General features: G+C 32.2%; 3 protein-coding genes across 3 annotated transcripts; 2 read left to right on the forward strand and 1 right to left on the reverse strand.

Annotated features, from left to right (window-relative positions):
* The first annotated feature begins 3,507 nt into the window (after positions 1 to 3,507).
* On the forward strand, positions 3,508 to 5,481 carry LOC140450842 (uncharacterized). Its single transcript, XM_072544522.1, has 5 exons — positions 3,508 to 3,552; positions 3,609 to 3,719; positions 3,780 to 3,951; positions 4,295 to 4,620; positions 4,807 to 5,481. The coding sequence occupies exons 1-5, from the start codon at positions 3,508 to 3,510 to the stop codon at positions 5,479 to 5,481; spliced, it is 1,329 nt and encodes a 442-aa protein (XP_072400623.1).
* Positions 5,482 to 26,868: 21,387 nt separating this feature from the next.
* On the forward strand, positions 26,869 to 27,282 carry LOC140450843 (uncharacterized). Its single transcript, XM_072544523.1, has one exon. The coding sequence runs from the start codon at positions 26,869 to 26,871 to the stop codon at positions 27,280 to 27,282; it is 414 nt and encodes a 137-aa protein (XP_072400624.1).
* A 19,827-nt stretch (positions 27,283 to 47,109) lies between these two features.
* LOC140450844 (uncharacterized) lies at positions 47,110 to 49,123 on the reverse strand. Its single transcript, XM_072544524.1, has 2 exons — positions 49,008 to 49,123; positions 47,110 to 47,995 (listed from the first exon to the last, which is right to left on the reverse strand). Exons 1-2 carry the CDS (start codon positions 49,121 to 49,123, stop codon positions 47,110 to 47,112), a joined length of 1,002 nt encoding a protein of 333 aa, XP_072400625.1.
* Positions 49,124 to 72,089: the final 22,966 nt, after the last annotated feature.

Raw genomic sequence — 72,089 nt, forward strand, 5'->3', positions numbered from 1 at the left:
TGTATCACCCAGAACAAGTATTTGCAAGCCCCACCCCAAGTCATCAGTCAATCTATTTGAGAAACACGTTATAAGAAATACCATTTACACGTTTGCTACTATCCACAAAAGAAGACCTACCATGAAAGCTGTTTAAGAATCTGTTAGAAACGAAGGAATTGTAACTGGTAAACTATCTTCCTTCAGAAAAATTGTCAAGAAATTAGGATTTAGGTGGAGAACAGTGGAAGACAATAGGAAACTTTTAATCGAAAAAACTGACATAAGAGCCAAACGAACAGAATTTTTAAGAAAACTCAAAAAGTATAAATCTGAAAGTAAGATATTTTTATTTATATTATAACTAATTTTAAAGTAATTCTCAATATTTTTGTAGATAGAAATATTGTATATAGTGATGAAACTTATATACATAGTTCCCACACCGTTCCAAAAGGTTGGGATGATGGACGAAACAAGTGCATAAAATCTCTGGTATCTAAAGGGCAACGACTGATCATCTTACATTGTGGTGGTAAAAATGGATTTGTCGAAAATGCTGCTCTCATTTTCAAATCCAGACAAAACGGGGACAACTACGGGGTTTTTCCCATTAACTTTAAAAACCGTGATTATCATGATGACATGAATCACCAGAATTATATGAAGTGGTTGAAAGACAAACTTCTCCCCAATTTACCTTTTAATTCAGTTTTAGTAATAGACAACGCCTCATATCATAATGTGACTCTTGAAAAATTTCCTACGTCGGCTTCAAAAAAAGACATCATGAAAAAATGGTTGACAGAAAGAAACATATTTTTCGATGAAAGCGAAACAAAACCAGAGCTCTACAGTAAGGTACTCATTGCTAAACCTAAAAATCCAGTATATGCTATAGACCAATTATTAGCACAGCACGGCCACTCGGTTTTACGTTTACCACCATATCATCCGGAACTTAACCCAATTGAAAAGATATGGGCCATTTTAAAAAATGAAGTTGCAGTAAAAAACACGACTTTTAAATTAGCAGATGTTTTAGAACTAGCAAAAATCAGGCTAAATGAAATCACGCCAGAAATATGGGCAAATACTTGCAGGCATGTTGATAGAGTAGAAGAAGAGTATTTCAGCCGAGAATACATCCTGGATGAAGCGCATGAAAACATTATAAATTTAGATGACGATAGCGAATCATCTGAAACAGAACTGTCTGATAGTGACGACGACTACGGCTACAACAACGACCTATAAATACCAACTAGTCAAGGTGACAAGCTAGGTATTTCGTCCCTCCATGTATATTTTTTAGTTCTTTTAACATTTTTTTAATTATTTCATTTCTTATTTAGTTTAAATTAACGTGTATGTGTGTGTCTTATCGTGCGTAACCTAATATACGGTCTTCATGTAGATGCCGCATTAATATTCTTAAATACTTAGAGACTATTCCGGTTGCACAGTCACACTGAGTATATAATATCAGTACCATCTAGAGAGTGTCATATAACCCCATAAAAGTAAATAGTTTTTCACCGTCCATCCAAGTGCAATAATGAAATTCCACAGTTCAGTCCAGCGTGCTGGAGAAAGAAGAAGAAAGATAGAACATTCATTATTAAAGGTAGTTTATTTAAATACACAGACAATTTAATTAATTGATAACTTTGTATTTAACTTATTTCGTCTTAAAACGTAATACCCGCAGAAGTGGTTCTAATTTATTTAAACAATAATTGTTTTTAAACAAATTCTATAAATCAATTTCATCTGCCCGCACAAATTTATTTTCGCTCTTCTGGATCATTCTGAATAACAAAGGTTTATTGTAATTTTTCTCTAAAGTTGATCGTTTTCAACTTATACAATTTAAAACTGAAAAAAAAGCGAAAGTGACGATTTTTAAGGATCAAAAACACACAATTATTTTTGAATTCACCAAATCTTGTTCTATCAGTTTCTTATACTTTAGTTTGGCCTATTTGGTTTAAAACATTGTTTTTAGTTGTTTGAGGCCCTTAGCCCAACCTAAAAATGGATTTATACAAAACTGTTTAATAAATTAGGACCACTTTTTGTATGGGCGACCTCTTGAACATTATTCTGCGATCTTTTATTTAAGTGATTATGCAAAAAATCTTAATATTGTTCTGAAGCTATTTTCCTGTGGCTGTATATATCTCATGCGAATATTTTTCCCAATCATTTCGAGGTTTTTCTCTCGTATAAACATATTTTGCTGAATTTAAAACCAAAATCCTATTATTTTTCTATCATACATTAATTTGTTATTTATTTATTTGTCCTGTAGATTTTTTTCAGTTCTTAAAAGGTTTATTTACAAGCCAAATTAGTGCAATGTAAATATTTTACATTTTTACACAGCAATTCTGAAGACGGGAAGTCGTAAATTTTTATTACATCTTTCAATGTAAGATTAAATAAAAATGTGATGACTAACTGTAACTGAATGTTTAAGATTAGAGAAACATAATACCTATGTCATGTTTATTGGAAACACTCGACATCATTCGCACGTGCAAATCCTACCCTGTCGACCAATTTCCTATGAAAATAAAATGGTGCATGTTTTTAGGATCCATTTATTTTTTCGGGCATGCGTATTTACGAGGTCCAGGAGATTTTGAAACATTTCTATTTAATTATGACAAGACTGCTAAAACAAGGTCCCATGTATGTTCCCACGGAGTTGGTGTCTGTAATAAAGTTAGCCAAGAAAACAGGTTCACCATATAATGTTACTGAACTAGAAACAAGAGACTTCTTGGACTGGAAACTGCTGTCAGAAAGTATTGGCAAAAACTTTAATGTTGATAATACAGGATCAAAATGTGTGTGGAACAACATTAAAGCTATAAAAATAACTGCTCAGAACTCCTACAACATTTTTTACAAAACAAGCTTTTCTGACCAATACTTTGAAAAACACATCGATGTAAAATACAAAATGCTTGGTCTTACAAACTTACAACCAGCCTACGCTGCACCTCCTTCAATCCCTGAAAATAAAAAAAAATTATTTGTTGGAATTCTGCAGATCCAGAGCGCAATCCCAGAACGACATCACCTTTTTGTTGAGAATCTGAAGTAAATTTGATCATATTAATTTTAAGTAGTTTGTCCTAGAAATTAAGTTTTTTATTTTAAGTTATAAAAATTAAACATCTCTGCTAAACTCCATTCGCTTAGCTCGGGCATATTTTGACAGATTTATTGTCGGAAACCTACAACACAACAATTCCTACTTCTCAGTATTAATAGCTCAAGTATCCTGCTATTACAGACTTCTTTCTTTAAAAAAAGAAGAATTATTCTAAATAGTCGAAGTGTATACTAAACCCATAAAATATTTCCTGTATATTTAAAATATATTTAAGTTGTTACAATTTAACATATTTTAGTAAATATTTGTATTATTCGCGTTGTTTATTTTTAATATAGTTTTATTGCTTAATTCTTTTGTTAGTTCTATTTAGTTAATTAGTTATTTTGAATTTTATTATTATGGATAGTCAAAGTTTTTCATTTGTTCCATCAGCTAATGCGTTGGTAAGTTTTTCTTTAATAAATATGATAAAATGTTCTTTAAAAGTTAATATTTTTAGATGAGTAAGGATGCTGTTCCTAAATTACAAGGTAATGAAACTGCACAGCGGTTTATTCAAAATGCCTATAATTTTTTTTTAAATTATTTGCCGAATGAAAACCCTGTTGAGGTAAGTTGAGGTAACCCTGTTAAAATGTTACAAATGTTCTTAATATCAAAAACATTTCAGTTAACATCCAAATGTCTGAAGGTCTCAGAAAAAAGTGTGCGGAAATATAAAGATGGTCCTAATACAACCCTCACGTTAAAGAAGAAAAGTCGCAAAAGAAAATTAACGACTGACTTAAATCATAGTGTCAAAAATCAAATTCGCTTAGAAATTTATCGCATGTATGAAGAAAGTAAGTTTCTATTTTATATAAAAAATATATTTTACAAAAAAGTTAGGCAAATTTAGTTTATATCGTTAAGTTGCGCCAAATGTAGGCAACCAACTTAAAGTTTTTAAACTTTTTATTATTACAATTAATTCTGCTAGAGTTAAGTATAATTTTGTTTTGTGTTGCTGATTGAACCTATATTATTAGTAATTAAATAATTACGTAAACTGTCAACTATCTGAATTTTGCATGTATTTTAGTTTGTTTGAGTATATAGTTGTTACGGCTTCGTATATTGACACTCTTTCCGAGAAAATTTACAACTCGGCAATATAAACTACCTAAAAATTAATAATTGTTTTAGAGTTGCCTCTTACAATATCTAGTCTGCTGAAGGTTTTAAGAGACAAATTTATTTATGAGGGAGAAAAAACAAGCCTCTTTCTGATCTTGAAAGAAATAGGATTCAAATACAAAATAGACAGGCCACAAAAACATTTCATGGAAGTTCCTCACGTAGTACAGATGAGGCATAATTTTTTAAGGATTTACCATGAAAATGACCAAAGGGGAGTTTACAAAAAGCCCTTAATTTTTATAGACGAAACATGGATATTTTCTTCTGGATCCGTTAGAAGATCTTGGCAGGATGGGACAAATAAAGGAATAAGAAAAAGAAGCGGTGATGGTGTGAGGTAAGTAAATAAATATGTTTTCTTATATAATTTATTAATTCTCTTAACTGACTAAAATGGGTTTTTTTTCTGTTCCAGGACTTTAGTTCCAAAACTAATAAAGTATATTTTTTACAGAAAGCATATTTTCATTACATGTAAAGAAATTTGTTTTTATTAGATCGAATTATTTGTATTGTAGGTACATAGTTTAAATGCAGGCTCAGAGCATGGGTTTATAGCAAGTTTAATTTTTAAATCGGGCTCCAAAACGGGAGACTATCATGGAGAAATGGATGCTGATATTTTCGAGGGTTGGGTGGAGAAAGATCTTCTACCAAGATTGGAGGAACCATCAATGATCATCTTTGATAATGCTAGTTATCACAGTCGGCAAGTAAATAAATGGCCAACCCAATCTTGGAAAAAAGAAGAATTGGAAGGATGGCTTAGAAGTAAAGGCATTCTATTTCCACTGCATACTTCTAAGACAAATTTATTAAATATTATTAAAGCTCTTCCCAGATCTCCAAAACATTATGCTGTAGATGAGATAATTAACAAAGCTGGTCATGAAGTACTTCGTTTGCCTCCCTATCACTGTCACTTTAATGCTATTGAAATGGTGTGGAGTCTAACGAAACGGTTTTATGATCAGCACATATTGGGGAATAAAAATGTTTTAGAAGTTTGGGCAACAGCTATCAATAATGTAACTAGGGAGCAGTGGAAAAATTATGTTCGCCATACCCATAAAATAATTATAGAGAGTTACGAAAAAGAAAAGGTTGTTTTATCAACCAAAGTGCAGCCTTTGGTAATAGATATAGACGAGGAAACATCATCTGACGAAGATAAGGAAAATTTTGGGGATTAGTTTCATATGCTCTTCGAATGAAATCATTGACTTTGTTTTATTTTTGAACATTCATGTTTTGACTAGAGGTTTTATTTTTCTTTATTTTTAAAATTATTGCAAAAATATGATTAAACCGGTGATAAATTATTTAACCTTACAACTAACAATATATAATAAAGCAAACAAACATAACTAATCCTTTTCATTAGATTGTTTCAAACTTTTTTTCTGACTTTCCTCTTAAGTCTAACGTCCAAATTCTAAATACCATTAATATTTATAACTTTGAATGTTCTTTAAATGTATATAGGCATGTAAATCCATATTAATTAGTATTATGGATTCGACTAAATCTCAGGTTACTAGAGCGAACATTTAAGTAAATTATTTTAAGCAGTTCAGGACAATGTCTAACCACTTAAAAGTTTATCTAAAATACCAGACCTGCATAAACTCACCTTTGCTTAAAACTTTTTATATGCGTTGATTCTAAATCACTATCGTCTGTATGTATCGTATTTAATTACATCAAAATATTTAAGAGCATTACTGTCAATAGTGTACTCTGAACTCACATTTTTATTTCATTTATAAAAAGTTATGTGGTTACATTTAGCTACATTCAGAAACAAGTTGTTTCACTCAATAGAATTCACAACACACTAAGAAAAAAATACACTAAATAAATTTTAAACATTTGCTAAGAAAAAAAGTCAAAATTTTTACATATATATCTTTTTAACGAACATGTTAAAAAGTAGTGATGAACAATAGCCACTGTGTGGTACACTAACATGAAAGCTTTTATTTTACTAACTTTTAAATTCAGTACATATCATACTCCATTATACTAGGCTAAACATATTGCTTACAATCTTGAATAATTGGTCAGTTGACTTAATTTTCAAAATTTGCTGTATGTTGTAACTAAAAAACGTAATTTGTTTATTTTTAACCAAGAAAAATGTATGTGCTATAAAACACCAATTTAAGTTTGCTGAGATATAACAATTTAAATTTGTTTTGGAGACAAATTTAAATTGGACCGAAAAATACTGTCATAATAGGCGAAACCAAATATTAGTAGATAGTAGAGTAGAGTAAATTTTTATTTGCATAAATTTTTCAACATAATTGAACAAATAACGTCACATTATTAATCACAAATTAATATATATATATATATATATATATATATATATATATATATATATATATATAGATTAACATTACAAATTTAATATGCTGATCAGGGAGAAGGATAGGCTAGGCACTCCTCTACAAAATAAGCTCAATGTGTTAACTAGGTAGTATTTGTATTAGTTATTAATTGAATTTGTTTTCTTATCTTGAGGTGAAAATCTATTACTTATATTATAAGAGTAGTGTATACTGGCTCAGTGTAATTATATTATATTATATATATATATATATATATATATATATATATATATATATATATATATATATATATATATATATATATATATTTATATATATATATATATATATATATATATATATATATATATATATATAATATATATATATACATATATATTTAAAATATATTCAATGGTTGAATAGCAGAGGTTTTGTCGGTCAATAATTCGCAAATGAAAGTCGTCAATTACTTTATTGATTTATTCGAATATGTATCGCTTTTATTTTTAAAAGCATCATCAGTTCAAAAACAATTTGTAGGTTTTTTTAGATGTTATGAAAACTCTACAATAACTTAACATTAAAGATTAACAACTAAACAAGAGAAACGAAATAAAAAAAAAATACAAGAAAAACTGTAAGAACACTATTGTTCATTTAAATTTAACCGATGGCTTCATTTGAATGTTGGTTTAAGCTCTTTCGAGGGTCAAACCACACTGGTTGAAACCTCCAGTGTGGTTTGACCCTTGAGTGAAACCTCCAGTATTTGGTTTTTTTTGTTTTTTCTTTCTGTTCTATATGGATCAGTCAAAACACACCATTAAAAGATGTCACAAACAAAATTTTTAGTATCATAACTAAATTTTAAAATGTATTTTGTCCATTATTTTATATGTTAAATTTTATATGTGTTATTAATGTTGAGTGTCATAGCTTTATACAAATAATCTCAACGACTATGTCTTGAAGAAGGAATAAAACAATTCTAAAAGCTAGACCAAAAGTCAAAAGAGTGTTTCTGTAAGATCCCGGCCAAACCTTCTGACTGCAGCCCTAATAAACTGTGTTGTTTGTTTATATCGCCAGTCAATAATATCCAGTATTTCTTATATATGAGCAATTCCAATACTTTTCACCCACTTTTGTGGGAGGGGTCTTCGGATTTGCTTCAAATTATAGTATGTTATTATACCTTATGAAATAAGACCACAGTTTAAATTTCAGCCCTCTAGGTACACTAGGGCCCGAGAAATCCCTTCTCAAAGGCCCAAAAAAGGCCCTTTTTAGCCTATATTCAAAAAGCTATATCTCGATGTCCTATAAACCGATTTTAATTTAGAATAGCTCATTTTTTTTGTTATAACGTCTGCTATTTACAAAACAATTTTCAAAATTCTAGATCCCAAGATCCATTGTCGGGGACTAAATTAGTTCAGACAAAATTTAAAGATTTTGGTTATTTTTAAAAAATCATAAATAATGAATTGGTAATTAGAAATACTTTTGATAGGTCTTATTTGAAAGGATTTTTTATTACCTTTAAAATGAGACTTGGTAAATTAAAATTTATTAAGTAGATTTAGAGTTAGAGCTGTTTGAAATTAATCATTTTCGTGAAAATCACGTTTTTTCGAATTTTCAAGCTAGCAGCAAAAAAATCTTTGAACTTTTAGAGTAACGAATCTTGGTGTGATGATAGTTCTTCATATGTACAACACCCTGTAACTCTTTATTTTTTGTGTTTTAGCCATTATTGACCTTATCTAACTGCTTCAAATATTGGAAAAATCGAGTATTATGCATCTAAAGTAAGCCAAAGTACTCGGCAGTTTTGGCATTCTTGAATCAATTTTATAATACTAACTCCTTTTTCTCAATATAGATAATAAAAGTACTTACCAAGAGCTTTAACTTAAGTGATGGTAGAATTCTCTGGGTGCTCGAGCGGCTCGAGCGCCGAGCGGCCAAGAGTGTAAGGATTAATGCTAGTACGAATTCGTGCACGCATGTGTGCACAAATATTTTTTCTCTAATAATTTTTGGAATTCTAATAAATATAATAAGCTTACAATAGAGTTTTACCGTATTATTTTACAAAAATCGCTGAAAAAAATAATAAATTATAGTATATGAATTGAACCTGGCAGTAATAGTTACAAATTTGACACTGCCTAAAAAACTGTTTGAATCGCCAATAGGAAATGATTTTAATTATCAACGAAAATTTTTAAATTGAAAAAATATCACTATCTATTAGGATAATGATTAGAATTAATTTAATTTAATTAATTAGAATATAAGAATATTTATATCGTATATAGTTATATATATATATATATATATATATATATATATATATATATATATATATATATATATATATATATATATATATATATATATATATATATATATATATATATATATATTATTTAAGTACTTATTTATAAGGTTCTAACTGCAATGGGAATGAAATAATTATGCAGCGGCTATGCGGCGCAGTGCAATGCCAACTTAACTTTAAAAAAATCATGTAATGTATAATTGGAACGATACATAATAATTGTTATTGACAACCGAAAACAACTGCCACAGTCTGTGTCGAAATTTGTGAAGAAAGGCCCTTGTGGTTTCATCATTAAGCATATAATATGGTACAAAATATATTATATATTAAACAAGTAACAAAGACAACGTTTGCAACAAGAATTTGCCTTCCCGCGCATTCTTAATTCTTGCGCATGCTCGTGTAGTATGTTTTTTTCCTTGTCACTAATGTCACGCACTATAAATTTGTTACAACGTTACATTACAAGTTGTCGTTTAATATTCTTCTTTACTTTTCTCGTCCGAGGTTTTATAGTCTGATATCGCTATTATTATCATCCTTTCTTATTGACATCGATATATGTTTTTTATGTATATACACATCTTAAGATTCAATCTTTAAATATCACGTTGTACAAACGGTGTTTGAGTAGATTCAGAGTTCGAGCTGTTTGAAATTGATCATTTTCGTGAAAATCGCGTTTTTCGAATTTTCAAGCTAGCAGCAAAAAAATCTTTGAACTTTTAGAGTAACGAATCTTGGTGTGACGATAGTTCTTCATAAGTGCAACAGCCTGTAACTCTTTATTTTTTGTGTTTTAGCCATTATTGATCTTATCTAACTGCTTCAAAAATTGTAAAAATCGAGTATTATGCATCTAAAGTAATCCAAAGTACTCAGCAGTTTTGACATTCTTGAATCCATTTCATAATACTAACTCCTTTTTCTCAATATAGATAATAAAAGTACTTACCAAGAGCTTTAATTTAAGTGATGGTAGAATTCTCTGGGTGCTCGAAAACCAAAGTTTAAATTGTTGAAACGTTTTTTTATAATTCAGGGTATTAAATCTGTGAAAAGTCGTTTTTGCCTATTAGTAAGTTTATGTAAAATTTTGAACAACTTTGATTTTGTAGCATACAGAAAACTTTATTATCGAATGAATGGAATACATATTTAATTTTAAAATATTTTATTACCTATTACTATAATATGTTCTTAAAAAATAATACAAGAATTTAGTTAAATTCAATTAAATTTATGTAAAAAATAATACGAGAAGTATTTTGATTTCCTGTGAAACTTTGAATTTACATATTTAACCAGAATATTTCATTGGTAAAAATTCGTTAATTACTTTTTATCTTTATTTTATGTTTATTTTTATTTCATATAAAAAGTTTATATTTAATCATTAGAACTATTGTAAATCTACATCAATAATTTTTTGTTCTTCAGCAAAAGAGGTAAACTTCATTATCATTTGTTTTCCTTCTACTGGAATGTAAGAATGATACTTTCTAGTATTTGGAAATGTTTTAATAGCATTGAAACGCTTTCGCAAATGGCACTCATATTTTTGTACCTCATTATTTGGTACCCATAACGCCCTGTAATAAATTATAAAATTACCAATACACCATACAATTATAAACATTTTATCATGATATTTAAAAAATAATTTTATATAATTACTTTATATTTGTAGCATCATGATTGTTTACATATTCATACATCTCACTTGCATATTTGTGATTTGTGCTTCTGGAGGTGACCTTATACAATGCCGCATAATCAGTCTTTTTATAGTACCGCCAGTAGCATCACATGGAGATTTCCCATGACTGGTTGCAAAAAAATTGTATGATGTTACGTTTATTCCAAAGTCTTTTTCGTGACATATTATATTAGCCAAATGATTCCTAGGCGGAAAATAACAATTTCAAATTAAAGAATCATGATAACATTTTATTATTATAAAGTTAAATATTTATAAATAATTGAAATTTTATTACTTATTTTTGTATTGCTGTGGTGCTCCATCTGAAAAATAGATGACATTTTTGATCCAGCTATATTTCTCTTTAATTTCGGCCATTAATTTTGCAGTAAACGAATTTATTGTGTAAGCCAAATGGTCCTTAGTGTCACTAATCATGCAATAATTTACGTTTAAAAGTTGATCACTTTCCTTGTTTTTAAAATAAATGCAAAAAGGGTGTACCGTTGCTTGTGAATTTTTTTTTTTTTTATTTTTTTTTTTTTTATTTTATTAACGCATCAACCACGCAGGGTCATTAGCGTATTTAGATTATTACAAAGGTTGGATGCACTACTAATATTTAAAACTAAATGCATACCTTTAACTTAAAGCAGTTAAAATATAATTAAGTATAAGTTGATGCATACCGACACCTGAACTTCACAGTGAATTGTTCGATATTTTTGGTTTTGTTTAAAGTTTTCAATTCCTCTTTGTCTTCTATCTTTCAAAAAATCCTCATGAAACCAGATGAATTTTCTGACAAGGGACTGCCATTGGGCACACCTTTTACTGTCATATATTTAGCTTGAATTCTTTGTTTAGTGTTAAATATTTCAGCCATGAGCCCACCCAGATAAAGGATGCTGTTACATGCTTAAAATCACCCTGTAAAGCCATACAATCATGATAACAAACTGAAAACAAAAGCATCACCATCTTCTTCATTAACAAGTAATGTGGATGCATATAATGTTAATGGAACTTTTTTATTCTGGGCATGTTTTACAATACTCCATTTGCTGTTAGATGCTGTTACGCTTAAGCTGCATAAAACTTATGGTTCATCTCCATAGAAAGATCTAAAATTAAATTTGACCATTTAGCACTTATAATTTACAAAACTAGTATCAATTTACAAACGATAATTCAAGACAAATAGTTATTGTGTATAAAACAGAAATAGTAATAACTAGTAAATAATTTAAATTAAATTTAAACTTGTTTATACTTACATTGAGGTTTTTGTTGTTTGTTTGGGTTTATATGACTGCGGCCAGGACACTGAATCCATTCACCATACATGGAAGATTTTAACATCCTCTAATGCTAATGAGCAAAAATTACTATTGAACTAGGAATTTGCCTAGCATAAATGAGTCAAATTACTAATATTTGCTTTGCTATATCCTTTTAGCATATGGAAGTTTACTTATTTTGTAAGATAATAAAACCACAGTTTATGTTAATGCCCTCCAATGAACTGTTAATCATTGATTCCATCCTAGTCACAACATTAAGGAACTTGCTGTGTACTATAATTATAGTTAACCTCACTTTGACCACAATATATACCCAAACCCAACTTTGACTGCTTAATTTTGTAGAATTTATTCCCACTAAATATTTTTATTCTGTACAATAAATAATTTTATTATTTGTTATCAATACATTATACGGTGTAAATAAATATTTCTGTCGGTAATTCGTAAAGTTCTATTTTATTTTTATTTACGTTTGTTTACATTAATATTGACTAAGAGCACGTATGCTTGGTTGTATAGTAATTTCCAGCCACTTTTAGTCTGTCAAAAAGTAACTAACTTCGCAAAAAAATAATTACTAAATTCACTAGACAGTTCGGACTGGGAATAGCGAACCGAGTTTAAATAACATTCTGTGTACTCTATACTAGTCCCTATAAAAAATGAGACATTGTGAATATTAGCTCAACCCAGACTACCTATGTTAATGCAAGAGTGGGATATTTTACAAAAATGTGTTACAGATAAAATTGTTAGAAAATTAGCATTAAAGCTTATGCTCGAATATTAGGAGACTAATATCCAATAAAAATAAGCTTTTAGTCACCTATTTCTGATTTTTAATATGAGATGCAAACTTTAATCCTCATTACCTTGTAATTTCAATTTGACATGATATCTCACTGTTACTTTCAGCCATTGATTTGTATATTCAATAGTCCCAAATATCCAATATATGAATATAGTTATCAAAGTATCATATTTCGGCCAACCATTACTCTGAATATACCCTGAATATACAGAAAACGCTAATTTAAATAACCTAATACTCTCAACCACAGTGAATGCTTTTGGAAAAAATGTTACAAAAATATTTATAGATGGGTCCAAATGTGATCAAGTGCAGCATTTTTTGTTTCAGACATCAACCATGTCGAAAAATTTAGACTATCAGATACACTCTCTATTTACAGTGCTGAGTCTATCGCGATAAAAAAAGTTAACTATGGTGCACACTAAATCCAGTTCAAACGGTTTCTATTATGTCAGATTCAAAGTCCGTTCTGCAAGCAATTAAAGGATCTCCAATAAATATTTAAAATCAAAAATTAATTTGTGAAATAAAAAACTTATTATACCAAGTAAAGCAACAAAATAAAAAAAAATAATTTTCATATGGGTAAAAGGTCACAGCGGTATTATAGGTAATGAAATGGTAGATTGTGAAACAAAAGAAGCTTGTAAATGAGATAAATTTGTAGAAAATTTTTCTTATACCGACTTAACTACTTACCTAAAAAAAAGTATTAAAGTCAGATGGTAAGAATCTTACAAATAATTTTAGCAAGACATCGAAAAATCTTTATTTCCAGCTTTACCCACAGCTTCCAAATAGAATACCGGACATACCTTTTGATTATATAAAAATATATACTTAACAGTAACACGCTTAAAATTGAATCATGGCCGTTTTCCGGCGCACCTTCATAAATTAGGGATACTAAACTCCCCGTTATGTGACTGTGACATATCCATAGTTGATATTAACCACATATTTCTGGAGTGTAAAAAAACGATACGGCTATCTCTGGACTATATAATTCTCTAATAGAATACAACACTCCCTCTTAACATTAGTTCCCTGTTATCAAGTCATAATAAACGCGTTTTAGATGCAATAATAAATTACGTTAAAGAATCGATATTTAACCTTATAAGCACCTAATATGGACCTAAGGTAAGTCAGGGTAAGTGGGAATCTGGGGCAAGTGCGACTATTCAATACCGTAATTCAACCAACGATAGTAAAATAGCGAAATCTAGTGTAAACGTTACTCAACTTCATAACCATGTGTTCTGTATACGGTGGAGCGATGTTACCGACAGTACATGTGAGAGTTGAGGTATTGAACATATATCTGCAAAAATCCACTTGATTTGTCAAATTTGCACTTACCCCAGTGTTCTGCAATAGCAAGATTTTCAAGGTAAGATTATTAGCAGTATTATTTTAGTGTAAAAATGCACTTCGTAAATACGATAAACGTGTTTCAATATACATAACCCTACTTAGAGGCCACGTACACTAATGTTCGCACTTGCCTCAATAAAATTTTATCGAGGCAAGTGGGAACTAGGAATAATTAGTTACGTTCCCACCTGCCCGGATTAAAATTTTAATGATTGACTCTTTTTAGGTGCTACCATGGTTCGCATTTATCAACGTAAGACGGAGAGAGCAACATCTTATAGTAAGGAACAGCTGTAAAAAGCACTGGAAGATATCAGATCTGGAAAAACAACACTACATACAGCAAGCCGAAATTATGCAATTCCAAAAACAACATTGCACAATCATTTAACTGGTGTCAGAGGAAAAAAAAGTGATTCATTAGGTAGAGGGCCAGTTATTCATGCCAAACATGAACGCAAGTTAGCCGAAGGATTGAAAACTCTAGAAAAATGGGGCTTTGGATTGTCAAAACGTGAAGTTCTGTTGATTGTCTCTGATTTTGTTACACAAAATAATATAAGAACGCCATTTAAAAATAATATTCCTGGTCATGACTGGTTCACCGGCTTTAAAGCAAGATACAAGTTATCTCTCAAGAAACCCCAATCGGTTGAGTACGCAAGGAAGAAGATGTGTGATCCATTTCCCATTTATAAGTATTTTGAGATCTTAAAGAACACCCTTGTTGAATTAGATCTTAATGATAAGCATAAGCAAATATGGAATTTGGATGAGACCAGCTTATGCGTTGACCCATCCCGAGTGAAGGTGCTAGGAGCCAAAGGTAAACCGTGTTCGCGAACTACGAGTGGTCCAGGTAAGGAGAATGTAACAATATTATCTGCGGCAAATGCATTTGGAGACAAAGTACCACCATGTATTGTATTTAAAGGAAAGTTCGACCAGTGGATGGCAACACAGGACCCAGATAATCTTGATATAGCATATGCAGCTACTCCAAACGGCTGGATGGAAACGGACGTTTTCCCATACAAAAATGACGTTGTAGAAGAAGATAAATTTCACCCCGATGCCTATAAACGTTGGAAGGAGATAAATAACAAAACTGCGAATCAAGGTGACGAAAATATGGAAGAAACTCTAGAAGATTTACCGCCATCGGTTTCTTTTGAAGACTTGCTTTTGAAAACAGTCAAGTAAGTAACAAAAACAAAATTTGTTTAATTACTAATGTTTGTATTTTGAGAACGATTTCCGAAGTGGAAATTGAAACGTCAATAAACGTATTTTAACCTTTAATTGTGGCTTATTCCCATTTAAATATTAATTAATTTAAAATGCCACAAGAAAATAGCTTCAGAACAACATTATTAATTAGGTATAAGTAGACTTATTCCCTTTTGATTAATTCAATAAATTACTGCAATAAAGTATATGTTAATTTATTCCTTTACAAGAGAATATCACAAGTGTGTTTTAATTCAATAAATACACTTAAATCATTATTAGGAACTTACTTTGTATGGAACTATAAAATAAAAATGTCATAAGTACAATATATCTGGCAAGAAAAAATATTTTTTTTATTTTACCGTGTTTTTGTCAAGTAATAATAATAATAATAAATTTTGATCGAAAGTCCGATTAATTTTATACAAACTACGATTTCACAGATTATTGTACTTTTGATCGGGTTGTATGGGAAACGTTGAATTTGTACTTATGCTCTTTAAAGTGCAGACCACAGAATTACAATAAATCACTGTATGACCGAGTACAGTCAATTTTAAAATACGTTAGTGTCATGTCTAATTGGAAAATTTTTTACGTGTTTTGTTCATACGCTGGTATATGAAGACCTTAAAGCAACAACGGTACAAGCCACAATCTTACTAAAAACAGTTATATATATATATATATATATATATATATATATATATATATATATATTTCAAATGGTTAGGTTCCTATCTACCTACAAAATAAAAACTACAGCTTTTGCTTCATAGATGACTCCACGAGTTATAAATATCCTTGTTATTTTTATACTAAAATCAACTATTTTAAGTGCAACAACGGTACTAGCTACCATATTACTTCAAGTAGTCGAACAGCTCCACAAAATTCGTTTTATTATGAAGATTCTAAAAGTGATTCTGATTTGTATTTTAATTCTGATGATAGTGTTAAAGACAAAGACTATATTGAAAGTAATAGTGATAGTAAACACTCTTCAGGTAGTGAAACACAGGCGAGTAATTAAAATTTGAATGAAATTTAATGTAATTATTGTGGCTTAAATTTTCTTTTTTTTTTATTTGTAATAAACAATGTAGATATCATTTCTTAATGCTAAAATACCATAGCTACCTACTACTGCTTTCATAATATTGATAAAAAAAAATAAATCATTTTTGCTTTGTATGTTATAATATCGGTTTAACGTCGAGTTGTGGCTTATCCCCTTAGTGCCTTAAAAATTATTACAAAACTTTTATGGTAGTCCCAGGAATATAACACTATTTTTGTTTGCAGGCAAATGAATTTTCTGCTGCTACCGAAACAAAAAACGATCTGCTTAACAGACGAGGTTCTCTTTCCACGCCGGAGAAAGCCCTTTCTTCAAGATGGCGCCAGGCAAACCTAAAGAGACAGACTAGACATAAGAGAAAAACCAACCGAAATTTGGGCCATAGCTATGTAAGTAAACGGCAAAAACAAGTACCTGACAGGAAAATCGGACCTCCATGTAAGTGTAGCAAGAAATGTCGAGATACTTTGACAGGACATGAAGCACAGATTTTTAATGCGTTTTGGAACTTGGGTGACTATGATAAACAAAATATTTATCTTTTGTCGCGAAATGTTTCAATACAATACTTTGTAAAGATCAAGGGTATAGATGTAAAAATATGCAAACAAGAGTTTCTTGTTTGCATATTTTTATTAAACTCAATCAAAAAAAAAAGAATTCAACTTTTATGCGAACAAATGAAGGAAGGTGCTAGTACCCCAAAAGCAGATAAACGTGGCAAACACCAGAACAGAGCAAATAAAATTAATGACTGTGATCGTGAAAACCTAAAAACACATATTAAGTCCATCCCAAAATACACTAGTCATTATAGTAGGCAAAAAAATCCAAACAAAGTGTACATAGATCATGATTTATCGATTTCTGCTCTTTATCACGATTGTTACCTAGAATGGTGTAGAAATAAAAATGCCAATCCAGTAAAAGAAAGCTACTACAGAAATGTTTTTTGCAAGGAGTTTAACATTGAATTTAAATTACCTAAAACGGACACCTGCAAAACATGCGACTCTCTAAATATTCAAATTAGAAATGTTGGCAGTACAGAAGCATCAGCAGGCAGGTTAAAGACTCAACTTGAGCTACACCATCGAAGGGCCGAAGCTTTGCAAAAAAGCCTGAAAGATGAAATAGAAAATGCTAAGAGAACAAAAGACACCCTTGTCATCAGTTTTGATTTACAGCAAGCGCTACCTGTACCTTCATTGACAGTTGGTCCTGCTTTTTATTTACGAAAAATTTGGACCTATAACTTAGGAATACATGACTGCGTTGAAGATATGGGGTATGTGGCCCGAACACTTAGCAAAACGTGGTAGTGACGAGATTGCTAGTATATTATATAAGCATTTTAAAGAAAATCCTACTGAACATAGGAAGCTTGTTGTATATAGCGATAATTGCGCTGGACAAAACAAAAATTGGACCATTGTAGGTCTGTGGCAACAACTAGTTAAAGAAAGTGTCTTTGATACAATAGAACATAGATTTCTAGTAGTGGGACACACACATCTTCCTTCTGATCGTGACTTCGCAATTATTGAAAAACATAAACGCCGTTATTTAAATCAGGTGTATACCCCTGATGATTGGTATCAAGCAGTCTTAAAATCAAAAAGGAAAAATCTTTTTAATGTCATTGTTTTACAGCAACAAGATATTTTGTCTTTTAAGGATTTACAGATCCAAAATATTACCAAAAAAACGCAAACAGAAAATAAAGAAAAGCTTAATTTCAGTAAAATCTGCACATTTAAATTTACTCACGAGACTCCAAATGTTATGTTTTATAAACATCTTTGGAACGAATTATTTAAATCTGTCAATATTGGCAGGAGAGGTTTTAGAACTGCAGTAAACCTGAATGTAAGAGATTTAAAAATGAAATATGACGCACCAATTCCATTAAACCCAAAAAAATATCTAATATTTCGATGCTTCTTCGCTACATACCAGCTATTTACCAGAATTACTACAGAGAGATTGGTGTTGTTGAAAATATGGGAACAGATAATGATAGTATAGATAATGAGACAGAACATTTGGATGACTTTAGCGATCTGGAGGATGAAAATTAAAGTGATTTTATGTATTGTGTTTTTTATTAAAATAATTTTAAAAAATATTATAAATTATAAAATATTAATAAATAAAAATAAATATAATAAATAAATATAATAAATAATAAAATATAAATTATTAATTTATAAAATATTATAAAAGATACCTATTTTACAACTTGTTGTATTAGTAATTTTTTTTTGTAATAAAGGTAAAAGCCACATTTTTTTGAATTTTTATTGTTTTTTTTTTACAAAAACTACTTTTTTTAAATTAGCTTAGCGTTTCAAGGATAGTTGATATACAGGTTTCAAATAACACCATTTACGAACTTTCTAATCCATATTTGGTATTTCAGGATTTGATTAAAACCTTTATAATTGATCTTCTCAAAAACTTACTTTTGTGACATGTACCGTTGTTGCTCTAAGGACTTCATATGTAAGTTCGAATCCCAATATGAATTTCCTTTTTTATTTGTGAAATATTTAAAAACCCCACGTTAATCTTATTAAATATATGTAATATACGCAAAATTGCTAAATTTTAAAATAAAATGAAAATTTACAACATAATCCGAGTTGTTGGTTTTTTATTTTTATCTTCCACAAACATTTTTTGAAGTTATACTTCTATACGCGCGTTCGACCTTGGAAATTTGTACGGGAGTAAATCGGCAAAATCATTACATATGTAAGATATAGTCATTCTGCCAAGGCAGGGCACCAGTAGGCTGATTAAAAAAATTACATAATCTATTTCTTATTTCTAATGCACCATTTGTTGGCCCGCGATGCCTCCCTGGTTGTATTGAATAATTTTTAGCTATAATATGTTCCTTCAATTGGAATGTCGGGGTAGTAAAAACTCCATCATGAACACGTATAAAATTATGTAACACAAATAGCTTAAATTATGCTATCAATCTTGTCAATATTGCAACATATTGGCGTCTCCAATACTCTGAACTGTGAAGTTAGCAAACCAAATGCACATGCAATAGATCTTCGCCCTCTAAAAAGTCTGTAATTAAATATTCGATTTTCATTTGTTATTTGTCTTCTGGGATATGGTTTCATGACACGATCTGAGAGGGAAAAAGCTTCGTCTGCTACAAAATAGTAAGGAAAACTTCATTTTCTCCGGGCAACGGTTTAGGTTCGGGAAAATCAAGTTGGTCGCTAACTACTGCTTTTCCAAATGCACTTTCTCTGAATGCTCTGCCATCACTATTTCGTCCATATTCCCCAATATCAACCGACAACAATAGCCCATCTGCGTCAGCCACAGCTAAAAATACAATAAAAAAATATCCTTTGTAATTAAAGTATGCTGACCCAGAATTCGGAGGAGCTTTAATTCTGATATGCTTTCCATCAATAGAACCACAGCAATTGGACAAATTCCAAAGTTCCCAGTATCTACTTGCTGTTTTAAGCCATAATTCTCTTGATGGTTTGGCCAGATATTCTGAATGGATTACTGTCCAAATTGCTGTAGATGTTTCGTACACAATTTTGCGTACAGTAGTATGTCCTCTTAAAAAATAGTAGGATAGTTCTTGAAACGAACTACCGGTAGCAAAATATCTAAAAAAAAAACAATGCTTGTAATAAAAATATTTCAAGAAAGTATTGTTTTAACTAATAATATGTATTTGTTGTAGTTGCGGCTTGCAAAGAACGATGGAAGAACTTGCGAGGATCTTACACACGATATTTAAAAAAATGTACGCCATCTGGTTCTGTCGCCAAAAAACGCGACCTTACTACCTCGCTGAATACGCCACTTACTAGATCCAGGCCAATGAAGAGTAGTCTAGAACCTTCATCGCAACGATATATAGACTATTCTTGTGAGAGCAATAGCGGCGATAACGAGTCGCAACGTGAAAATGAGGAAGATAGTGAGTCCCAGCATGTAATGGCTTTAGAAAATTAGTTGCCTCGTTTGTCACCGACCGAGAGTCATTATTCGACTCGCGGCGATACTTTATCCAGTGTTCACAATTCTTAGCAACTCCCTGTCGCCAAAAAAACTCGTGTAATCACTAAAACTGCACTATCGCTGGAAGAAGTAAATAAATCCGCGCTGGAATACTTTCGGTCTAACAAGACGTCTGTGGAAAACGCCTCGACCATAAAACCATATGAAGACCCAAACATTTCCTTCCTAATGAGCATGTTACTTGACATGAAAAAAATGAACGAAAACCAAAAATGGCGGTTTAAAATTAACATATTGTTAACTGCTGGCAATATTTTGGAAGAAAATATAAGTAGTTCCAACACTTCGTGTAATAACGATGAATCGTTAACAGAGCTAAGAACAGTAAATGAGGCGACAACTTTAGCCAACAAAATTTATTGAATTATTTGAACTTTCAGCGACCAGAGCACTTTTAATATATATCTTTTATGTTATGAATAATGATTATTTGAGTTAATAATAAAAAATACATACATACCTTATTGTTATTATTAAACGTTCTGCAGGTGATATTCTTCGTCTTTATGTGCCGTCTTCTACCGAAGGTTGGCGACCATCAAACGATAGGTTTCTCTGTTTTGTGCCGCATGTATTATGTTCACAGCTTCTGGTATTTGAAAGCATTCTCAAGTTTCTCAGCCAAAATTTCTTTTTTCTGCCCAAACCTCTTCTACCTTCAATCTTGCCTTCCAACATAAGCTGTAGCAGACTGTACTTATCATTACGGAAGACATGGCTCAGGTATGACGCTTTCCTCCTCTTTGAAGATGATATTGAATGTCTAAAATTTGTATTCTTTTTCGAAATTATTGAACTAATTTTTGTCAGTAAAAGCTCAAAAGTTTCTCTTTTCATTCTGTAGAAGGATTGAAATGGTATGGTATGGTTGAGTAATGGTATAACACGACTACCACTGAACTGTTCCGCGCTGCAATAAACAAAGTAAAGATAGCCGTGATGATCGCCAACATCCGGAACGGATAGGCACTTTAAGAAGAAGAAAATACATTAAATCCACTATGCCCTTGCATCTCTTTCTAATAAGGGTGTACCCAAAACTGACATTGCGGACGATTTCTGTTCATATTGTTGACATTTAAAAGTGTTGTTAGCATAACTTCATCCTCAGATGACGACATTTTGACTTTAACTAGCCTTTTTAATGCCATGCTACTTTGGTGTGCGCTACCTGCCACGACAGTGCCATGCCCGTGCTATGCCACTGCCATGTTACATGCCACGTCACTTTGGTGGGCGCTCTCGCTTATAAATGTCTTAGATTTGGACATGTATCCAAACAGAGTAAAAGTACACAAAAACGGTGTACTCAATGTAGTGAAGTTAAAGAAAAAGATCTCAATTGTAATAGAGAAGTTGTATTTTGTATTCATTGTAAAAGTAGGGGCATCTGTCGATATCTAATAAATGTCCCCAATATGAAAAACAGACAAAAATAAAAAATATAATGGCTGAACATAACATATCTTTTGTAGAAGCACGTAATTACTGTGATAAGTCTTTTCCAAATTTTGCGAGTAACAATCCTTTGAATGTTTTGCAGAATATGAAAGGGATTTTCCTAGTTTGCGTACAACTACTAAAAAGATTTCGGTATCTAAACCAGTTCCATATAAGCCAAATTCTGTTCTTACTCACACTAATTTGAATATTACGAAATCTCAAACAAATAAAAAAAGGAAAAGTCAATTCACCAATTGCACAGTCGTCTACCTTTGGATCTGATAAACCTTTACCCGTTAATCGAATTTCACCAAATTTGTAGCATTTGAAAATTCTTTGGATATATATTGAAATCCCCTCGTATTTGTTAAAATATCAAAGAATAATCTTAGTGTATTTCTGTTTCCTTTCGTACAAGTTAAAACACCGAATCTTTCAACTTCCTTTTATTTGCGTCGCTAGAGTTAATGTAAACCATTTTATAGTTTGTTTATATTTCACAAGATGCGTATTTTGTCGGTATTCTTTGATCGAAGCCTCTTTTAGGATATTTTGCGTTCCCGTTACCGCTTTAAGTGTTTTGTTTATATCAAGATTGTGCGAATGAATTTTAAATATAATTGTTCACTCTCGGTAAAGCCGGCCGCTGATTAAGGCGTGTTTAGTTTTGTTGGAGTCCAAATTTATTTTCAAATTCGTAATCTTTTCGTTTTCCTTTTTTTGTCATGGAAATGTAGTATAAAGTGACAGTAGCAGTTAAATGTGTAGTATTCAGCAGTTTTACAACGGTTTTTGAAGATGACATCATGTTGCCGTTGTGCTGTGCCTGTTTCAGTCTTTAAAGGAGACCAGTTTTCGAGGTTTGTGTTCCAGCCGGTGCTGGCTTCCACCCTCATCTTCTTGTCCCTGGTCGTCATCCCAGATCTGCCTCCAGAGGTTTCAATGTATACAGTTCCCGAACCCAGACATGCAGAGTGAGATTTAGTGAGGTTCAGGTAACTTTTTCTGCGTTTAAATTTTAAAGTCAAGATAGACATTTTTTTTTAAATAATAATTGCTTTCATTATTTAAAAAGATAATTCTTTACTTGTAATAATTTTTTATTTGTCACAGTTTATACCCAATAACATTTGTAAGTTATGTAGCAATTCCCACTTGTAAACGAATAGGACACATGTAAGTTTTTCTTTGTTATTTCTATATTTACTTGTGTGACTATCAATATAGTCTTTATGTATTATTTGTATTTTTGTAATTGTTTGTGGTGAGACACAAAAAATGTTTGATTTATTTCTCCAAATCATTTTGTCTTTTTATTTTAGAAAAACCTCCTAACCATTTTTGTATTTTTAATAATTATTTCAATAGTTACAACTAGTTGTTGTAATCGTTATAATTCAGCACCTCGAAGCGGCGTACCTCTTTGTTTCATATTTGTAGTTGCTCCAATCCGACCCCTTGCCATTCAACTTATCCACGACCCCAGCTCTCCAAACAAACCCTGAGTGCCGTTCGCACAGTATCGTTTATTTTGCTAGCCCTATCTCCATCCCAGTAACTTCTGTCCCCAATTTTCAACCCTTATAGCAATACCCCACGTGGTAGGCAAAATATATTCGTTACAAATTATGAAAAAATTGAAAAAATGTAACTGAAATTCGTTCTACTTTTATATATCAGCTTTTACAAAGTATACAAACTTTTAATGATATACGATCTATGGATAAACAATTAATAGTCAAGACTAGGTCAAGACATATTGAACAGGTATTGGAGGGTACTTTGACGAAAACAAAATAAAAAATGTCTTGACAACCTAAATTAAAAATAATACAGCGGCTGCTGCTGTCTCAAATAAATATCGTTCTGCTGTCTCAAATAAAAATAGCATGAGGCATTATTTAGTAACTAACAAAATAGACTTAGCTCTTATTAGTGAAACACGGTTTAAAAAAAATGTACTATATGATTTTAATGGGTATAATCTTGTTCGTAATTATAGGTTGGATGGTTATGATGGAGTTGCTATAATTATAAATAAATCAATTTGTTTTACTGAACTAAAAATAAAAAATAATAATTACAATAATGAAATACAGTTATCTGCTATAAAAATTAAATACGGAAATAGTCAAATTAGTTTTGTCACTATGTAGAGTCCCGAAAATAAGATGCACAATAAAAGATTGGATAAATATATTTTCCAGTTACAAAACCAGTTATAATAGGATCATTTTACATGAGCGTTCTGTTAGGCACTATACGGAAAAGAAGACGAATTGATAGTTACTATTAAACGGTTTTTTTTAATGGCATAAGCAAGTGCCATACAGCCAGTCACAACATGAAAATTTTCTACCCAGAAAGAAAGATTGTGTAGTAAAATATAAAAAGATAATAAATTTCAAACTTAAGTGTTATTTTTAAGCATTAAAATTATTATTAAGGATAGAATAGAGATAAAACATGGACACTGGTTTCTCGTCTAGAGACCCATCAAGACATTGCTTTTAAGACAAACTAGATTGGGTCACGGATAAAAGGTAATAACAAATGGGGTAAAACAGAGGTTAGGATTCTAATTACAGTTAAATATTAAGCTTACTTTTGCAAATAAATTCCATCAAAACATTCATTTACAACTCTTATATTTAGAGATAGCAGATAGCACATATTGTACGGAGGAAAAATTTTGATGTTGACTAAATTTTTTATTAGATCTTCAGTTTGTTTTGTGTATTTTTTACATTCGAAGAAAATGTGATCTAGATCACCTTCTTTTTGACAGTCTGGACATAAATTTGAATTTACGATTTTTAGTTTGGACAGATGTCTAGGATAGCAGGCGTGTCCAAATTTTATTCTAATTATGGATGTTATATACCTTCGTGGAACAGAATAATTTTTAAACCAATAATCACTTGGGATTAAAGGCTGTATAGAAGCATATTGCGAGGAAGACTGCGTGCTATATATGTGCCAAGATTGTTTCCATTTACTATTGATATTATTTTTAATTATTGTTAATGCGGCTTGTCGACAGATTTGGTGATCAGCTTGCGTTCCGGTATCAATGGCCTTTTTAGCTAATAGGTCAACATGTTCGTTGTATTTAAGACCTATATGTGCTTTAACCCACAAAAAATGAACAACTCTTCGGTTTTTATAAAGGTCATAAACGAGTTTTTTAATTTGAAAGACATATATATTTGAGTTATTACTAGGAAAATTTAAAGTTTCAATGACTAACATAACAGACAATGAGTCAGATACTATTGAAACAGATGTATTCTGAGTATTTTCAAAGTATCTTAATGCTTTATATATTCCTACAGCTTCAGCACTAAAGATTGAAAAACTAGGATTTAGTCGACAAAGTCTTTCTGTATTAGTTGATGGAATGTAGAAAGCACACCCAGTACCAACAATAGACTTTGAGGCATCCGTATAAATAACTAAAGAGTCTGACAGACTAGATAGACAGGACCTCAAAATATTCGAGCTAACAGAAGAATTTACATGGTAATTCGGTTGTATCACAGTAATGGGTTGCAAGCACGAATAAAAATGTTCGATTTAAGATTATCCTCTGATTTAAAGTCATAATCAAAATTTGTCATGCTTCTAAAAGCCTCACAAAGTGGAGGTGAGTTCTTAAGTCTCCAATATCGATTAGTAAAATCTTCTTCGTTCAGTTTTCTGATATTTGAGTAGAGAGTAGTGTTACGATTTTGTATATTAATAACAAATTTTTGACTGGGGTACTCTCTTCTATAGCCCAAGGGATTTTCTAGAGCTTCCACATGTAGAGCATTAATGGGCGTCGATTTCATGGCACCCAAACAAATACGCAATGCTGCGTTTTGAAACACCTATTGTTTTCAGAATATGTTTACTTGCTGAACCATATAATATGCATCCATAATCGATCTAATATAAGATCGGAAGAAAAGCAAAGAAGTTTCCACATCTGCACCCTACCATGTTTTTGTAATTGATTTGAGGAAATTTAGACCCTTCTTACATCTATCCAACATAAACTCAACGTGAAGTTTCCAAGTTAACTTGCGATCCAGAATCATTCCCAAATATTTAATTGAAGAACTGAAATTAAAATCAAACTATTAAACGTTGACAGAAGAAGAATTTACATTTGGCTTCTGTGTGCCACCAACGCTTTCATTTGACGCCTGTTAAACAGCCGCGCCCTTCTTATCTACGGAAGAATTAACAGTTGGCTTCTGTGTGCCACCAAAGCTTTTATTTACTAATGTCTAGAGCCTGGCCTATTACTTTGAGCCGCGTAATGTAAGTTGCCTATTATAAATTTGAATCAGGGAACTTACTGACAGACTTACGCATGACGCTTATTAGTCCTTAGTGACGTGACAAGGACAACTTAGTGTTTTCTTATTTTCATTTCTTGTTTGTTACAGACTACACTGATAAATTTTCGACTATTTCTATCGTTCACAGTTCTGTGTTTTCTTTTTGAACATTTTATTTTATTGTGAAAATGTCCGGTGCGGAAAGCGTTAAGTGTGCTGAATGCGGAAAAGTTTATAAATGTTTAAGTGAACTAAGACGACATGCAAAAACTTCTCATCCTGACAAATTGAATTTAATGGCGCCTTTAAAAGTTCTAAAAGGCAACGTCTATATAAGTGTACGTATTGTGATAGACAATTTAGTTATAAGCCAAATTTAAACTTTCATCTGAAAAAAGTGCCCTCGAATGTGTTAGTTTCTACCTCGGTTTCTGTAGAATCTCAAAAAGTTAAACAAAAATGTCCACTGTGTGATTATAGTGCCACTTTTAAAAAAGACTTTACTAAACACTATGAAACTTCTCATAGCGTTACTATGCAATATGATCTAATAGAGTTTTCCAACCATGATGACTTTATTTCTTGGAAGAATAAAATAGAGCGTGAAACAAATGCTAGTTTTGTTATGGAAAAAGGAAAAAAGGCAGGAATAGTAAACTACATATGCCACCGATCGGGATTTTACACCTCAAAAGGTAAAGGCGACAGACACCTTAAAACACAAGGTAGCAATAAAATTAATGGATACTGTCCTGCTATGATAAAAGAAGTTGTCCAAAGTGATGGAAAATATGTAGCATATTTCGTGAAAACTCATGTTGGTCACCAAAATACAATTGGGCACTTATTTTTGTCATCCCTAGAAAGAAAATCAATTGCTACGAAACTAGCTGCAAAAATTCCATTTAAAGCGGTTTTAGATGAAGTGAGAGATGGAATTTCAGATTAAGACAAATTACAAGGAAAGCACCTTTTGACAAAAAAGAATCTGTATAATATTGAGGCTACCTTTAACCTTCGCTCTACTACAGTAAGACATCAAAATGATGCTGTTAGCCTAGAATCTTGGGTAAATGAAATGAGAAACACCTGTGTTTTATTTTATAAACCCCAAGATGTGACATTGGATGAGTACCCCCAGCTGCATAGTGCTGATTTTGTTTTAATCATTATGAACACTGGTCAACTCACCACATTGAATAAGTTTGGAAGTGACTGTATTTGTGTCGATGGAACTCATGGTGTTAACAGCTACCAATTTGAGCTTCACATTAATAGTCCTTGATGACCTACGTCAAGGCTTTCCCTGTTGTTTCTGTATCTCCAATAGAAGCGATGAGACTAAAATGTCTTTATTCTTTGATTGTGTCAAGAAAGAAAGTGGCCTTATTGAAGCAAAAGTTTTCATATCTGACATGGCAGATGTATATTATAATGCATGGTCAAAAGTAATGACTGAAACACATTTCCGGTATGTTTAATTGCATTCTTCACATTATAATATAACTTTAATTATTGATGTATATTTTTCAGCTTATATTGTACATGGCATGTGGATCGTACATGGAGAAAGAACCTAACTTTGATTAAGACCAAAGAAAAACAGGTATGTGCTTATTGGGTTAATTTTGAAATAAATTAGTCTTAAAAATTAATTCAGTCATTAAAAATTAACTTATTTTTTTTTACTCTTTTATATCATTTTCAAAAATTTCAGCAATTTTATTGATTGTGGAACAAAACTGTGCACAACAATACAGTATGTGTGCTTTGAGGTGAGCCCCTTTATACAAAATTTGTAAGAGTTTCTTTACATCTTTATTTTTCAAATTAAAAGTTTATGGAAAAATTTTAAATTAAATACTTAGGTGTCATATTTTATTTTCAGGAATTGGTGTATAAAAATTTAAGAGTTCTTCTCCAAGAAACAGATCCTTCTGCTTTTGAACCCATGCTAAATAGTTTTATAGAAAATACATTTGATGATCCAACTACTGTTAATTTCGGTCGTTATTTTCAGACAAATTATGCAAGTAAGACTATATCCTGGGCTTACTGATATAGGATGCATGCTGGCCTAAACACCAACATGCACATTGAACGAATGCATAGGACCATCAAATACATTTACTTACAAGGCAGAAATAATAAAAGGTTAGATAAAGCTGTAACTGCTCTAATGAAATTCATAAGAGACCAGCTCTTCGACAGGCTAATTATTCTTAACAAAGGAAAACTTTCCTATAAAATTATAGAAATCAGAAAAAGATATAAAACTAGTTGTAATTTAGATAGATTTAGAACCAATATAAATTTTGAAGGCACTTGGCAAATTCTATCCTCGACAAAAGCCGAGATACATATTATTAATGAAAATGATGTTTGAATGTGATTGTCAATTTATTTCTACAGACTGCAGCGTGTGCATTCACAAATATTCGTGTAGCTGCCTTGATTCTGCAATTGCATGGAATATGTGCAAACACATTCACTTGCTTTGTAGGTGTAGGCAACAACTTACAAAGGAATCATCACAGGAAGGTAAATATTTTTTTATATTACATAAATAATTCTTTTTTTTTGCAAACTTTTTGAATTTATGTATAAATGTATAAAACAATCTTGATAAATTCTTATGGTGGTGCTCTCAAGTTATTTATTAATATATATATATATATATATATATATATATATATATATATATATATATATATATATATGTTATATGTGAAAATAGTCACCTTGAACCACTCAAGGGTTACCGACACTTTGGTTTCGCAATATCAGTTCCTATTTCATCATCCTTTTAGCAAGCGTTCCCATAGAGGTAGCTGACCATGCACGGACACCAAACTCTGACCAAAGCTGGCCTTTCGTGGACAATGCCGACACCACATTTATAGGAAGATTATAAATTTAGGACTTTAACATTATTGTTCACTCGTCATTTAAGTTTCTTGCTAGTAACATAATTGTATTATAATTTTATTTGCTTCATTTCATCGTAAAACAAAGTGTAATATTTTTATTGTAAAATAAATCTTTTTTAATGTCATTCCAATGGAGAGCAACTAAACAGTGTCTACCCTGAATATTAGAGATACATTTATTATAAAATATTTTTGGTTTTTGGTTGTATCTGGTGTGGTGTTTTGTTGGTGTCTATTTGAGGAGCATTTTAAGACCAAAGTTCTATTCTTCATTTTTGGCATGAAAATTGTACATTCTATTAAATGAAAAGGTCTTCAAAATGTATATATCTCTATCAAAACATATTAACCAACTATATTAATTTTTGTGGTGTGTGTATAATAAAAACCTTTTTTTTATAGAACAGAAAATGGAAATCGTTAAAGATCAGAGACCAGTAGAATCCGAAATTATTTTTGAAGAGCTGGATAATAAGTCAGCTATCAGATGTAAATCATTGGTGGAAAGAAAAGAACAGATGTTGCGACACCTGTATGTTCTAGTTAATGGGGTTAAAACAGAGGAAGAATGGACAGCTCAATCCAATTGAGCCAAACTTAACAGCAATTAGCCAACAGACCATTAGTAACTTTGAATCCAAAGATTCAAAACCCATCAATGCAAAAATCCTGAAACAGAGACAGCTGTTTAGTAGGAAGAAAAAACCCAGCAAAAAGATCTTCTGACTAAACATCTGACTAAACCTACAAGTGAAGAATGTAACACAATTGCGATTAACTTGCTTATTTAAAGTTTCTGTAAATTTTGTATGATTAATAATTTTTATGTATACAGATGTATACAGTTTTAATTTTTAGAAGCCGACCAGTGCGAAGGTGTTTTCAAGGTACTGTTATCATTTAAAAAAAAAACTCGTGTAATGAGGCGAAAGTGATTGTGAAACCACACAAATATTTGCATTTAAATATACAGACATAAACAGTAAGAAATTTATCTTCCTAAAAGAGTTTTTGATAGAATTTTTAGTCAATATTTTGTATTTATACGTCCTAACCTACAATTGTAACACCAATTAAGATAATAATAACAACAACGAGAATTCTTAATTACTGTATAAATACATAGGCGTATCTTCAACGGTTTTTATCATGCCTTCGACTTCGAATATGATTTGTTCCTGCTGTAGTAAATCGTATAAATCGAATTTAATGATAAAATGTTCCGTTTGCAATAGAATTTTTAGACATACCTGTGTAAATGTTAGTAATGTAGAACTGGAATTGTTTAATGATAATGATAAAGGATTCGATTGGTCCTGCATGAGTTGTAGGCAGGTTGGGAACCAAATAAAAGATCTGAAAGCATTAATTTTAACTTTACAAACTGATATTCAAGCACTTAAAAATGAAAACCAATCAATGAAGAATTCTTCAACCATGTTGGTTATGGAAGAAGTCATTCAGGAAATAAATGAGCGTAGAAAACGCAAACGCAATGCTATTTTATTTGGTGTACCTGAGCAAAATACTCAGCTCTCTCCGAATAGTCGCAATGATAATGATACACAGAAAGTCCAAACAATAATTCAAAGTATGAATACTAGCGTGAATGTCAATGAACTCAAAATATTTAGGCTTGGACAACCAGCACTAGGTAAAAATCGTCCGATCAAGATTACACTTAAAGATGAAAATGACGTCTCGGCATTAATCAGACAAGCCAAGGTTCTGAAAACTGGTATCTACAGCCATGTGTCAATTTCATATGACCGTACGAAAAAAGAAATTGCATACTACAAACAATTAAAGGAAGAATTAGAAGCTAAGAACGCTAACAATACAGGACAATTTAGAATTAAATACTTGGATGGCATCCCAAAAAATTGTTCCTTTAAACAGATAGGTCCCAACAGTTTTACAAGCCAAGATCTTCAGGTTTACTATCAGAATGTGCGTGGTTTGAATTCCAAAGTAATTGATTTTTACTCTAGTGTTAGTGAATGTGAATTTGATGTCATTGCTCTAACTGAGACTTGGCTCAACTCTGATGTTATTAGTTCGGAATTGTTTAATGATGACTATCAGGTTTTTAGAAAAGATCGAAAGTTCGATGTAGTTAATAAATCGACTGGTGGAGGTGTACTGTTGGCACTTAAGTCAAATTTTGAGTGTGTTGTTGTTGATGTCTCAACATTTGATTTACATTTTCCACTAGTTGATTTGCTGGTTGTTGAGTGTCGCATAGGAAATAAAAAGTTTTATGTTTCAGTATTATATATTCCTGATAAATTAAAGTTGAAAGATTTTGAATATTTTTTTGAAATGTTAGAGCAACTTGAATTATTTAATGACACTGTTATTCTCCTGGGCGACCTTAACATTCCAAAGTATATTGATCAAAACAGATCTGATGTGAAGACATCGGCAGTGCTAGACTTCATGTGTTTGTTTAATTTAAATCAGTATAATCAGGTGGGAAATAATTTAAATCGATTGTTAGACTTAGTTATATCATCAGATACATGTCATGTAAGTCGCGATAATGCACCACTTGTACAAGAAGATTTACATCATCCAGCATTAGTGATAAATATTAATGATTTTCAGAAAAAGGAAACCAGTTTTGTGGCTCATTCTAAAACTAAAAGATATAATTTTAAAAAAGCAAATTTTCCTTTACTGTACTCAGAATTTCTTAATTGTGACTGGAATTTTTTAGATATGTCTGATGATGTAAATACAGTCCTAGAATTATTTTATGCTAAGATATATGAATTATTTGATATGTGTGTACCAATTTACAGAAATTATAAACATCAATATCCTACATGGTACAATGCGGAAATAATTAGAATGATAAAGTTGAAATCAAAAAATATCACAAATTATAAGAAAACAGGTAATATACTTTATATGCATGAATTTAAAAGGTTGCGAAAAATAATTAAACAAATGATTAAAGCTCAATATAACGTTTATCTTGAAAAAATTCAGAATAGTATTTCTAACGAATCTAATAATTTCTGGGCATATGTTCATGCAAAGAATAAAACTTCTAGAATCCCAGGTGAAATGTGTTACAACGGCGATACATTTAATAATCCTCGCGATATAATCCATGCTTTTAAGATGTTTTTTGAAAAAGTTTATTTACCTGTCGACAACAATGTATTAAATAATCAAGAATGTAGTGATATCTACTTACCCACTATTAATTTTAACGAATTTCAAGAAAACGAAATTTTAGTAGCCTTTAAAAGAATTAAAAATAAAATGACGTCCGGACCGGATAATACTCCAGCATTTTTAGTGAAAGATTGTTCTCGGGTATTTGTAAAGCCACTTCAAAAAATTTTTAACTTATCAATAAAAACGGGAACTTATCCCGAGTTATGGAAAAATGCGAAAATATGCCCTGTATTCAAAAACGGATCGAAATCTGATGTATCCAATTACAGACCGGTATCTTTGTTATCCAATTTTTCAAAGGTTTTCGAAGTAACTCTATATAACCGTATTTACCCTTCTGTTAGGGGATGGATATCACCTTATCAACATGGCTTTATAGATAAACGTTCTACTGTATCAAACTTGGCTGTAATAACTCAATATATTTCAGATGTTTTGGATGTACAAGGTCAAGTAGATGTGATATATACTGATTTTTCTAAAGCGTTTGATAAGGTTGATCACAAATACCTTCTCTTTAAATTATCAAATTTGGGATTTGCTGGAAACATTTTAAAGTTACTGGAAAGCTATTTAATAGGTAGGAACCAATTTGTATCCTATAATGGTTTCATATCAGAATTAATCTGTACTACATCCGGTGTTCCACAGGGATCAAATTTAGGTCCATTGTTGTTCCTATTATATATCAATGATTTATTTTTAGATATTAATAACAGAAAATTGTGTTTTGCGGATGATCTTAAAATATACTGTGAAATTAAAACAATTGCTAACTGTATAGATTTACAGAACGATCTAAATTATATAGATACTTGGTGTGTAAAAAACAAACTTTTTCTTAATGTCAATAAGTGTAAAGTAGTAAGTTACTCTAGAAGAGAAAATAATGTTGATTTTAATTATGTAATTCAGGGGTCAGATCTTGAAAAATGTAATAGCATTAAAGATTTAGGAGTTATATTTGATTCAAAATTAACCTTTAACAACCATATTGAGCAGAAAGTATCCGATGCTATGAAAATGTACGGTTTTATCATCAGAAACTGTAGAAATTTTAGCGATATAAGACCGATTAAACTACTGTATCTATCGCTGGTGCGAACAAAACTAGAATATTGCAGCTTAATTTGGTATCCCATTTATAAATGTTATATTCAACAGATTGAAAAGGTACAACGAAAACTTTTAAAATATTTAGCTTTTAAGGTTGATGGAGTATATCCTGTCCATGGTTATGATTACGATTTGTTATATAACAGGTTTAATATTGTAAGTTTAGAGTTAAGAAGAATTATATTTTCGGTTTCATTTTTATATAAGTTGCTACACAACTGTATTGACTGCAGTGATATATTAGGTCAAATTAGATTTAATGTGCCAAGAATTACTTCCAGGTCGACTATAGTGTTTACTTGTCCACGTGCGAGAACAAATATGTTACTGAAGTCACCAATTTATATTATGTGCAATAATTATAACAAAATATGCAACCATTGTGATATTTTCTCATGCTCAATTAATCATCTGGTTGATACCGCACTGGTTTATGGAGTACATTAGATTGTTAATTTTTTTTGTGTATTTTTTTTTTATTTCTTATATACGTAGTGATTTGTTTAATTTATATTGTTCTCACTCTTTATTTTGTTTTTCACCTACTTATTTTTTGCACTTATTTTTTTACTTGATATTTTTGTATCACCTACTAATGATTGTATACTAATTAAAAATGTATCTTAAATTTTTACCCTAGAAATGGGAAACTGTTGGGTAATAAAGCTATTATTTATTTATTTATTTATTTAGATGTAAAAATAAGCCATAATATTGGTAGCCACATCCTACTACATTCTAACGAGAAATTTGCGATACAGTGGGTTTCATTTACCATAATAAGAGCAGCTTCTTTGACTTTTCTCTTTTTACCATCTGTTTCATTACATAAATCATTCCATTGAATTCTATGTTCATTATCCCATGCATGTTTACATATCTGTCAAATTCTCTATTTTTGATGTAAGATTGATGTTCATTTATTATAACATTTAATGGTCTTGAAGTTTCCCCTAAATAAAAATTTTCAGACTCACATGGTATTTTCTAAATACAATTCTTTGTTCTTTCCTGTTCATTGCTAGGCTTGGTTTTGAATAAGATAGATCTCAATGTGTTTGTTGTTTTAAATATTGTTGAAACATTGAATTTACTTTCTCTTAAGTTTTTCTAATAATCCTTTTATATATGGTATTGTTATTTTCCTCGAATTTTGTCGTGTAAATGTAACAGGATGCCTTTCTGTTATTTTGTTCGATTTCCTTTATTCTGGAAAATTCCTTACTTGACATCAGATAATCATTTTTTACTAAAATAGGTGTTAATAATTATTTTTCTTTCAAAAACGAATTTTCATTAGAACAGACAATTTTAGCTCTATCATATAATGATTTAATGACTCCCTTTTTAACATTTATGTTGTGATTTGATTTATACTTTAGATATCCGTTCGTATGTGTTGGTTTTTTTTGTATACATAAGTCCCATATCCACTATTTTCCTTTGAGATTAAAACATCCAGAAAAGGTAACGAGTTATTATATTCCTTTTCCATTGTAAATTTTATTGACTCCTCCTCTTACCTTTTATTTATATTAATCAGAAATGTGTCCAACACATCTACATACCTCCAACATATTGTGGGCTTTAAATTTTGATCAGAAATGTTTGGTTTGAAGTCTTCCGTCAATATATTAGCTAATAATGGATTTAAGACAGAGCCCAAAAATTTTGTTTATAGAAATCATTGTTTAGATGAAAATAAGTGTCAGTACATTTGCAGTAGTAGTAAGTACATTTGTAAATAGACTATTTATTTATATAAAAACTTACTTAGAAAATATTATATATACAAATCAATGTACCAAATTATATTAACATTTAAAAAGTATAGATAATTTTCATAAAATTTGTGATTTTTTTTCTATCTCATCGTTGTTTTATTTAAGTCAAGTATAGCCACACCTATACAGATCTCTCTTTATAGTAATAACTTTTCAGTTTGTTTTTGAATAATACATCTACAAAAAAGATGCTACATATGAAATACATTATTCAGCACAGTTAAATAAAAATTATTTATTAAATGATGAATAGTTCCTCGAAAAGCTCTGGCTTTTAATATTTTTTGTTGCGCATATGTTTCCAATAAAAAGGTGTTATACAGAGTGTGATGTCATGTAAATACTAATGCCAACTTTATTATTTTAGATGGAACACCAGGTATATTATTTAATTATTGGATCCATTACAAAATTCAAAGAACTTTAATATATTGGATTGCCATGCTATGTATTAAAGGCACATTTTATATGACATAATATATATTTTAAAAGAATATAGATACATATCTTTTAGAGTACTATATACTTTATTACAATCAAGTTGAGATACGAAAATGAACTCACTCTTCTTTATTGAAATTAGGTATAGAACCTTTTAAAGTGATAAGGAGACACGCAGAGAGTGATCTATTCATTAACCACCCTATATCCTAAAATAAGTTAATTAAAACTATAACATGCAATATATCATAGTTCTGGGAATTTTGAGCAGAATCGAACAGTTTTATAATATAACCAATGTTTCATTTAAAATAAGAAAGTTGGTATCATAGTAATTAATATATAACATCAGTCAACATCCTTTATATAAAATAACAAATTTTTATTGAAAAAAATGCGCAAAAAGCATTTTTTAAAATACTTTTTCAAACTATTTTAAAAGACCTTTAATTTTGATTTGCTATTATTTACTATTAATTTTAGAGTTATTCTTATACAGTAAAATCTCGATAAGTCAAACCTCAATAACTAAAAAACCTCTAAACTTCAAAAAAACCTCAAAACTTCAAAAAATTATATGTTCCCTTCCCATCGGAGCCCAAAACCTTCACAACTTAAAATACACAACCTCGATAACTTAAATAAATAATATCAGTATTGGCCCTCAGTAACTTAAAGAAATGTTTCCACAACCTCTACAACATAAAATTGTTTACCAATGAGTCATTTTGAAAGAACGTGCTTTCGGTCATATTTATTGCTTGCATGTGTTCACTTAATGTAAACTACATAATGTCTTATTGTTTTCTTCTTGGAATCTCTTAAAAGCTGTATTTGCGGCGGTTAGGATTAGGACAACAGCTGAACAGCTTACTGTATCATAAGTTTTTGATCACTGGCCTAGAAACATCGCTTTACGTGTGAAAACTTGCTTAAAATGAGTTCAAAAAGAAAATTAACAACGCTAACATATGCTGATAAATTAAAAGCTATAGAATCAGTGAAAAATGGATTCAAACGAAAAGAAGTTGCAGCTCAGTTTGGAATACACGAGAGTACATTATCAATCATCATGAAAAAAGTAGCTGAACTATTGAAAAATCAAGAATCAGGAGGCAATCTTCAATGTAAGAAACGAAAAATTGCCGAATTCCCTAATTTGGAACAGTGTTTGTTTACGTGGTTAAAACAGTGTCGAAACAAAAACATCAGTGTCAGTGGACCCATACTGATAGAAAAGGCTGTAGAGTTCGCTAATTCACTAAAAATCGATAATTTTAAAGCCAGCAATGGCTGGTTAGAGAATTTTAAGAAACGACATTATTTAGCCTTCAAAAAAATGTGCGGCGAAAGTGCGAGCGTAAGCAAATCAGTCTGCCAAGAATGGAAATCTGAATTGCATAATTTAGTGAATAATTATGATCCCAATGATGTTTTTAATGCTGACGAAACTGGTGTGTTTTTCAAATGTCTTCCCGAAAAAACATTAACATTCAAAAATGAAAAATGTCATGGAGGAAAACACAGCAAGGAACGACTTACGATTCTGCTTTGTGTAAATTCTACGGGTACAGAAAAACTGAAACCTTTAATTATAGCTAAGTCAAAAAAACCTCGGTGTTTTGCAGGTTTAAAATCACTGCCCATGGATTATGAAGCCAATAAAAAAGCATGGATGACAGCAGAACTTTTTAAAAAATGGCTGATTTATATAGATAAGCAAATGGTAACTTCAAATAGAAAAATTATTCTGTTCATCGACAACTGCACAGCACACGGGGACATACCACCATTAAAGGCAATCAAAGTACAATTTCTTCCACCAAACACAACATCACAACTTCAACCTTTGGATCAGGGTATAATTAAAAATTTTAAAACATCCTACAGAAAAGAAGTTGTTAGAAGAATGATAGCTGATATGGAGCAAAATACGATTTCTTCTATCAATATTCTTCAAGCAATGAGGATGGTGGACAAAGCATGGCGAAACGTAACACTCCTCACAGTGAAAAACTGCTTTAGAACCTGTGGTTTTTCTTCAGAACCTCAAGAAATCATTGAACCTGAAGTAATCATTGAAGGGGAAGATAATAATGTACCTGAAGAATGGAATAACCACATGTCTACGTTAAAGATTACTTTTGACAACTTCGTTACTTGTGATGATAAAGTAGTCACAGCAGGGACGTTAACACAGGAAGAAATATTGGAAACAGTTAACAACTGTATTGAAAGTGATAAAGACGATGAATTTAACGACGACCCACATACTTCATCTACGAGCATATCAATCAACGAAGCAAAGAGTGCTATAACGACTGTACGATCATTTATAGAGCAGTGTAGCAACATAAAAGATAACGTATTCTCTTCTCTATTTGTCATTGAAAATCAAATCGATTTAGAATCTATGAATTGTTTAAAACAAAAGAAAATCAGACTTTTTTTAGTAGACTATACCTTTAATTATTGCTTTAACTTTTTGTAACGTGTATAATAAATGAATGTAGTATATGTAGTAATGTAGTGTATAATAAATGCCTATATTTTATTAAACTTCTGACCTATAGTAATCCATCACAACATAGACCCTTGATAACTTAAAACCTCTATAACTTAAAATATTTGGTTTTTCCCTTGGACTTTAACTTATCGAGGTTCTACTGTAATCTAAACATTATTAAATTTATCAAACGGGTTAAATAGATGGATTGAAGTAATTATATTATCAATTTATAAAAAAAATGTTCGCAACCAACAATACACATAAACGTCACTGACACATTCAGAAATATATAAAAATGAACTGCGCAAGTCTGCACAGAGTAGTCAGGCTCTAGACACTAGTTTTTAATTTGATGCCTGTTAAACAGCCGCGCCCTTCTTATCTATGGGATCCCGATACATCGCGTGAAAAATTAAGGTACCGACCGCACATCTGGTTCGCGCACCGTACGACCCACCTACCGATCGCGCACCGGCGACGCGACGTCCGATGCATCGCGTGAAAAATTAAGGTACCGCACATGCCCTGCGAACTCAATGGAAAAAAATGGTTACATATATATATTAGGCTTCCAAAAAAAGAAATGGCGCCTGGCACGTATTTCAACTGGATCGCTGGTATATGTGGTAGAAGGCTAAGTAAAAAAGAAAGAAGAATATTGAGTTTCAAGTTGGACAGTTGTGTTTGTGTTTATAGGTTGTATTTTCCATTTTCCACGTGTTTGTGTTTGTGCCATTTTGTTGTATACAATATAAATTTATTACGTTTTTATATTGTACTCACGTGACGTAAATGTTTCCTATTATATTAGTGAACAAATGTCTGGAAATAGTTGTGTCACACATTATATGGCTACTCTATCAACAAGTAAAGGAGATTTAATACAGACACCACCAAGAAGTAAGTGTAATTTTTATTTTCTGTATATATTGTATGTTAACAGTCTTGGTCAACAAACGAACGCCATGTGTACTTTTTTTCGTAGGGAGATCTGCATTACTAACAGAGATGAATGTGACCCATTCCAAAAAGCTAAGCCCCAGAGGCAAACAGCTTTATAAAAAAGCACAATTGTTGCACAAGCAATTATTGAGATCTAGAAAAGCTAGGTTACAGTTAAAAAGGAAGCTGATTCTAGAAATAAAATATAATATTATAAAGTTGTCTAGCATGGATCATATTAGAGCAAATTTTTTGATAGCCAAGTTCGTAATTTAAAGAACAAGCCAAAAGGAAGACGGTATACCATTGAAGACAAAATATTAGCACTAGCGTTATATAAACAAAGTGGAAGAGCATATAAATTTTTGTCAAAATTTTTTTCACTTCCATCAAGGAAAACAATTAGTAGCTTGCTCAACAGAATCCCTATAGAGCCTGGTTTACATGAAGAGGTGTTTGACTTGCTTAAAGCTGAAGTCAGGACATTTAAAAATCCATTGGATTGTAACTGTATAGTGATATTTGATGAGATGGCAATTCAGGCACACATACAGCCCAATTTTGGTAAAGGCTGTATTGAAGTGTTTGAGAATTATGGATTTAAAACCACAGACAAAATTGCAAATCATGCTCAGGTAATTTTTGTGGTGGAAAATGAAGTTACTTGCTATGTAGTTATTAGTATTTTATATTTATGTACATTTTTTGTACTTTTATGATGTATTTAGTTGTAACTTGAAGTTATCAGTGGGTAAATAACTTTTATTTTTGTTGTTATTTATTAATATTTATATAAGTAATCTTGTTTGAGGTTTTTATGCTACGAGGAATACGGAGGAAACGGAAGCAGCCTGTATATTATAACTTTTCAAATGGCACTACAAAAACAATAGACCTTGTACACATTATTAAAATGATTGTACGGAAATGTACTGAAATTGGTCTAAGTGTTATAGCCATTGTTTACGATCAAGGTAGTAACAATCGAGCTGCCGTTAATTACCCGGTTGAAGATACTAAGATCAAATATAGCAATGAATTAGATTATTTGGAAAAACAGAAAACATATTCTTCCAAGTATTTTGATCTAAAAAATAAAATCAAAGAATATGTTTTTGAAGTTGATGGCAGAAGAATTATTCCAATTTATGATGTCCCACATACTTTTAAAGGGCTGAGGAATAATTTATTAAAATATAATTTACATTACACAAGTAATAATGAAGAGAAAGTAGCAACTTGGGAGCACATATATATTGTCTATAAAATGGATCCTCATTTAGGCAGCCTAAGGTTAATACCTAAAATTACTGAGCAGCATGTTAATCCTGATAGAATTAACAAAATGAAGGTTGCCAATTGCACTCAAGTTTTTAGCCACAGTGTTGCACAGGCAATTAATGTATTCGCCATTACAGGTAATTAATAGTATAATTTTTGCGTAAACTAATTGTGTGAACATATAGGTACTTATTAGGTTATTGTAAAAAAATAGTCTTTCAGTTCAATTTTGTAGGTACCCTGCTGTATTATTGAATATGTAATTCCTCAGCACATTCATTATGAAGTTAGTAATATTTGCATTAATATTTTAGGTGCAGTTATTCCAGTTGCAGGTGACAATTTAAAATTGGACAAAAAAGCTGTTGAAACTGCAGAATTCTTGTCCTTTATAGACAGTTTATTCGACAGTTTAAATGGCAAGTCCTTTAAACCAACAGCTGGGAAAACCCTTAGAGGTGCTGTGACAAAAAATTCACAGCATGTACAGTTTTGGCAAGAAAGTTTAATCAAGCTGGAGACATTTTATTTTTGGAAACCTACTGGAAAAAAAATGTTTAGGCCACCTAGCTTAATAAATCTGTTAAGGAATGTCAAAAATTTTAAACAGCTTTTGACAATTCTTACAGATTTAGGTTTTAAGCACATTATGCCACGGACCTTCAACCAAGATCCAATTGAAAATTTTTTTGGAAAAATTAGACAAAGAGGATCCAGAAATATAAACCCCAGTCCGAAAGATTTTTCCAACTATTATAGAAGCTTGATGGTCAATAGCTTAACACCATACCATTCTGTTGGGTCAAATTGTGAAGATGATAATTCAAAAATTTTATTAACCCTTCAACGGTTTGTTACCCAGGTAAACATTAAAATACATGGCATTTATATATATATATATATATATATATATATATATATATATATATATATATATATATATATATACATAATTAAATTTAAAACTTTTACTTAAACACATTTAAAATATATATTAGTCTATTATTTTTATTTATTCAAAATCTTAGCAAGCAAAAAAATTTGTCAAGTAAATAATTCCCACTAATTTTCTTTTAGGGTCTGTCTGAATTCGAGCCTGCAACACAGGAATATTGTGTAGTACCTGAAAATTTAATTCCTTCAACAAAAGCCATTGGAGCTAGGGTATTACGCTATGTTTCAGGATATGTTCTAAAGGCAACTTCAAAGTTGACTTGCTCATGTGTTGAAGAGTTCTGTGTAAAAAATGACACACAACGATTTCATCAATTTTAAAGAGTATAATCCCCAAAAGCCTGCTTTAACATATGTTAATGCAGACTTTTTACAAAAAATGCAACTAGCATTAAGTATAATTAAATATATATTTAATAGAGATTTGCTTAAAAAGCAAGTCTTAGAATATACACTATCTATTTTAAATCAGCGAATTACATTTCCTAATTGTAAACATGGCACAAAAATTAAAAATATTGTTTTGAAACATTTCCTAAAAGTGAATGCGTACAATTACTGTACGCAATTAAATCGCATTCTAAAGGGAAATGACCAAAGAAAAATCCCTAATAATGCCCCAAAAATATTTCGAGAAGCGGAAATGTTGTCAAACAGTATATTAATACGAAAACGAAAACAAAAGAGCACATAATAATTATTTTGTTTGGTAGACCAATATTGATAAGCTTCTCTTCTAGTATATTTATTTGAACATTATCATATGCTGAAGTTATACCCAAAAATGTAGCCAAAGTGTTGTATTTGTGCGTGAATCCTAGATAGATGTCATTTACTAGTATCGTTAGGGGTTCTAAGTAAGATCTTCCCTTTCTAAAAGCATATTGTGAGTCAGGTAATATTTTTTCATTTTCTAGCCAATATCCAAGCCTGTTCTTTATCATTCTTTCCATGGTTTTAAATATACACGATGATAAAGCTATGGGTCTATATGAATCTGCATTTCCGTTCTGTTTTCCAGGTTTTTTGATAGGTACTACGATGTAGTCTTTCCACATTGGTGGAAAAGGAATCTTATTTATCCAAATCGAATTGAACAATTCTAACAGGGCTTTCTTATGGACTAAGGGCATTTTATGCAACATATTGTATGAAATGTTATCCGCCCCGGGAGATTCATTATTTATTGATTTAATGCATTGATCGAGTTCCCATAATTGAAATAGTGATTGTAAAAAAAGAAGTGTTTCTATTTACGGTAGCTATTTGTTGAAGTAATGTTGTTTTTGCCCATGGGGGCGAGATTTTTGTGTGGAATTCGTTTATCCAGTCTTCTTTGGGGTTTATTGGGGGTTTATTTTTGTTACTGTATCAAGTCTTTTATATTCTGTTAGATTATTAAGATTTGGAGCATGTGTGTAGGTTAAGTAAGCTTGTTTTCTTGCTTTAGCAGCCATGTTACAGGTTTCATTCCACCAGTCCTTCGAACAATGATTTCTATTTTGTGTGTTTGATTTTTGTAAGGGAATTGCTTTGTTGGCAGCTTTGTTAATATTGTCGATAATGCCCATTAGTGATGATTTTGGTTTTGTAGCTTCAAGTGTAGCGGTGTGTACATCCCAATTAGCAGCCTTGAGTCTCCATATGTTATGTTTTGTCTGTTTAATTTGCGCAAGCGGGCTATTCCTTCCAAATTGTATGTGTATTGGTAAGTGGTTAGAGCCATAAGGTTCTTCTAAAGTAGACCACGTAATTAGGTGCGTCAGATCCTGTGTACAGATGGTCAAGTCTACAGCTGACTTCTTATTGTTTGCTAATGATGGTGATCCGTCGTTCAAGATTACTAGGTTGCACTGTTCGGTAGCTTCCAAATTCGTCATATCCATCATTCCAAGCCAAACTATGTGCGTTAAAGTCGCCCCCAATTATGAATGGTTTTGGAATTTGTTCCAAAAAGTTGATCCACTGTTGTAATGATATTCTAGTTCTCGGTTTAAAGTATACTGAAACGAAGTATATCTACTAAAGTAAGTAGTAAGTAAATTTTTTTATGTATGATTGGAAAATTAACCGAGATACAAGTATGCTCAAAGTTTATTGTAGTTGGAATTGAGACTTCTTGGTATATTAAGTCTGATTTTAATAAAATGGCTGAGCCGCCGTACCCGTCGTCCCGGTCACAGCGAATATTGTTGAAGCCTTTAAAAATATAATATTTTTCTGCTTTAAACCATGTTTCCGATAGAAGTGCAACGGAGTAGTTGCCCCTATCTAGTAGATATTCTAAGTGGGTTTTATTAGAAACTGCTGAACGGCAGTTCCATTGAAGAATATTTATTTCATGGTTGAGGTCTGAGAATGCGATGACGTGCTTCCATTTATAGTTAATTTGACTAAGTTTTCGAGTTGTTCCTTATTTATATTTATACTTTTTGTTACTAAAACTTTTGTGACAATTTCTATAACTAATTCTAATATTGAATTTATCATGCTCATGTCTAAAGGAGATGCAACTGAATTATTATTAATATTTCCTTTATATTTACTGTCTAATATTCCTCCCGTAGGTAATTGGGAAGCTATAATTTCATTATGCAAAATTAATGTTGGATCTGGACTATTTGGTCTCTGTCTTTTAAATGTTCTAGAATTTGTACTATTTGAATTATTGTAAAATATGTTATTTGTTGACATTTGGTTAATTGAATTTGATGGGAGCTGGGTGGGTGTATAATTATTGGGATTTAATGGAGGGAAAGTTTTGAGGCAGGAAATGTTTGTAGTTTGTTCCGTATTAATGGTTGTTGCTTTTGCATAGGAGTTTTTTGGGAACTGTCTGTTGGCGTCTTGATAACTAATATTACTGGAAGACATAGCGTCTTTTACAAGTTTTTGACGTTGAAATTCCTGACACGCGCTCAAATTTGTAGTAAAATGATTCCCCGAACAATTAAAACATTTTGGAGTTATATCGGTCTTTTACACTCTTTTGAGTTGTGTGATTCCTGGCATTTATCCAACCTAGCCCTGCTTTTACACTGTCCCCCTGTATGTCCAAATCTAAGACAATTAAAGCATAATAGCACCTTTTGTTTATATGGCTCGACTTTATTTAGTACCTTGTTGATTGTTACATATTTTGGTAGTACCTGTGACCTAAAACTAACTGCACATGGTTTTGTTGGAATATATTGAGTACCGTTTTCATCTACTTGCCTCCTATTTAATCTTTTGACTTGAATGACTTCAAATTTACAGTGTAAATCGTACATTTTGATTCTGTCTTTAACATACTCTACTGAAAATTTTGTGGAAATATCTCTTATTACGCCCTGTCTAACTACAAGAAACTTAGGAATGTATATATCTAAATTATTTTTTGTAAATATTGCTTCATTTTTTTTAGATATGATATAGTTGGCCGATTTATAATCTTTAAATTTTATACGTATTTTATTTCTCCCTACTGCGCCAATGCTCACAATTGTTTCATCAATTTCTTTAAAATTTGTGATAATAATGTCACCTATCCTTAAAGCGTTTAACCTGCCTTTAAAATCGGGTGAATTATTTTCCAAATACACGTAATGAGGTCCCAAGTCGTTTTGTCGGTAAAGAAATTCCTCCCTTTTTGTTCCTACTTCTTTGTTTATGGTATTTGTTATTGAAGTGTGTACATTAGCAAAGTCATTATCGATAATGGGTTTATTATTAACAAGTTTTGTGGTACTTATCTGTATAACCGGAACCAGATTTTCAAAGCCTAACAGCTCCTCCTTTGAGGATGATCTATTTTTAAATTTTATCTCGAATGTGCTTAAGCTTGGGGCATTTATGATCAATGGATAATATAGGTACTTTATTCTATTCAAATATATTCAAATTATACAATCATCTTCCTCTGCAACATCTTTCCCTAAGTTACGAAAAATGTCAAAATCCTATCTATCTGAAAGACCATAATATTATTCAGTAGAAGAATTTCTTAATCAATAACTAAGAAATTATAATACCTTAACATAAAAGTAGTATTTTTACCTATATTTGGGTATCATATGTAGTAGCTTATTAAATTTATTAGTTCTTAAGATTGATTATTAACAATTTATTTAAATTTTGCAATATATTGTTTTTGTTTTACTAATTTTTTTAATTTATATTGACAATTTATTGAATTTTTTAGATTATATTTATTGTTTTGTTTTTCCACTGATTTTAAGATTTGTTTATAAACTTTTACTATTTTCAAGGACAATAAAGCATATTTCTATTCTAGTGTAATACTCCTATGTGATGAAGAATTTGTGTTGTCAAAACAATTTAATATACTCGAGATTTATGTTAGATTTATTGTAATAAATAATGATTATTACTGTCATTTGTTGGTTTTATTATTGTTCTTACTTTGTCCATATATACTTCTCATTTTTTTAATATCGTCGCTTCTCATGCTAAATTTGATATGTGCATGTTATTAATTTTTTGTTTTTGCAATAAAAATATTTTTTTTGCAAAAACTAAAAATTAAAAGATTGCACAAATGGAATTTGGTATGCCTAGCGAAGATCTTCCAATTATTAGTTAGCTTTCAAGATCCCAGAGGGCGCTAAACAGATTTGAATTTCGCGGCAATCGTCATAACGTTACAGAGATCTTTCAATTTATGGAGATTAGTTGGCTTCCAAAAATGTAGATGGCGCTAGAATTCGTGACCAGTTTCGTCTATCTTCTTCATGTGCCTTGTCCGTTCCGAACGTTGGCAATCAACATAGTTTCGTCTATAGAGATTGCATTCTACCTAACCCTCTTATCTATGGTACCGCACATCTGGTTCGCGCACCGTACGACCCACCGATCGCGCGACGTCGCCAGCACGCGACGTCTCTCTCTAAGGCTCTGGTTTCTCTGAACACACGTCAGCGGCGACGGACAACGGATGCCGTCAACGTTTGAATGCTACGCCTAACGCTCCTTTCATATTACACGATTTCGCTCGTGCGGGAAAAAATCGCCCGGGCAATTTTTCTTGATCGACTGTTGAAAAGTACGAGACCTTTCACACTGCACGATTAGAACACGGGCACGTTTTGTAATCGTGTTGCAGCCGTCCAGTGCTACTAGAACCGCACGGCTACCGTATCGCCCTCTAGCTCAGTGGCCTACGTGACCAAATAAACGCTTTCACACTAGACGGTCTTTAGTCGTACGGGAACTGTCTCCAGTATTGTTTCTACCGCGTTCAGTTTTGGTGGTTTGTTTGCAAATTATGGAAGGTGTTGACGCTGAAGTGTTAATATCCCTAGTTGAAGCAAAACCTGTGATATGGGACAAAACTTTAGAAATTTATAAGGATAGAAATGCAACAAGGAAAGCCTGGGAAGAAGTATGTTTAGCACTCAATCCGGATTTAGAGAACAATGGCGATGGAGAAAAAAATGCATTTGGTAAGTACTATACCTATTAACTTTCTATTAAGGAAAGTAAACTTACTTTTTTGACGTATGTATATTGTATTTTTTAATGTATATTGGTGTTGTATGTATTGTATACTTCACTTGATTTACTATCTACAACAGAGACACTTTTTATTTTTATTTCATTTATTTATTTATTTTCACATATATGACAAATTATACTTTAGACATTTGCCAGGATACACTTCCGACTTCTGTCAAAAAATATGAGCTAAGCACACTTCTGATATTGTTTGCTTCCAAGCCTCCTCGTGTAGTGCTTTCTCCTGATACATCTTCCAGGCCTGTGATCGTCGTTGTGTCCTCAACAAGATATCTGTCTCTGTCACGTACATAATTGTGCAATACGATGCACGCATTGACGATGAGCACTGCGAAATGTGGCTGAACGTTGATAGGGCGATGGAATATACGCCATTTATTGCTCAGGATGCCAAACGCACATTCCACATATCTTCGTGCTCTGCACAATCTATAATTAAAGACCCTTTTTTCAACTGTTAAGCGTTTCCCTCCAAAGAGTCTCAGTAGATGTCTGTGTAAGCCAAATGCTTCGTCTCCAACAAAGAAGTATGGTATTTTAGGACTCTCTGTTCCTGGAAGAAGTTTTTCCTCAGGTAATGGTGGAGAACCACTGTCTATTGATTTCCACAATTTGGACCTCTTAAATATTGACGAGTCACACTCTTTACCATAGCTCCCTACATCAACGTAAACAAATCTGTACTTTGTGTCTGCTACAGCCATAAGGACAATAGAGAAGTAATCTTTGTAATTAAAATACATTGATCCTGAGTCAAACGGACAAGTCAGTCTTATATGCTTGCCGTCCACAGCTCCAAGGCAGTGAGGGAAGTTTGCGATACTTTCAAAGTTGGAAGCAATTGACTGCCACATATCACAAGTTGGTGTCGGTATACACTCTTCTCGCATTTCTGACCAAATCGCAGCACATACTTCTTCAACTATGTTTTTTGCTGTTGAAATTCCAACTCTGTAGCTGTAGTGCAAATCCGTAAACGTACAGCCACTCGCCAAATATCTGAAATAAAGTGAATATTGTCGTTATTAATTATCATACTGAATTGATTGTATTTATTTATTTTATTTTTTACAGGCAAAGAAGTGGTGAAAAGGTGGACTAATCTCCGAGATTGTTTCGCAAAATCGAAAAAAGATGACAAATCTGCTAAAAAAAGTGGATCTGGGGCTAAAAAAGTAAGAAATATGTGTTTTCAGACCAACTTCAATTTTTGAATAAGATCTACACCGAAAAAGAAACGGTAGACAGCTTCAACCCAGAAATTGTACCAGGAACACTCGAAGAAGATGAAGAGCCTGAAGGCACCACTGGTGAACCTGAAGTTTCTACCAACGTAAACCTGCCATCCAAGCCCGTAGGAACGAGGAAACGAAAGAAACTAGATGAGGTTGAGGTGAAAATGCTCAAAGCTCTGGAACATAAAACGCCCTGCAGTAAAATGTCCTTCCTTCAGAGTTTAATGCCTCATTTGACAAACTATTCCAACAGTGAATTCCTTCAATTTCAAGTGGGAGTGTTAAACGTAATAGAAAACATAAACAAACTAAAGGTAACTCCTCATCTTCAATCAAACAACCCCTCTTCTGTGCCCTCTTATCAACCACAACCTTATCTAACCAACCGCAAGCATTTGTCCATGTTCAACAACCTCCATTTAAACCTCAACAATATGCAAATCCTAGTTTTTCGGGCTACGTTAAAAATAGCGCACAACAGCTTCACTTTTTTCAATATGTACGTGAACAGCAAAATCAATCAAGGCCAACGCAGCAATCAACGCCTAAACAATCAGACTCACAATCCGAACTGGATAAAGCATCCGCATCTCAGTACCTACAGGGATTTAGTTACAGCGACTCTTCAGCAACTGAAACTGAGCATAGTCCGTCTATTTCGGCTTCACGAGATTCCTCGATGTCTGATCTATTTTGAGTGATTAAAATTAAATAAAGTATATTTGCTTATTCAAAAGATTTTATTATATTACCTACTACTGTAATATTATGCTTACATTAAACATATTGCCAGCATTTCAACAGGTTGTATACAGTTTCTGAACTGCGTGTTTTGTCGTTGTAGAACACTCTTCAGTTTCTTATGTAACTCATCAAAGGAGCGAACTGACATACGAAAGTAGTTGAAAAACTTTTGGTCATCGTTTCTAAGATCTTCAAATAATGTGTGGAACATCCCGACTTCCTCTCGTCTCTGATTAATTGGGTGAATCCAGTGAAGGCGATTGCGCCTTTGTCTTTTCCGACGCCGATACAGTATCCATAACGCAATAACTTGTTCGCGATCCATAATTTTCATCCAGACCAGACCAAATGTTCCGATGAACTAATAAAAATGTACGATTTTTATCGTTCAATGTGAAGTAGCAAAACCACGATTAAAAATCGGGCGATTTTTTCCCGCACGAGCGAAATCGTGTAATATGAAAGGATCGTAAGAGCTCTTGTTAACGACAACGGTCAACGGGTCGTTTTTGACACCGTCCCGTCGGCCGTTGCTCAGTGTCTTTCAGGTTCTTATGAATGTTTGTTCACGCAACGGCAACCAACCCGTTGGTTAACTTTTCACCATCTACGTATCCAGTCCCCCTTGGCAAGACGTTCGACGGGCCGGTACCGTGAACCCTCAGTGAACCTTTTTAGTTTATGAAAGTGTGTTAACGGCGTTGGGCGAGCATCCGTTGTTTCAATAAATTTCTTTCTTTGTTGCCGCTAAAATATGGATTTTGATATGGAGATTTTAATAAGTGCGGTAGAAAATCGACCTGTGTTGTGGGATAAAATCACGGAAAACTATAAAAATAAGAAGCCTCATTTTGCAGCATGGAGAGAAATCTGCGTGATTCTGCACGAAGACTTCGAGTCATTATCGGACAAGGAAAAAAACGATTTTGGTAAGTAAACATTTATTGATAAAGTAAGACGTTTAAAATGTTTTAAATATATTAATTCTGCTATTGCAATCTCCCTTTAGGTGACATAAAATAATCTGCGAATTTATTGCGAATATTATTGGCTGTTAAATTTCCTCTTACCAAATTTGATCGGGGTACTCCGCACAGAGCAGAATCAGAGCCATGAGAAGCATTTAAATCACTTGCTATATTATTAATAATTCCTTCTTCTTTATGGATGAAATTTTGCAATAAACAGCAAGTCTTTACTATATCGACCTCTAAATCGGTCGATACATTCAGTGGTCGATAAAAAATTCGCCATTATTCCAAATGCGCATTCAACATACCTTCTTGCTCTTGTCAGGCTCTTGTCAGTTAAATGTTCTTTTTACATCATTGAGTTGATGACCACCACAAGGGCGAAGTAAATGTTCATGTAATGCAAATGCCTCGTCGGCCACGAACATATAGGGCAGTTCGCACTCAATTCCCAATTTGTTGGTAGATGGAGGTATATTCAATCTTTTGTTTATCAAACTTTTCCAAAACTCCGTTTCCTTAAATACGACTGAATCGCATTCTTTGCCATATGCACCAACATCTATAAAAATGAAATTATAATTTCATTTCATATATAAGTTATAATTATATTTTAAAAACATTGATCCACTTTCTTCTGAGCAGAGAGGAAAATTCGATGTACTTTCAAAATTCATTAACCAGTCCTCCTCCGACGGCATTTTCATATACGTCTGACAACACTCCGACCATATCGTTTTACCTACTTCTCGAACAATGTAGCTTATAGTTTTAATTCCCATTCTAAATGTGTATTGAAGGTCTGTGAATGAACATCCTGATGCCAAGTATCTGTAAAAAATAGATAGATAGATATATATATATATATATATAGTAGACAACCTCTATAACGAGAACTGAAATGGCAGACTAATTACCTCGTTATATCAAATAACAATAATACTGTGCATACATATGAATATGTAGTTTTCTAAAACATTAACTTCCTATAGTGAAGCCATTCGGAGCAATATAAGATGCTAAATATTGTTTGACTTGTGTTTTTGAAAAAATGTTTACTTTTATTGTCGATGATATACATTAAAATAAAAAATCTGTATTCTGTAAATCTGTATAAATTCTGTAAAAGCGTATTTCCAAGGATAACAAAAGCTATTGCTTCTGCAGTTGAAAGAAGTCTGTAATTTTTGACTGCTTTAAATTGTCCAGTATTCTATCTATCATATTTTCTAAAGATGTGAAACAGTTGTATGCTGCTTTATTTGCGTTTTGTCTTCGGATAAAGTTTTTTACAATGTTTCTAAACAACGTTTAAAAGCTTCCACATGTTGTCTATTAGGACCAGATTAGGACCTTCTTATTATTAAGTGCGGATAGTCAACCCCCTACACTGACACTTGTGAGTCATAAATTGTAAATTTCGGTAGAAGTTTATTAGGGGCAGCAATTAAAATGGGTGTTTATTTATTTATAGCTACGGCTATAAATATCTTATTTTCTCCCGTTATAACCAAATTTGTTCTTTATAGAGGGATTATACTGTATATATATATATATATATATATATATATATATATATATATATATATATATATATATATATATATATATATATAACTGCTTTGGATGGGTTGGAGTCAATAATAGGGCTATTGGTTAACTATTTTTTTATTCTCGAGCTTTCAATTGTGTTTACAATTATTATCAAGAGCTAAAAAAGACAAAATACTTACAAGGTTGAACTAAAAAGAAAAAACAATTTTTGTTAACTTACCAAATAAAAATTAGTTTGGTAAGTAAAAATCACTGCTTACATGTTCAAAATATTTAATATAAAAATGTTTTGATCTAACAAATGTTTCTCCGAAAATTTCTATAATTTTGAAAACATTTTTTTTAATATAAAAATAATTGAATTTATAAATAAGTTCAAATAGCAACCAATTACAAATAGCCTCAATGTCATAAATGCCAACATAAAATTTTTATTTTTGACAATTATATTGCCAAAAGTAAAACTTCGTTTAAACATTCTTTTTTGTTTAGTAACAAAAAGAAGAAGATTTATTCACCCTTGACAGATGTCTGAAAGAATGTGATAGATATATGGAGAATTAAATATGACATTTTACAAGTTTTATATATAAATCATAAAGAAAGAATATAATTATAAATTTTACTTAAATTTTGAATTTCAGATCTTTTGTTTAAACTCTTATCATTTTTGCTAATACAAACCATTTCCAAAAAAGTCCTTTTAAATTTATTACTTTCACTACATAAAATTTTAATGTTATCAAAATCCATAATATGGTCTTTATCGATTACATGTTCTGCCAAAGCACAAGATGGTTTTTTAATTCTGCAATCACTTTTGTGAGAAATAATGCGATTTGAAAGATTTCTTCCGGTCTCACCAACATATTCAGCCTCACACTGAGTACAACTAATGCTGTATACTAAATTCGTTTTTTCAAATTTGTCTATAGGATATTTAGTTTTAGAATATAAAGATGAAATAGTTTTGATGTTCTTTGTTGCTATTTTTATATTGTCAATAACCTTTAGTGTTTGTATTAATTTAGGTGTTAATGATGGTATAAAAGGTAGTGAATGATAATAGATGTTCTGATTGTTAGATACAATGTTTTGAGATTGAGCAAAAAATGGTGTTAAATTATTTATATTACCAATATTAGAAAAAAGCATCCTATGTAGCATATCTGGAGGATAAGAGTTTTCAATTAGAATATTTTTTAATAACTGAAGATCTTCCTGTAGATAATCTGGATGAGAAAGTTTTAAAACACGTTCTTTTAATCCTGTTATAAGGTTCATTTTCATCTTATTTGAATGGTGAGAGTAATAGCTTATAAATCTATTACTACATATGGGTTTTCTGAACCATCTGGTTTTCAACATATTGTCTGTATTTCTTACAATTCTCATGTCAAGGAATGGTAGAGAATTATCTACCTCTTCCTCAACTGTGAATTGTATATGCTGATTATGACTGTTGAAAATGTTGACTGTTTCATGAATTTTGTGTTTAGGAAGTGCCAAAACTAAATCATCTACATATCTCTTAATAAAAGGAATGAAAAAAGTGCAATTACTGATACAATCACTGATAACATCATCCATGACATAGCTACTTAGAATGGGTGAAAGACTAGATCCCATAGGACTACCAAAAATTTGTTTATAAAATACACCATTAAATATAAAAATATTAGAATCAAAAACAAAGTTGATAAGTGTTTTGAAATGTAATAAGTCAATATTAGTGTGTTGTGAAATCTCATTCCAATGTTTTTCAACACTACTTATGATTAAATCTAAAGGCAAATTAGTAAAAAGAGATGTTACATCAAAACTAACTAAAACATAATTTTGTGGTAATTGGAAATTATTAATGAAAGAACTAAAATCAAATGAATCTTTAATGTAAAAATTGTTGTTTAAATTATAAGCATTAGTTAAGATGTCAGTGAGAAGCTGTGCTATTGGTCCATTAGGAGGGCATAAAGATGAAACAATTGGTCTCATAGATAAAGTTGGTTTATGTATTTTTGGCAGAGCATAGAACCGTGGAGCAATAGAATTATAAATTTTGAGCTCTTTTGCTTTTTTATTATCAATAAATTTCTTTATGTTTAATTTAGATACTAGACAATTTGCTTTTTGTTGCAAAGTACAAACAGGACTCCTTCTAAGTGTAGTGTAATACTTAGTATCATTTAAGAGTTCTCCAGTTTTTTGTAGATAATCCTCTTTGTACATTACAACAGTTACGTTACCTTTATCGCTTTTAACAATATAAATTTCAGGATGGTTTTTAAGAAAAAGTTTAGTTTGCATATAGTATTTATTTAAAAAATGATCTTTGACTTCTTTATGCAAAAAGTTTGTAATAACGTTTGTACATTTAGATCTAACAACATCCTTTTGATTATCATTAAGTGGTCTGATTATTGATTCAATATCAGAAAGTAAATTAGGAACTCTAATATCAGATTTGGAAGGACATAAAGAAAATTTAGGTCCTAATGCTAAAAATTTTTTAATTTCAAAAGGAAAATGAATAGATGTTAGATTTTTAAACCATTTTTCTTGAAATTTTATCTTATCAAAAGCTTCTATTTTTAATTTATTGAACTTATTAATTTGTATTTTTTTGATTTTATGAAATTCTGTGTTGTATTTAATTCTTTGTCTACGATTAAATTCATTAAATGTGTGGAAATTTAAGATATTGTAGGCCTTGGTACGTAACTCATGTAATTTTCTTTCAAAAAAGTTTATATCAGCAAAAGCGATTTTAATTTCTAAATTAATAATATTTCTTCCAAACCTGTCACTAATCACTAATGTTGAACTAATCAACATGGAGGAGGAACTCATAGACGAGGGAATCATAGAGAGGGTTCCCAGTGTTGTGCTTCGGAAGGATAGACATTTATCATCTGCCTTGTTGATCAGTGAGATACAATACATGTTTACATATGAAAAGAATCCACGAGCCCTCAAGAAAGAACACATCCAGCTGCTGGAAGACATACAAGGGAAAATCCGGATACACCCAAAACACGCATATACGTGGTTCATGAAAAATGTGGAGTCCCTCGCATCCCCGGACAGAACATCCGAACTCAACACCTTACTGAATATAGCCACACAAACAACAGAGACTTCTGTCGAGGACTACACCGGTGTTCAGGTCAGTGGAAAGCTGGTAGACATAAAGCCACTGAAACAGGTTTTTAATATTAAGTCTGCCTTTGACAACGTCTTTGACAATATTGTCTTTGACACCATCTTCAAGAGGGAGTGGCGGGCGGGGTCGGTCTATGGTTGTGCATATGGTAATTTACACGTTGTACACATAAGCTGCAAGGAAGTCATGATTATCACCCACGCCCATCTTGCCGGTATCAGAGATATGTTTAATTCATGGTTCGATGTCCTTCTATACGCTTCGGTGAATGACAACAAGTATTCGGGCTTCAGTCTATTGCATCAGGTAGAGACCATCATCACCCTCATGACAGAGTTCGCCGAAAGCCACATTGATCATCTTCCATCCATTCTGAAGGCTTGGCCTTCGATCGCAATTGCCTGCATTCTTCGGGACACGGAGGGTCGGAGGATGTTCTACGACAGCCTACGAGAGGAAGTGGAGCCCTACGAACGCACACCTCTTTACCTATTTCTCAGTCGTCCCGTAACTTCCACGAGTGACGCCCACATGAGGTTGGAGTTGAGCGGATTATGGAAATGCTTCGGTCACCCCATAATCAATATGGATAGAAGCGTAAAGGCCTGGGCCACGAAGGGGTTGTGTCTCAAGGAAGGTTTGGACAATCAAGCCACCGAGTTGGTCAATATGTTTACTCTGGTTTTCTGTCGAAACTATTTTCGAGAAAAACGTGCTTGGCCCAAACTCACACACTCAACCAAAACAAGCTCCAGGGTGCGGGACAACTATGAACGAGGCACATGGGAAGAGGACAAGAGATGGCCCTGGATCTCTACCGAATTTGCGGGAATTGTCTTTTCGCAAAACCTGGTCTTCGATATGGCCTGGGCAACGATAGACGTAACGGATCTGCTCCACGATAAGTCCATAATTCCAGCCAGGGCTCAATGGATATATGAATACGATAAGCAGGTCCATAGGACGCTCTACGGAAGATTTCCTACCGGTCCGCCCGCAACGAGTAAGAGTGCCATTGTTGCCTTTTTGGAAACAGAAGAAGTGGATGTAAGCAACATCATCCAGGTGATCGACGCAGGAATTATTCCCGAGGAGTGGAGGGTCATAGTTGCGGTGGCGAAGGAAAGGGAGCAGAAGAGGGACAACGCCAGGTTCTATGCAAAAATGACTCCCGAGATGAGGCTGTACCAAACAGCAACGGAAAGCAACATCGCCGAGCAGATCATGCCATACATCCCTCAACAGACCATGACAATGGGAGAGGAACAGCTGGTCCGCACCATAACACGAATGACCAGCCCCAAAGCAGATCCCACCAGCCCGGATTATCGATATATAGTGGTTGACTTTTCGTCCTGGTGCACGAATTTTAGGTTCGAGCTGGCGACCCCTACTTTCAGATGTTTCGACAGACTGTTCGGACTCAGACACGTATATAGCGCAACTCATCTTTTTCATCTTAACAGTGTCCTTCTTTTCCAGGATCGATTCTGCCCGCCGGAGCAAGATGGAATAACAGGCCTACCCTTGGAGGGGACAAGGTGTCTCTACGGACCAGAAGCATGGCAGGAGGGCCTGCGACAAAAGGGTTGGACGGTAATCACGATTATGCTCATAAACAAGGTGGCAGAGGAATGTGGAACAACTGCGTCCTTGATAGGCCAAGGGGACAATCAAGTTATTCTCCTTCGAATACCCTCTATAGCAAAGCTCAGGAGGCTGGGGCTCAACGAGGATGGTTATGTCAACCAATTCATCACAAGGCTTGTTGATTACTCGAATCTTTGCGGGTTGCCCATAAAGGGAAACGAGACATGGAGATCCAAGAATCTGTTCGAGTATTCAAGAGAGTACTATCTGGAGGGAACATGCGTGAGTTCAGCTCTTAAGCGCATTAGCAGATTGTCAAGTGAAGCTAACCAAACATTACCTACTCTCAATGGAGACCTCACGAGTCTTTACTCAGCCGGTGCGGCAGCGGCGGCAAAGGACTCTCATCCGATGCCCTCCTTCTGGTGCACCTCCGTTGAAGCCGCATATCTAATAAGAAGAAAAATGCCCTGGTTGACCGTCATGCCCCAGGAGTGTACATCAGCCTGTCTTCTGGTCTCACGTTACTTGGGAGGACTACCTATAGGGTTGTACTCCTCTTTCTGCACACGATCCGTCCAAGATCCGCTAACATCCAGTTTACACCTGGTTCGGACGGCATGTACTCATCCTGAACTCAGACCTCATCTGTCTAGGTGGGTGAACCTCACACTTAAAAGCCCGGACTGGGAGGCCCTTATAAAGGATCCACAGTGTTTACCCATCCCGACTCCCCTACAACCGGAGGCTCTTCTTCGGCGAGAGATCAAGAGTGGGATACAGTCTGTTGTTCGTAACAAGCTCCTTAAGAGCCTGTTCTCCGTAAACACAGAAACAAGCAAACAGCATCTCATCAACACGCTGATGAAAATTCGACCTGTCAATCCAAGGCTCTTAAACAAACTTTACTCCCTCTCTAACCTAGGAATCCAAGAAAAATATTTGGGAAAATACAGCAACACCAGATCCATTCAGCGTCTGGCGTACAAGATGTGGGCAGACGAAAAGGAGCTTCTGGACTGGATGGGAAAGGTGGAGGGCATCAACTCCACACGCTTCTCCACTCGCAGTGGCCAGAGTGACGACCTGAAGAGAATAGAGGAAGCCGACTGCTGCACGGAGTTGGCGGAGAGTCTAAGGACCCAGGGTTGGGGATTACCATTAGAGGGTGTAACCATGCCAGCACAACAAGAGCAGACCAGCCTGCACCCCTGGGTTGACGTTCCGAGAGTTTGGAAGCCGCGCTGCATTCTGGTCCATGTGGATCCCGCTGCTCAGGAGCTGTTCCCACAGAAGAAAGGCAGGAGGCATCCCTACTTCGGATCGCAGACGAAGCTAAGAGCTAGACGAGCACCCCTCCAGGTCATTGAGGTAGGAAGTATGGTCTCCACTTTAAAGCAGCTTGTAGAAATCAAGCTCTGGTTGCATGAGTCACCGTCGTTACTACCTCTCATCGACGCCATGATTCGGGAGAAGACCAGTCTGAGCTCAGAGACTTTAGAGCAGTTCTCTCGTCAGGTCTACTCCGGAACCATATCGCATAGACTGGATTGCCCAGGACTGAGAAGGGGAGGCCTCTAAAATCAAACTTCAACCTTTTCGAGCCATGCAACAATTGTGTCCGATACCGCCACCGACTACGCCAAGCAGGGAGAAAACCATACAATCTGCTTTCAGTCTGTATTTCTGACAGCCCTCGCTCAGTTGTCTCAGTTGGCTTACAGCGGCGTTCAGGTAGATGGTCCTTGGGGCATAGTGTTCAGCTGCAACAAGTGCACCAGGGTGATAGGAAAAGAGACATTTACTTTGTCAGAAGTGAGCTACTCCGGAGTACCCCTGCCCATCACGGTCGACTCTTTGACACCTATGATGATGGCGCAGCGAATTGGGCAGGCGGGTGATGATGGTGTTTCACGTGCGGAGGCCTTCGCTGCCTTTACAGCTAGAAAGTTTGTTCTCTGGGAGCTCTCGATAGCTCATGCTGATCGAGTTACCCCCATGACCAACCGGAGCGTAACGGACGAGGTAATGGTAAGCCAATTCAACTTGACAGAGCTCCAACATCTAAATTGTCGATTATTCATGGACTACATGGTATTTTATTACTTCCTCTTTGAAGAAAAGATATACCAAGACCCTCCTCTTATCTTGGAGAAGATCGCTCTTCACTCAGGGGAGAAGGGAGCTTTCGACTCATTTCTGGATTCCGCCCTGAAATGTGGTCTCATTAAAGACATTGCACAGATTTCGTCCAGCAGCTTGATTGCATCTCGAAACTACAGCCACGTTGCCCTAAGATCTATTCTTCTTGATTGTCTATCCGACGTAATAGCCCTGGGCCCAGACGATGTGGTACGAAGGGCTGCAGTTCTTACACCCGAAGATACGGTCAACTCCTACCACCGAGCTGCCTGTATGTTGGGACGGGCATATGGTCAGTTGGATTTACCCCACTTGGAGGAGAACTCCACTGTTGCCAGCATAAAGGAGTGGATTCTTGAGACTCACGGTCCTCGAGAGGCCCCCTCTCTGACACCACGTGTCTGTGGAACAGAGGAAGAGACTATCACATACATCCGGGCTCTTTCACGCTCTGTGAGAACAAGAAGTGGGCCGTCCACCACCTACCAACCCGAGCCCATCAAACGAGGCGTTTGGGAGTCATCGCATCCCTCGTTTTGCAATCCTACGACCTACCGCCCCAAGATATACTCAGCTCTGAGAATCATTAATCACTTGTTTCCTCAGCATGCAGAAAAGATTAAAGTGGTGACCCTTAATGATCCTGGAGGGGAACTTTATACTGGATTATATCACATGTTCCAACCTCTTCATCCTGATAGCTATCCCTGTTGGCAGGACGACGAGCCCATGACAACCATTATCAAAGGCCCCTTGGCGTGTGAAACAGACAGATGTCCTGTATCATGGTCGTACCATGGATGGACCTCCGGAATTTACACCGCTCCAGATACTCGAGAGTTCGACTTGATTATATCCTTAAAAGGCCCGTACTCCCCTTCGCCTAATGGACGTCCTGGCCAGGTTGTGGTGGAGGAATGCACATTGCCTACCGATCTGAAGGTTGATCGCCCCCACCTTCACCACTCTCACGATCCTCTGAGCACTCGAGGATGGAGGATCTCAGGTCGTGACCTGCCTACAGGGGTCTTTACGGTGGGTCCTGTTGTCAACGGTTTCAACGAGTGTCTGACTCACATGCTCTGGTCCTCTCGCTCCGTGTCTCATTGCGAGAAGGTGGTATCCTGGTTGGACACTCAACTACGAACTCAGGTTTTGTCTATAGAAGGCATGTTGCGAGAGATTCGAGTCCAGGAAAGACGCCAAAAGATGGCCTTTTCAGCTGTTGCCAAAACTATTCGGGCAGAAAGTACAACAGAAAGGATGGACGCCGCAATAGAGAGGCGTGAGAAAGAGGCTGAGGCACTTAGGTTAACAAAGTGGGCGGCAGGCTGGAGAATTTTGTGGAATATTATTCGGAATGGTCCTTTTGATCTTGGCAACTGGCAGGGGGTGGTTCAATATCATACTCACCTCCAAGGACCCGTGTATCTTTGCTGTAGACAGCGATGTCCTCATTCAACTGGTCTAACATATATGTGGGCGTGGAGAGACACCCCTCAGAGTCTGCACGAGGAGACGTGGATTCGTGCCTTGTTTGTGTTGTCGAGAGAGGTTGAAGAGGCTGACCCCCAGTAATTAAGAAAAAAAAAAAAAAAAAAAAAAATGGACTAAAATTACCATCAAACTTGCTGCTTTACACAATCAGAAGACTTTTTTGTTGAAGTGTAGATCTAATGGATGTTTCCCTGGACATGTTACAAATGGCCTAGTTAATGTAAATTCCCTTTTACATCATCGGACTGGGAATATTCACCATGATGCTTGGAAATTATGTGACAGGTTTGGAAGAAATATTATTAATTTAGAAATTAAAATCGCTTTTGCTGATATAAACTTTTTTGAAAGAAAATTACATGAGTTACGTACCAAGGCCTACAATATCTTAAATTTCCACACATTTAATGAATTTAATCGTAGACAGAGAATTAAATACAACACAGAATTTCATAAAATCAAAAAAATACAAATTAATAAGTTCAATAAATTAAAAATAGAAGCTTTTGATAAGATAAAATTTCAAGAAAAATGGTTTAAAAATCTAACATCTATTCATTTTCCTTTTGAAATTAAAAAATTTTTAGCATTAGGACCTAAATTTTCTTTATGTCCTTCCAAATCTGATATTAGAGTTCCTAATTTACTTTCTGATATTGAATCAATAATCAGACCACTTAATGATAATCAAAAGGATGTTGTTAGATCTAAATGTACAAACGTTATTACAAACTTTTTGCATAAAGAAGTCAAAGATCATTTTTTAAATAAATACTATATGCAAACTAAACTTTTTCTTAAAAACCATCCTGAAATTTATATTGTTAAAAGCGATAAAGGTAACGTAACTGTTGTAATGTACAAAGAGGATTATCTACAAAAAACTGGAGAACTCTTAAATGATACTAAGTATTACACTACACTTAGAAGGAGTCCTGTTTGTACTTTGCAACAAAAAGCAAATTGTCTAGTATCTAAATTAAACATAAAGACATTTATTGATAATAAAAAAGCAAAAGAGCTCAAAATTTATAATTCTATTGCTCCACGGTTCTATGCTCTGCCAAAAATACATAAACCAACTTTATCTATGAGACCAATTGTTTCATCTTTATGCCCTCCTAATGGACCAATAGCACAGCTCCTCACTGACATCTTAACTAATGCTTATAATTTAAACAACAATTTTTACATTAAAGATTCATTTGATTTTAGTTCTTTCATTAATAATTTCCAATTACCACAAAATTATGTTTTAGTTAGTTTTGATGTAACATCTCTTTTTACTAATTTGCCTTTAGATTTAATCATAAGTAGTGTTGAAAAACATTGGAATGAGATTTCACAACACACTAATATTGACTTATTACATTTCAAAACACTTATCAACTTTGTTTTTGATTCTAATATTTTTATATTTAATGGTGTATTTTATAAACAAATTTTTGGTAGTCCTATGGGATCTAGTCTTTCACCCATTCTAAGTAGCTATGTCATGGATGATGTTATCAGTGATTGTATCAGTAATTGCACTTTTTTCATTCCTTTTATTAAGAGATATGTAGATGATTTAGTTTTGGCACTTCCTAAACACAAAATTCATGAAACAGTCAACATTTTCAACAGTCATAATCAGCATATACAATTCACAGTTGAGGAAGAGGTAGATAATTCTCTACCATTCCTTGACATGAGAATTGTAAGAAATACAGACAATATGTTGAAAACCAGATGGTTCAGAAAACCCATATGTAGTAATAGATTTATAAGCTATTACTCTCACCATTCAAATAAGATGAAAATGAACCTTATAACAGGATTAAAAGAACGTGTTTTAAAACTTTCTCATCCAGATTATCTACAGGAAGATCTTCAGTTATTAAAAAATATTCTAATTGAAAACTCTTATCCTCCAGATATGCTACATAGGATGCTTTTTTCTAATATTGGTAATATAAATAATTTAACACCATTTTTTGCTCAATCTCAAAACATTGTATCTAACAATCAGAACATCTATTATCATTCACTACCTTTTATACCATCATTAACACCTAAATTAATACAAACACTAAAGGTTATTGACAATATAAAAATAGCAACAAAGAACATCAAAACTATTTCATCTTTATATTCTAAAACTAAATATCCTATAGACAAATTTGAAAAAACGAATTTAGTATACAGCATTAGTTGTACTCAGTGTGAGGCTGAATATGTTGGTGAGACCGGAAGAAATCTTTCAAATCGCATTATTTCTCACAAAAGTGATTGCAGAATTAAAAAACCATCTTGTGCTTTGGCAGAACATGTAATCGATAAAGACCATATTATGGATTTTGATAACATTAAAATTTTATGTAGTGAAAGTAATAAATTTAAAAGGACTTTTTTGGAAATGGTTTGTATTAGCAAAAATGATAAGAGTTTAAACAAAAGATCTGAAATTCAAAATTTAAGTAAAATTTATAATTATATTCTTTCTTTATGATTTATATATAAAACTTGTAAAATGTCATATTTAATTCTCCATATATCTATCACATTCTTTCAGACATCTGTCAAGGGTGAATAAATCTTCTTCTTTTTGTTACTAAACAAAAAAGAATGTTTAAACGAAGTTTTACTTTTGGCAATATAATTGTCAAAAATAAAAATTTTATGTTGGCATTTATGACATTGAGGCTATTTGTAATTGGTTGCTATTTGAACTTATTTATAAATTCAATTATTTTTATATTAAAAAAAATGTTTTCAAAATTATAGAAATTTTCGGAGAAACATTTGTTAGATCAAAACATTTTTATATTAAATATTTTGAACATGTAAGCAGTGATTTTTACTTACCAAACTAATTTTTATTTGGTAAGTTAACAAAAATTGTTTTTTCTTTTTAGTTCAACCTTGTAAGTATTTTGTCTTTTTTAGCTCTTGATAATAATTGTAAACACAATTGAAAGCTCGAGAATAAAAAAAAAAAAAATAGTTAACCAATAGCCCTATTATTGACTCCAACCCATCCAAAGCAGTTATATATTTTTTCCAAACGAGTCACAAGTACTTCTCTTTTTTCTTATTCTTATATATATATATATATATATATATATATATATATATATATATATATATATATATATATATATATATATTGAAATGATATTGTTTAAAAAATTAATTTATAAGTTATATACTAGATAATTTTAGATATAACAAGTATTTGGTTATTTTAAGAAGTTAAATACTAGAGAATTTAATAAAAATATATTTATGTGAGGGCATTTTAAGAAATTAGCATATAATAATTGTAAAAAGTTGTATTTTAGTAATTATAATGTGGTAGATATATTTAAGTGAGCCATGTGACTAGGCAACCAACTATACAAACTCTGTCTCCAAGTGACATTTTAGGAAATTTTTACGAATATAAAGTGGGGTTATAATAATATATTGTTTGAAATGTGTATTTTATTAAATTAGAGTGTTAGTTACTAATTTGCCAGAAAGCTACAGAAAGAGAGGAAAATGTCAATATGGCAGCTTTGATGTCATTAATGATGCAGATGAACAAGACAATGGAAGAGAATACGAAAAAAATAGAACACAAAATGGAACAGAATTCACAAGAAGTCAAAGAAGACATGAAAAAAATGGAACAGAAATTGGAAGAGAATTATAGAAAATTAGAAAAGAAAATAGAAGATAATAATAATAAAATTGTAAAACAAATGGAAAAACAAATGGATAAAAAACTTGAAGCTGCAGAAAAAAAAGTTGCAAATGAAATAAAAAGTATACGGAAGGACTACAAGAAAAGGATAGACAATGAGAGGACAGAAGTAAAGAGGATTATTCAAGATAATAAAATAGATATAGAACAGAAAATAGAGTTGGAGAAATGTAACTTAGAAGTAAAAATTAATGAAGACAGGAGAAACACAGAAGAAAAATTAGACGATATACAAAAAAAAATCCAAATAAATTGTAATCAAATAAGAAATGTGGAACAGAGAATAGATGATATTTCACAAATGAGAGACATAGGGAGACCTTACTTAAATTTAACAAATGAGACTGGGATTAAATTCTCTGGTAATATAAAAAATTTGCATCCTAGAGTATACATAAATAGTTTAAAACATAAATTAAGATTTGTGAATAATATTAATGATATTAAAGATTATATTAGATTGACATTAAATGACAATGCAGCAACTTGGTTTGCTAGTATTGAAAATGATTTAGATAACTTTCAAACATTTGAAAATAAATTTTTAAATTATTATTGGGGTGAATTAGAGCAAGCAAAGTTTAGAGAAATTCTATATTTTGGAAAGTATAATCAAAATTTAAAATCAAATATGGTAGATTATGCATTGAAATTGATAACAGTTGCAAAATATTTAGAACCACCACTTAGAGAGGATGAAACAGTCTTAAATGTATCTAGACATTTTGATGCTGATGTTGTGCAAACCGTAACTGTACAAAATATTCAAACAATAGATAGTTTTATTAATTTTATTCAAAGAATACAAAGAGGCAATATGACAAATAATAATAACAACAGAAAAAACAATAATAACTTTCAATATAATAAAAATGATAATCAACAATATAGACAATCATATAACAATAATACTAGGTATGGTGATAGTTTACAAAATTTTAATAATAATAACAGTAATCCAAATAGACAGAACTTTAATAATAATACTAGTTATAATAGACAAAATTTTAATAATAATACTAATTATAATAGACAACATTTTAATAACAGTACTAATAATAATAGACAAGATTTTAACAATAGAAGAAATACAGAGCGACCTAACTATAACAGACAGGTAAATTGTGTTCGAAGGAATAGGAGCTGCGAAGACAGGGAACGAAATCGTACAAGGCAAGAAAATGTGAGTAGAAGTCATAGTAGGGAAAGACATAGTACATCAGATCCAAGTGGTCAGATACAATCTGACAATTCTAATAATCAAAATTTTGTGCAGTAAACTTTCTGAATTACAAGTTAGGCCATTACTATTATGAAAAACCTTCTGAATTTATTTCTTTAGATGAAGATAAAATTATTGAATCTATTAATTTAATTTATATAAATGCTTTGGCCAAAAATAAAATGATTAAGATTATGATAGATATTGGTTCAGAAAGTACTTTAGTCTCGGAGAATTTTATTTTTAATACATTAAAATTATCAGATATAATAAAGATTCCAAAAATTAAAATTGTTGGTGCAAATAATAAGAAGTTGGGTGAAATTGATAAACTAGCCAATTTTAAAATTAATATTCTTAATAAAGAAATTAATATGCAAGGATTTATTGTCAAGGATTTATGTGTTGATATATTAATGGGAAATGATGAATTGGAAAAGAAGAAAGTAAAGATAGATTTTGAAAAAAAAATGGTAACTTTGGAAGGGCAAATAATTAAATTTATGCAGAAAGATGAAGTGGAAGAAGGAATAAGAGTTGATAGGATATTATTAAAAGAAAATAATGATGTTTATGAAGAAGAAATGTATTTTGATGATAGGGAAATGTCCCAAAAGAATGTAAAGAATAATGGTAGTGAATATTTAAGGAATGGAAATTTTAAGCAGATGGATGCCTACGAGGCGGAGTGCGTAAAATTGGAAGCAAGGAATAATGAGTACATAATGAAGAATAATTTTATTTGTAAAGAAGAAGATATAATGAAAGTTTTAAATTGCCCTGAAGAATATAAATCAATAGTCATTTCCATATTGCAGCAACACAAGGAACATGTCAATAAAGAAAATAGAATTGCACAAAATTATATCCATAGTATAAAAGTTAAAGAAGAAAAAGATTTTAAAACAAAATCATACCCAATACCATATAAATACAGAGAAGAAGTAAACAAAACAATTAATAATATGTTAGAAGATGGGATCATTGAGAAGGCAGACACACGTTTTATTAACCCCATAGTAGTAGTACGAAAAAGATCAGGTGAAATCAGGTTATGTTTGGATGGAAGGAATATTAACAAGATTACTGAAAAGCAATTTGAAGCACCAATGAGTATAGATGGAATATTAGGAAGAATTACAGAAATGTCATTTTTCACTAAAATCGATTTACAGCATAGTTTCTGGTTAATACCTCTAGAAAGAAAAAGTAGACAGTATACAGGATTTCAGATAGATGGAGTAGTATATCAATTCAAAGTAGTACCATTTGGACTTCAATCATCTTGCAGTGCTCTATGTAGATGTCTTCATGATATTTTGGATCAATATGAACATTTTGTAATTCACTACATTGATGATATATTAATTTTTTCTAAAACGGCTGAAGATCATGAGAAACACCTAAAAACTATAATAAATAGATTAGACAAAGTTGGACTAAAAATAAATCAAGAAAAATGTACATTTTTTCAAAAAGAAGTCATATATCTAGGTTATAAACTTAACACTAAGGGAATCGAAATGGATCCAGAACGGACACAAGTCATTCAGGAATATAAAACACCACACAATTTAAGAACTTTAAGAGGATTTATTGGAATAATTAATTATTATAAAAGGATGATACCAGATCTAAGTATAAAAGAAATTCCATTACTTGAACTACTGAGAAAAGGTGTAAAATGGAGATGGGATCAGAGAAGAGAACTAGCATTCCAAGAGATTAAAAACATTTTTCTGTCAAATTTGAAAATATACTATCCTGACTACACACAGCCATTCATATTAAGAACAGATGCATCAATAGAGAGATTATCAGGGGTATTATTACAAATACATGATGGGGTCGAATACCCAATACAATTCATTTCAAGAATCACAAAGCCACATGAAAAGGGTTACTCAGTTTCAGAATTAGAACTAGCAAGTATAATACACTGTGTCACAAAATTAAGATTTTATTTGTTGGGTAATGAATTTACAATAGAAACAGATCACCAAGCTTTAACGTCTATATTAAATAACAAATATGGAAACAGTAGAATACATCGGTGGAGTCTAATACTTGGTGAATACTGCTTTGAAATCAAATACATTTCTGGAAAATCTAATATAGTGGCAGATGCTTTATCAAGGTTAGAAAATACATCACAAAAAGGGCAGCGAACAATAAAAATTGGATTAAATCAATTAGTAGAAAGTACTGGATTATATTCTAAAGAAGAAATTATAAGAGATCAGATCAATTTGAGTGAAAAACAAAAAGTCCTTAGGAAAGATGGGGTATATTATAAAATAATAAATGGCATAGAAGTATATGTAATAACTAGAACTTTAGCAAAGAAAATATTGAAAAATTTACATAACAATTATATGAATATTGGTTCAAGAAAGCTATGGATGCTATTTAGGAACAATTATTTTGCAAAGAATGACATAAGTATAGCAAAAGAAATTACTACCCAATGCCCAATATGTCAACTAAACAAAGAAAAGAATTTCAAAAACCAGAACACATATAAATCTAATGTTGTATATGAAAAACTAACTACAGTTTCCATGGATTTTATTTCAAATTTAGTTCTCAGTCCAACAGGAAAAAAGCATATACTAGTGATAGTTGATTTATATACAAAATTTATTAAACTATATCCCTGCTCCAGAACAAATGTTAAAACATTAAAATTATATATTAATCAATTTTTCGAAGAAATAGGACCATTTAGAAATTGCGTAATAGATAATGCTACATATTTTAACAACCAAAAATTTCGGGCATTTTGTGAGAAAAAGGGAATCAACATTCATTTTACAAGTATCAGACATCCTCAGGCAAATCCTGCAGAAAGATATATTAAAGAAGTTATAAAATATTTAAGGATACTGTGCCAAAATCAACACGAAACTTGGCAGCAACATATACCACAAGTAGAGTATTTTTTAAATAATACACATAATTTGAATACAGAGGAAGTACCAGAATATTTAATGTTTGGCCATATAGGAAACAGAAAGTGGATTAGTGAATATAATCAGGATATGTTAGAACAAGTAATGCAGAAAGTGAATAACCGAATTAGGAGGAAAGCTGAAAAATATATCAGAAGACAAAATCGAAATATAAAAAAACCAATCACATTTCAAAAAGGAGACCTAGTGTTAATTCGTTCACTTAGAAAAAGTAATGTTAAAGAAAACCGTTGTAAGAAATTACAACCAATGTTTGAAGGTCCATATACAATTGAAAATCAGAATGGACTAAATAGTTATGTGTTAATAGATGCAGAGAACAGACTAAGAGGCATATTTCATATCAACGACATTTTTCAATATCATGAAGAGATTGAATAATGTTTTCTATACTTTTAACACAAATATAATAACACTAATAACTTACTGATAGATCCATTTCATAGATAGATGGTAGATTTCTTTGTTGTGAATAAATTTGACATCATACTTGTTGAATTTTGTACATATGGAAATTGTTTGGTACCCTAAAAATCATAATTTGGGGTTAGATACAGAATTGATTGTGTAAATGTCTTTATAAAAAGTGTAAAACTTACCAATTCATATGGATGAAAGCCTGTTGAATGGAAATAATTCCTAGATTTTGTCTATAAATAAACAGAACACAATATAGATTATATTTTTAATTAAGGTTATATTTTATTCTCTGGTATAATATCCATTGCTCCATTTGACATGACAGTTTGACCATAGAATAGCCGAACTGTGCTCCGTTGTTCTCTGTTTTGACATAGACAGCGAACAGGGATGTATTTGATAGAACAATTAAAATAGGAAATTAAATTATTTCATTTATTATAATTACTAAGGTATGTGGATAAGAAAATTAATATTTAAAAAAATAATAAGTAAATTATTTATTTTAAATTTAATTTTGGGGTGTTGAAATGATATTGTTTAAAAAATTAATTTATAAGTTATATACTAGATAGATAATTTTAGATATAACAAGTATTTGGTTATTTTAAGAAGTTAAATACTAGAGAATTTAATAAAAATATATTTATGTGAGGGCATTTTAAGAAATTAGCATATAATAATTGTAAAAAGTTGTATTTTAGTAATTATAATGTGGTAGATATATTTAAGTGAGCCATGTGACTAGGCAACCAACTATACAAACTCTGTCTCCAAGTGACATTTTAGGAAATTTTTACGAATATAAAGTGGGGTTATAATAATATATTGTTTGAAATGTGTATTTTATTAAATTAGAGTGTTAGTTACTAATTTGAATGTTTATTCTGATCTGAAAAGCCTAAATGTCAACAAAATTATCAATGGAACATTAACGAATTCTCCAGAGTGAAGAGTGTGACCATTGTTTACGGTCGAACATTCTGGAATAATGATTATGTGGGTGGATGGAACAGATATTTTTTCGAGAACATCCATATCGAAGAAATAGAATGAAATTGGAACATGATATCTTACCAGATGGTTCTAGAATATCCAAAAAGATATAAATACCCGTGATTTGGATTCAAGATGGCAGTTTTTAGTCAGAAGTCAGGCCAGTTCATTATGAAAGTTAGTAGACACATTTAGTTAGTGAATAGTGAAGTAAATTGTTCAGAATTTTCAAGAAGTCAGTCAGAAAAGTTTAGTAAGAAATATGAAAGTTAGTTGGAGTCAGTGAATCAGGTACAAATAGTCAAATTGTTTATTATAGTGAGTTAAATGAAGATTAAAAATTATGCATATAATTTAATGCACATTTATAATTATACACAAATAATTATTGAAGATAAAAAAAGGTATATTGGAAGAAATTAAATTATATTATGGTTGGAGATTAGTATAAATCAACTTATAATAATTGGATATTGGTATATTGAAAAGAAGAATAAATATAAATGCTGTTTGCTGGTTTGGTTGGTGGTGTATAAATGCTGGTGAAGAAAACTATATCTTAAATTGGTAGAAGCTGATAATTGGAAAAAGTAATTTCACAAAAAACAAGGATAACTGAAGTACGAAGACATTCAGTGGTGATTAGAATCTATATAGTAGAAAACAGTTCATTTAGGCATTCAGTGAAAGAAAGGTACAAAATTTTGTTAATAGAATTTAATTAGTTTTATAAGAATATCAATTTAAATATAGTTTATTTTAAATTTACATTGGCTAGGTTAGATATATATATATATGTGTGTTTCATAATAGTTATAATAAAGATAATTTAAAAAAGTACTTACAAGCTAATTCTTTGAGAACCGCGATAAAAACCCTATATATTATATTATTAAAAATACTCATTGCTCATCATTCAAACAAAAAATACATCATAACAATATATATATATATATATATATATATATATATATATATATATATATATATACATCCTAGAGCTGATTGAAAACAATCGAAAATATTAGTGTGGTTTGACCCTCGAAAGAGCTTAAACCAACATTCAAATGAAGCCATCGTTTAAAATGAAATGAACTAATGTTCTTACAGTTTTACTTGTATTTTTTTGTTTCGTTTCTCTCATTTAGTTGTTAATCTTTAATGTTAAGTTATCGTAGAGTTTTTATAACATCTATAAAAAAAACCCTACAAATTGTTTTTGTAAGTATGAACCCTAATGGTTTGTTTACTTATATTCTAAAATCTTTTTTATTTGTAGTGAACTGATGATGCCTTTAAAAATAAAAGCGAAACGTATTAGAATAAATCAATAAAATAGTTGACGACTTTTATTTGCCAATTATTGACCGATAAAACCTCTACTATTCAACCATTGAATATATTCCAAATTTAATCAACGGTCGTATTTTTTGCTATATATATATATATTATACAAAGAATTTTATTCATTGAAGTTTTCTTTTTCAGGCAAAGAAGTTACAAAGAAGTGGAGCAACGCAAGAGATAACTGGATGAGATGTGCGAAGAAATTAAAAGAGAGATGAAGTCGGGTTCAGAAGCAAAGACTACCTCAAAATATAAATTTTTTTAGCAAATGCAATTCCTCCATAAAATTGTAAGTCATAGACCAACTGGAACGAATATGCCACCTACTGAACCCTCCGAAAAACCACCTGTCAGAGATGATTCTGCTGTACAAAAAAAGAGGAAGAAGACAGAAACTGCAGATGAAATTTTGGCAACAAAGATACACGAAATGCTGGATTCTTCCAATCGTGAAGACAGCAGTCCAGTCATGTGTTTCTTCAGGGGAATTGCACCTACTGTTGAAAAGTGTAGTGATGCGGAATTCATAAATTTTCAATTCGAGGTAATTTCCTTAATAAAAAAACATACAACAGAGAAATATACTTATGGCACAGCATATTCCGCAGCCCCAAAGCTACGAGCCGCAGCCCCAGAATTATCAGCTCCAGAACTTTGAAAGGAGCACGCCATATCAAACACAAGCATATCTTTTTCAGCACAATAGAAACCTCAGAACATTTAATCCATATCCACCCTCAACTTCGACTGCAAACTTCAGTCAAGTGAGTGAATCACAAACACCAGCACCAGAATCATCTCCTTCATTTGTAGAACAAGCTTCAATATCAGACCAGTCGTAATTGTTGTAATTTTTTTTTAGTTTTTTTATAACCGAAGTTTTTATTCTGTTAATAATAATAGCATAATTTATACATACCTTAAGGTAACAGCTAGTCGCTCAGCAGGTGCAATGGATAGCCTCATATTAGTGTCAGCACGTTTTAATTTATCATATAATATTCCTAACAATTTGCGGAAAGTTTCTTGGCCCATTCGGAAGTAATTGAAGAATTTTGTTTGGCCTTTTTTCAATTCTTCGTTCAATTCAAGTGTATGGAAAACACCATACTTTTCTCTTTCTAACAAAATAGGATGTATCCATATTTTTCTTTTACGCTTTTCCCGTTTCTTCTGCATTTTTTTATACAAATAATACGCTAGTATAATTTTTTGTTTTGACGACAACATGATATAACATGTATTGCGTGCACTTGTTACTTTAAAACTGACGATATTTCGGAGATTCCATACTGTCAACGGATGTGTCAACGGACGTTATTCCTTGAAATTTATGAACCGTCAACACGGGTACCCGTTTAGCATCGGCCCGTTACCCGTTGAAAAAAACGTTCGTTAACAAGAGCCCTAAAAGTGTATGCACTTGGTTTCTCAGACACGCCAGCGGTCACGGCTAGCGTCGACGGTTGGCGTCTACCCGCTGGGTGTGTCGGTTCATATGGTTTCAGCGGGT

This window comes from Diabrotica undecimpunctata, chromosome 9 (assembly GCF_040954645.1).
Source record: "Diabrotica undecimpunctata isolate CICGRU chromosome 9, icDiaUnde3, whole genome shotgun sequence".
In the NCBI taxonomy this organism is placed as follows: domain Eukaryota; kingdom Metazoa; phylum Arthropoda; class Insecta; order Coleoptera; family Chrysomelidae; genus Diabrotica; species Diabrotica undecimpunctata.

Coding starts and splice junctions, on each gene's coding strand:
- LOC140450842 (XM_072544522.1), top strand. CDS start 3,508: ATGGATAGTCAAAGTTTTTCATTTGTTCCATCAGCTAATGCGTTG. Junction 3,553..3,608: donor TTCCATCAGCTAATGCGTTG/GTAAGTTTTTCT, acceptor TAATATTTTTAG/ATGAGTAAGGATGCTGTTCC. Junction 3,952..4,294: donor TTATCGCATGTATGAAGAAA/GTAAGTTTCTAT, acceptor TAATTGTTTTAG/AGTTGCCTCTTACAATATCT.
- LOC140450843 (XM_072544523.1), top strand. CDS start 26,869: ATGCAATATGATCTAATAGAGTTTTCCAACCATGATGACTTTATTTCT.
- LOC140450844 (XM_072544524.1), bottom strand. CDS start 49,123: ATGTCAGTTCGCTCCTTTGATGAGTTACATAAGAAACTGAAGAGTGTT. Junction 47,996..49,007: donor ATGCTGGCAATATGTTTAAT/GTAAGCATAATA, acceptor ACTTTATTTCAG/ATATTTGGCGAGTGGCTGTA.